General features: G+C 35.4%; 5 protein-coding genes and 1 long non-coding RNA gene across 13 annotated transcripts; 3 read left to right on the top strand and 3 right to left on the bottom strand.

Moving 5' to 3' along the window:
* Positions 1-9,040: 9,040 nt before the first annotated feature.
* On the top strand, positions 9,041-9,571 carry LOC127789804 (uncharacterized). Its single transcript, XR_008020658.1, has 3 exons — positions 9,041-9,144; positions 9,288-9,361; positions 9,455-9,571. It is a non-coding gene; the product is annotated as an uncharacterized LOC127789804 (long non-coding RNA).
* An 8,092-nt stretch (positions 9,572-17,663) lies between these two features.
* Positions 17,664-20,298, bottom strand: LOC127790373 (protein trichome birefringence-like). The gene is made up of 5 exons (XM_052319859.1): positions 19,555-20,298; positions 18,956-19,148; positions 18,634-18,827; positions 18,365-18,523; positions 17,664-18,245 (listed from the first exon to the last, which is right to left on the bottom strand). The coding sequence occupies exons 1-5, from the start codon at positions 20,166-20,168 to the stop codon at positions 17,894-17,896; spliced, it is 1,512 nt and encodes a 503-aa protein (XP_052175819.1). The 5' UTR covers positions 20,169-20,298; the 3' UTR covers positions 17,664-17,893.
* Positions 20,299-32,831: 12,533 nt separating this feature from the next.
* Positions 32,832-34,183, top strand: LOC127790518 (thioredoxin-like 3-1, chloroplastic). 2 transcript variants are annotated; one of them, XM_052320064.1, is made up of 6 exons: positions 32,832-33,341; positions 33,470-33,544; positions 33,654-33,720; positions 33,818-33,835; positions 33,938-34,044; positions 34,130-34,183. In XM_052320064.1, the coding sequence occupies exons 1-5, from the start codon at positions 33,025-33,027 to the stop codon at positions 34,034-34,036; spliced, it is 576 nt and encodes a 191-aa protein (XP_052176024.1). In that variant the 5' UTR covers positions 32,832-33,024; the 3' UTR covers positions 34,037-34,044; positions 34,130-34,183. The 2 variants fall into 2 exon arrangements, with proteins under 2 accessions (XP_052176024.1, XP_052176023.1); XM_052320063.1 differs by having other exon boundaries at positions 32,833-33,341; positions 33,938-34,183.
* Positions 34,184-37,529: 3,346 nt separating this feature from the next.
* On the bottom strand, positions 37,530-42,282 carry LOC127790517 (uncharacterized). Its single transcript, XM_052320062.1, has 3 exons — positions 41,210-42,282; positions 37,952-38,031; positions 37,530-37,840 (listed from the first exon to the last, which is right to left on the bottom strand). Exons 1-3 carry the CDS (start codon positions 42,071-42,073, stop codon positions 37,747-37,749), a joined length of 1,038 nt encoding a protein of 345 aa, XP_052176022.1. The 5' UTR covers positions 42,074-42,282; the 3' UTR covers positions 37,530-37,746.
* Positions 42,283-53,215: 10,933 nt separating this feature from the next.
* On the top strand, positions 53,216-59,941 carry LOC127790024 (DNA-3-methyladenine glycosylase). 2 transcript variants are annotated; one of them, XM_052319245.1, is made up of 6 exons: positions 53,216-53,797; positions 53,949-54,020; positions 56,295-56,418; positions 57,049-57,119; positions 59,220-59,277; positions 59,336-59,583. In XM_052319245.1, exons 1-6 carry the CDS (start codon positions 53,342-53,344, stop codon positions 59,434-59,436), a joined length of 882 nt encoding a protein of 293 aa, XP_052175205.1. In that variant the 5' UTR covers positions 53,216-53,341; the 3' UTR covers positions 59,437-59,583. The 2 variants fall into 2 exon arrangements, with proteins under 2 accessions (XP_052175205.1, XP_052175204.1); XM_052319244.1 differs by having other exon boundaries at positions 53,219-53,797; positions 59,355-59,941.
* Positions 59,942-60,766: 825 nt separating this feature from the next.
* On the bottom strand, positions 60,767-71,063 carry LOC127790023 (gamma-tubulin complex component 3). Of its 6 annotated transcripts, none has more exons than XM_052319239.1 (5): positions 68,699-71,063; positions 68,171-68,613; positions 67,819-68,035; positions 64,681-66,745; positions 60,767-61,353 (listed from the first exon to the last, which is right to left on the bottom strand). In XM_052319239.1, exons 1-2 carry the CDS (start codon positions 70,978-70,980, stop codon positions 68,328-68,330), a joined length of 2,568 nt encoding a protein of 855 aa, XP_052175199.1. In that variant the 5' UTR covers positions 70,981-71,063; the 3' UTR covers positions 60,767-61,353; positions 64,681-66,745; positions 67,819-68,035; positions 68,171-68,327. The 6 variants fall into 6 exon arrangements, with proteins under 6 accessions (XP_052175199.1, XP_052175200.1, XP_052175201.1 ...); XM_052319240.1 differs by having other exon boundaries at positions 66,619-66,745; XM_052319241.1 differs by lacking the exon at positions 64,681-66,745 and having other exon boundaries at positions 67,819-67,881; positions 67,983-68,035.
* Positions 71,064-71,532: the final 469 nt, after the last annotated feature.

Here is a 71,532-nt window from a genome sequence, read left to right as displayed (position 1 = left end):
TAAGGGCATCTATAGGCCGTTTTCCTGCTTTTCTATTCCGCTTTCTGCATTCGTAGGCTATTTTCAGACTTTCGTTCTTTTGCTAACTTCTTACTGCTATATTGCATCCACCTTGATCGCTAATCAACTCTCGTCTTCAATATTTCACTAAACCTCTCAGGTAATTCCTCGGATCTGATTTGTCCTTCCTTCGCATTTTCGTTTATCATTGCGATTCACCTATTATCGATTGCCATTGTGAGATCGAGGGCGAATTTGGGGAGAAGAGTGAATATACGACCGTAATAGAGGGACCAATTACGAGGAATCCGACATCCTCACGGGAGGTTAGCTGCTGGGCCTTGTTGTTTCGGGTTTAGGAGGGTAATTTCATGCTATAGATCGGGGTTTTGAGGGTAGCTCGGAATAAGCATAGGATGCCGCTTTCTGATAATTCTATTTGCCCTGGTCCTTGGAGGACATTGTAGGTACTACGTACATGGCTAGGAGGGCAGTTATGGACGTTGTGAGTGGTGGCAAGGAGGCTAGGATTGATGGAGTGGGTTTGTCTTTGAGTCTGCCTTGTGGCAGATATGATTGGGCGAGCGAAGATGTGGCTAAGATTGCCTCGGTGTAGAATTCTTCTGAGAGGATTGTCAAGCTAGGAAAATAGGTACTTATGTTAGCTGTTGGGAATAAGAGCCTATTCATGTGTTGCCCATGTTTTGGGGGGAGCGCGGGGGGGGGGGGGGGGGGGGAGTAAGTCCACATGGAGTTGGCTTCGAACATGGATTCGGGGTCAATCTACATGTACGAGACGTTCCTCACATGTCTATATTGTGGCTCCCATTTGCCGACTTCCAAAGCTTAGTGCTAGTGATACTGAACTTCGCTCCGACCCAACTACATCTGAATAGTTGGGCTTTTGTTCGGGCCTTTGAAGTGCTATCCAGATTTCTTGGCTAGGAAGTGAGTACGGGGGCGTTCTTTTACTTTTTCCAATCAAAGGGGGTTGCCAAAGGTAGTTGGGTGTCCTTGAACGGTCTTTTGAGGAGGCGACTGCTGATGCCTCTTGATAGCTCTTACAAGGGTTTCAAGGTCAACTTCTTCAAGGTGGTCTCCCGGGAGGATGAGCTCGCCTTCTTTCTAGGCATGGATAGCCTACAGAAGTACCCTTAGCTTGGAGGATCAAGCGATGATAGATGTGCTTGAGACTTCTCCAGTGCTGGAGACATTGGCTCTCATTAAGCTCAGTGATGACCAAGAGGGTTTGGTCGAGTATATGTGTAGGCTCCTGCTTTGTTTTTCTTTTCTTTGCCACTAGCTGCTCTCCTTACTTTCTCCTATCATGCTTACTTGCTTCTCATACTAGTTGTTTCTTGTTTCAGACTTCATGGCTCCTAAGATGACCTCTGAGGAGGTGAGGAGACGTATGGAAAGGAAGAAAGTCGAGGCAGTGAAGACTGGTTTGACCTTGACTAGCAAGACTGCTAAGGAGACTCCCATCTCTGGTGCTGCTGAGAAAGCCCCAATTTTTGGAGTTACAGAGAAGGCTCCTGCCAATGTTTCCCTTGTCCTAGCTAAGGGCCCTGTGCCGACTTCCTAACCTATCTCCAATGCTACTAAGTCCAAAGCCCCCACCCCTTCTCGGACTGAAAAGTCGGCTGATGTTGAGGAGAGCTAGCTAGTACGAAAGAAAAGAAGAGTTGTCCGGGAGGAAGGCGCTCGAGGATTCATTGACAGGCAACACCTGAGGAGCTTGTGGAACAAACAATTTTGCCTCGAGGCATTCATTGAAAAGCACTTATCCGACCCCACCGATTGACAAAAGATGTTGGACCTATGGCAGCCCGGGCTTTATCGTTGGGCATAACTGCAGGCCCTTTAATTGGCGAGTGCTTGTCGGACTTTGGAGGTGGAATGTTAGGCCCAATGGCAGAGTGTCAAGCGGACTCATAAAAAGGAGGTTGAACGAATAATGGGGGATATGGAGTTGAAAAAGAGTTGGCTGTGAACGCGAGTCGAGGAGGTGGGGTCGACAATTGTGAATGTGAGCTAGGTCTGCGAGAAACTCATGGCCCAGAAGAAAACCTTGGAGGGGTGGGATCGACCGAGGACCGAGCTAAAGCTGGCAGAGGAGGAGAAGAAGGGGAAGCTGAAGTTCGAGCTGGGAACCTCTATTTTCGAGGTTGACTAAGCGAAGCTTGAGGTTATCTGTTTGAAGGGCGAGGTCGACAATGCACTATTCGAGATTGAGGGCTTGTTAGACGAGGCTGTGGACCAATTTGTGGTTGGGTATGAGAAAGCCTTTCTTATGCTCGACTGCTTCTTCCTAGGGTCGACTTTTCTACCCTTGACCCTTTCAAGGAGATCGTGGATGGCCGACTTGTGGACCCAGCTTTTGCTGACCAAGTTGGCCTGCCCGAGCCTCTAGCAGGGGTAGTAGGGGTTGCGAAGAGTTGAGCTAAGGGAGCTGTTAATTAGTTAATGGACCCTGCTATTATCGACCTTATCTCGGAGACGGTTACTGCAACTGGGTGTGCTCCCGGGCCTTCTGGGCCGTAGTCTTATAATCATTTTTCAATTTTTTTTGTAATATGTACCTCAATTTATAATAAAACGAAAGATTTAGCTTACTTGTATTATTTGGTGTTAATTTATCCAATGCTCTTGCTTTTGTTAGTTTTGTGTTAATTTGTCTAACATGAAGTCGGATGCGTGCTAGATTTTGTATCGAATCTTTATATGGCGTGTAGTCGAGTTTGAGGTTTTGAAGGATGAGGCCATATACCAATTTCTAGGGGGTCTTCGACCGACTCTTTTTTGGATGTCAGTTTTGTGGTATGTTTTGTTTCTTATTTCATCTCAAAACACTAGGTCGGGCGAGTACTTTTGGTTTGAAGGGATTTGAGAAGGTTGGGATGACCCGAGGTCCACCTGCGGGGACTAACCCTAGCGCAGGTGGGCAGACTGACTAAGTCTGGTTGGGCAGGGCAAGGCTTTGTGAGTAGACCGGGGTGACCTGAGGTCTACCCTCTGGGATTGTCTCGGGTGTAGGTGGACAGATTGACCGAGCTTGTTTGAAGTAGGGCATGACTTGGTGAGTAGACTGGGGTGACCCAAGGTTTGCCTGTCGAGATTGGCTCGAGCATAGGTGGGCGGACTGACCGAGCTTGTTTGAAAAGGGCATGGCTTGGTGAGTAGATTGAGGTGAAGCTTGAAGCATCTTAGGATGGTGGTGTGTCATGCGAAAGAATGGAACATTTGATTTTATTGATAATAGGATCTCGGCGTGGAACCTAGTAATATGCTATGTAACAAAGCTAAAATGACATAATCCAAGAAAATAATAGATTGAATCTAAGTAAGAACACAAAATCAGGTTTTAGTTTATGTCAGTAAATAAATTAGATCAAATATTCTTTGAACCATAAGCAATTCTCTAAAATAGTCACAAGACCATTACTTAGCTATAATACTTCCGTAGACTAGCTGTGTTCCACGCCCTTGGCAAGGGTTGGCCTGAGAGCTCGACAATGTGGTAGGCTCCATTACCGAGGCTACGAGTGACACGGTAGGGGCCTTCCCAATTGGCACCGAGCTTTCCCTCCCCAGGTTGCTGCCTTGCGATCCCTACCTTCCTCAAGACTAGGTCTCATTCCCGAAAACTTTGGAGAGTGATCCCGTAATTATACCTCCAGGCTGCCCTTTGCTTAGTTATTTGTTCTTAGATATGAGCAAGGTCTCGCATTTCCCGGAGGAGATCCAAGTCGACTCTTGCTCATCTTCATTGGTATTCTCCTAAAAATGTTACTTTTAGGGGCTCGGTTCCCTGACTTCCACTAAGATCATTGCTTCCAACTTGTAGGTGAGCCTAAAAAAGGTCTCCATCGTTGATGTATGTGTTGTCATGTGGTATGACCATAACACCATAGGGAACTCTTTCGGCCATGCCCTTTTGCCTAATCCAACCATTTCTTGAGCCCAGCGAGGATGACTTTGTTAGCGGCTTCAGCTTGCCTATTTTTATGGGGGTGTTCGACAGAGATGAAGGCCTGACGAATACTGAGCTCCTTACAGAATTCTTGGAACTTTGCATTGGTGAATTGAGTGCCATTGTCAGAAATGATCAGCTTGAGCAGGGCTATATTTGCAAATAACATTTTTTCAAACGAACTTTTTGACTTTTTTTTGCTGTAATTGTTGCTAGGGGCTCAGCTTCGATCCACTTGATGAAGTAATCAATGGCCACCACAATGAATTTGAGTTAGCCTGGGGCCAGGGAAAAATGTCCGAGTAAGTCAATCCCCCACTTGTAGAAGGGCCAAGGTACATCGAGATTGTGTAGTTCTTCTGGTGGGGAGTGATGTGCACTTGCATATTTCTGGCACTTCTCACATCTTTTCACATATTCTAGGCACTCGTTGCATATGGTCGGCCAATAGTATCTGGCTCGTAGTATTTTTACTACTAAGGATCGACCTTCGATGTAAATTTCGCAGACCCCCTCATGAACTTCGGACATCACGTAAGCAGCCTGTCTCCGGTCCATGCACTTGAGAAGTTTTTAGTGTTGAGTGCCCTGATGCTAGATTTGGTCTTGGAGTTGCCGAATGGTTCGGGGTAGGGCCTCCATAGTTATCGGATTCTCTGGTTGCTGCTGGTGTTTGGGTTTTCTTGGTTATGAGCCATGTTGTTGTGGCTTTTGATTTTAGCCATGGATGGTTTATAGAAGAGAGTGTAGGGACTTAACTTGCAGGGTAGATAAGTTTTACCGAGCCCTATGCTGGGTGCCAAATGTTATTTCCGGCCTAACGAGGTTGATCAGAATGGTTGTAATGGTAGCAGAGAATAGTGATTCGGCGATCTGCGCAGTGGGGTGGCTGACACCTACAAGCAATCCAACATTCAAGTCAGTAGGGATTCAAAATGTAAGAGTGTGGGTAAGACTTGGAAAGAACATATCTTGGCCTGTGATTAGGCTGGTTTATATAAAGATGAATGTACCTTGGTGTCATCGGCTATCGTGGGAGGATAAAGGGCCAAGATGTGCGGTAGTGATAGGGGTCATCCTCCAGGATCTTGGATTTGATGAGGATTATGATCTGATGAGGATCAGTGCGCGAGTTTTTCGGGGTTGATGAAATCTATTACTGGTGTAAAAATCTCGGGTTAGATGAAAACATTATCTGAGCTCTTGGGCTTAGATGTAACCTGGGGACCGGGCTAGGTGCCAAGTTGTGGGCTGGCCCAATGGATCAGTACGATCCACCAACAAAGGCCTCGACACATGAAGAATCAATTTTGATTGCAGAGAAGTGACTTTATTTTTAATTCCTCACTTTAATTATATTGAAATAAGGAATTAAAGGACTTTCTTCAGCCCAAGAACGGAGTTCTTGTAGGCTTGCCAATAAACCAATCCTACTTAGTATTTGAATCTTGCAACTTAGTGATAAATCCAAAACTAAATAAACTTGGGATAGGGCTTTTCCCCAACATTTAGGGGTGGGGTTTGAGAAGATAATCTTAATTGTCATTGGTTTAAGAAAACAACTGTTAGATGATATCGAATAGGGAGACCTAATCCTAAGTTGACAATTATATCTTCTCATGGCCATAAAAGGAGGACTTCTTCTTTAGGGTAAATACTTAATTAATTCTCTATGTCAATTCTAAATTATTTCTACCTTTGTGAGTCTCCTCTGTATTGCTCTATGTAAGCATTGGAGTTACTTTCTTGACTAACTCGGGGGTAGTCTCATTGCTTCTTTTTTGTAGCCTTTCAGCAAGCTAGAGTGAGGTTTTCATTATTTGGGATGTTCCCTTTGAGAAGATTCAATATTTTTGTGTAGAGAAGGTATTTCTTTTCATTATGATTCTATACATGATTTATACACCAAGAGTTGCTAATTCTCAGCAAGAAATTACAGCTTTAAAACCCATGATTTATGGCTAAAAATATGTCTGAAAATGAGTCTTAAAATTATGGAGTTGATCATTATCTTCAGCGATTTCCTTCAACGATATGTTTGTCCATCTGTTGTGCCTTTATCTTCAGTAATTGCAGTGATTGTTTTCCCATCTATTATTCAGGGAGATGTGATTTCCTTAACACCCCCCCTCAAGTTGGAGTGGGAAGGTTCATGGACACCCAACTTGGTGCGAAAAGATGTGAAACTGATTTTAGATAAGGCCTTTGTAAATATATCTGCTGGTTGAGCTGACGAGGGTATGTAACGAGTGTGGAGATGCCCCATGGCAACTTTCTCTCGGACAAAATGGTAATCTAGCTCAATGTGTTTAGTACGAGCATGAAACATGGGATTGACCGACAAATGAAGAGCACTAACATTGTCACAAAACAACTGAGGGGGTCGTGGAAGAGAAACACCAATATCCCGTAATAAGAAAGTGAGCCAAGTGATTTCAGCAGTGGTGGAGGCCATAGAACGATACTCAGCTTCAGAACTCGAACGAGAGATTGTTGGTTGCTTTTTGGAGCACCAAGAGATGCAATTTGCACCAAGAAAGACACAAAAACCTGTTGTACTTCGACGAGTTGTTGGACATCCAGCCCAATCAACGTCACTAAACCCGTAAAGTGAAGTTGAGCTGTTGGAGAGATAACGTAGTCTAAAACTTTGTGTGCCCTTAAGGTACCGGAGAATTCGTTTGGCAGCCTTTAAGTGAGCTAGAGTTGGATTGCTAAAGAATTGACACACTCGATTGACAACATGAGCAATGTTTGGTCGGGTGAAAGTTAAGTACTGCAAAGCTCCGACAATACTGCGGAAAAGGAAAGGATCGATAGGAGCATTATTCGATTGGGTGGAAGAGTCTTTTAATGCCATGGGAGTGGCAATGGGGGAGCTATGAAGCATTTGAGTGCGCTGAAGGAGGTCATGGACATAATTTTGTTGAGAAAGAAATAACCCACCAGGAAAAGATTTGATCTCTACTCTAAGGAAGTAACGTAAGGTGCCAAGGTCTTTGATAGCGAATTCAGTGCTAAGCTGGTCAATAAGCTTGGTGATGAAGGCATCATTATTTCCTGCCACAAGTATATCGTCGACATAAATCAAGAGAAGTACCATGATAGTATGTGAATGATAGATAAATAATGATGGATTAGTTGGGCTACAAACAAATCCAAGGTGAAGTAGAAATTGGGACAGGCGATCGAACCAAGCTCGTGGAGCTTGTTTTAATTCGTATAAGGATTTTTTGAGGAGACAAACATGATCTGGTAGGGACTGATCAACAAATCCTGGCGGCTGCTCCATGTAGACAGTTTCTTTGAGATGCCCATGTAGGAATGCATTTTTGACATCAAGTTGGCGGAGACACCAATTTTGAGTGAGAGAGAAGGCGATGACAAGACGGATAGTCGTTGGTTTAACCACCGGGCTAAAAGTCTCTTCGTAGTCAATTCCCGAGACTTGAGTAAAGCCTTTTGCCACTAAACGAGTTTTAAAACGTTCAACGGAGCCATTATCGTTGTACTTGATCCGAAAAACCCACTTGGAGCCCACGATATTAGCACCAGAGGGTCTCGGAACCAAAACCCATGCGTGATTGTCATGAAGAGCTTTAATTTCCTCATGCATAGCAGTGGTCCATCGAGAGTCTTTAAGGGTCGACTTCAATGTTTTGGGCTCAGTTAAGAGAGATCTGTCCAACATTGTTGGGGAAATGGCAAGCACAACATAATCCTTGAGATATGTTGGGGGATGGCGATCTCTTTTTGGCCGAGGAGATGGGAAATTGGAAGTGTTTGGAGAGGAAAATTTTCCAATATCAATAGCGGGTCCCACTTGGATTGATGAGACAGCTTCATGATCTTCGTTGAGTGTTTCATTAAGTCTGTTTCCATTATTTTCAGCGATATGATGAAGACTGTCTTCATTTGGAGTCGTCAATGGCACATGAGTAAGGTTATCGTCATTTGTAGTTGGGCACATAGTTCTCGATCAATGGAAGATGGTGGGCAACTTGTTGAGGATTGTTCTCTAGGATGATGGGCCTGCCAAAATTAGAGGAAGAATTTTCATGAGTTTCAAAAATAAAAGATAGTGGTTTTTCCTTATTTGAATCAGGCAAATCCTCGTTGCCATCATTGGATTGAGGTGCACCAATTGCTTCCTTTTTCTTTTCAAGCCACTCATACAAAGACGGGAACTCAGACAACTCCAAGGGATGAGGATGAGGATGAGGAGTTGGTTTTGCAGGTCGAAAATGGAACAGTTCCTCATTGAAAACGACGTGGCGAGAGATGTAGACTCGCTTTGTTGTGGGCTCCAAACATCGATAGCCTTTATGAATTGGACTATACCCCAAAAAGACACATGGGTATGTTTTCTTTACAAACTTTGAACCGCCATGATGTCGCAAACTTGGAAAGCATTGACACCCAAACACTCGCAAGCCGTTGTAGTCAGGATGTCTCTTGTATAGTTTATGATAAGGACTTTGATTTTGTAGCATGGAAGACGGCAAACGATTTATTAAATAGACAGCAGTAAGAAAAGCTTCAACCCAATATGATAACGACAAATTTGCATGGAAGAGCATTGTTAACCCTGTTTCGACGATATGGCGATGCTTTCGTTCGGCCACTCCATTTTGTTCTGGGGTTCCAGGACAAGACACATGTAGCTCAATCCCACTTGTAGCAATATAATCAAGAAAAGCATTTGAACTGAATTCGCCTCCTCCATCACATTGGAAAATTTTAATTTTCTGATCAAATTGATTTTCCACCAATTTCTGAAATTTAAAGAAACAATCAAAGAACTCTGATTTTCTTTTTAAAGGATATATCCATGTGTATCTTGAGAAGTCATCAACAAATATGGCATAGTACTGAAAACCTTGCTTGGATGTTAAAGGGGCTGGTCCCCAAAGATCACAATGTATCTTTTCAAGAGAAAACTGAGATATTTTATTTAACCGGTTGAAAGGCAATTTGCAACTCTTTCCTAACTGGCAACTAACACATACAGTAGGTTTTGAGAGCTAACCAGTGATGTTGATGACTTTTCTGTTCTTTAACTAAGACAGAATCTTCGAATTTGGATGCCCGAGTCGCTGATGCCACAACACAGAGGAGGAACAACCTTTCTGAATTGCACTAAGAGCCTCTTGATTTGTGCCTTCCAACGAGTAAAGCTGCCCTTTCTTATGCCCCTTCGCAATCATTCGTTGGTTTCGATCCTTAATAACAAAACCAGATGAGTTGAATTCAAAAGTACACAAATTGTCGGAAGTAAGTTTCCCAACTGATAACAAATTTTTCTTCAATTCAGGAACTACTAGCACATCTTTTAAATTTAAGGTCCCATCATTAGTGACAAACATGCATCACCGGTGTGAGAAATAGGTAAACTATTGCCATTTCCAACATAGATAACATCATTTCCATTATACGGTGTTATGGATGACAGTTTACCTGTGTCATTTGTCATATGTGAAGTGGCTCCTGAGTTGACTATGAATGACTGATCATTGGAATCATTAAGGGTAAAGGCAGCAAGTGCTTGAGGAAGATCTTCAGATTGGTAGGAGTAATCAAAGCGATACCAACAATTAATTGCAAGGTGATTTGCCTTTCCGCAAATTTGACAGATGACATTGCCACTGTTAGTTGTTGGTCGGTGTGGCTGTTGTCCAGATTTTTGTTGACTGAAGTTGTTGTTGGGCTGCTTATTATTATTGCCATTCCCTTGAGTTCTTGCATCTCCACTTTGTGTATTGTAGCAGCTAGCAGGGGTGAAACCCCTCCCCCTTGAATTGAAATGTCCTCGTGCTCCACGGTTGCTCCGACCACGTCCTCTTTGTCCGAAAAAGGCCTGTGTATGATTAATGGACATCTTTTCTTCTTCGTTCTTGGCTGTTAGTGTTTGCTCATATCCTTGCAAGGCTAACACAAACTGCCCAAAAGAAGGGTAGGGTGGTTTAGCAAGCATTGCTAGAGAAAAATTCTCATACCGTGGTCCCAATCCTTGTGAGAATTGAAAGACTTTGTCGAAGTCGGAAACAAGCTTTTTGATGGCAGCAAGATTGTCACAAATAGACTTAAATTCTAGGAGATAATCTTCTAGAGATTGTGATCCCTTTTTGATCTTCATCAGCATGCTTTTTAGATGCCCTTCTTTTTCTACTGTGATGGGAAGTAATTGGTTTTGAAGAGATCTCCAAACCTCATGGGCTGTTGCTGTTTCAGCTTCAAAAATAAGACTTAGTGCCTCTTCTTTCATGGTGTCGAGAAGCCAAGAGGAAAGGAGGCCGTCGTTGTTGAGCCAAAGCTTGTATTGCTGATTTGGACTATTTTTCCCCGATTCATCCTCGATTTCTTCAGCTGGTCTTTCTTCAGTAGTGAGATGGTGAAGAATTCCCAAGCTTCGAACCAACGGTAGGATTTGTGAACGCCATAGCAGAAAGTTTGATGTGTTTAGCTTAATTGAGATCAAGCTAGAACATTGGTGAAAAGACTGAATGTTCAATTCTGGTTCATTTTGTGAAACAGAAGAGGACGAAGACATGATTTCAGGCTTGCAAGCTTTCTGCTCTGATACCATGAGAAGATTCAGTATTTTTGTGTAGAGAAGGTATTTCTTTTCATTATGATTCTATACATGATTTATACACCAAGAGTTGCTAATTCTCAGCAAGAAATTACAGCTTTAAAACCCATGATTTATGGCTAAAAATATGTCTGAAAATGAGTCCTAAAATTATGGAGTTGATCATTATCTTCAGCGATTTCCTTCAGCAATATGTTTGTCCATCTGTTGTGCCTTTATCTTCAGTAATTGCAGTGATTGTTTTCCCATCTATTATGCATGGAGATGTGATTTCCTTAACACCCTTCTTGTTAAATATATTTGTGGTTAATTTTTGCATCATAAATCCTCTTTAGATATTTTAAAAATCTTTTGAAAATGAATGATATAACTTTTTCAAACTTAAAATGTTAAGAGATACTAGGAGCTAAGAAAAATGAAGATCGAGAATTCAAGTTTCAAAGTGGAGCTCTTTGAAGATTTCTTCTGAAATTTATATATAATTTATATGTTAGGAGTAATGTAAATATATATTGATAGTTTAGATTTTATTTTTAATTTTCGTTTTAACACGTTCGAGGTATGTCTTAGTAAAAACTGTAAACGTTTTGTAACTTTTTTTTTTAATAAAATATTTATTTATAGAAAAAAATGTTAAGACGTGTCTAGTTGTAAAATTAGAATTGAAAAATTAAAAATATTTTTTAAAACTAAGCAGGGTGTTAAAAATAAATTCCCCCATAGTCCCTAATCAGTAGTAATGACCAATACCAGCAGCAGCGAACCGGGCCGGCGGCGTTGGGGATGGGGGGGGGCTGTCAATATTCCTCCCGAATAGGAGACACAGAAGAGTGAAACATATTCATGATCATGATGATGAAATCAGAAACATACGTTTGACCAAACATTGCAACTCTTTCAACAACCGAAGAGAGGGGTTAAATGAATTGTGGAATTTTGCGTACCTCAACAGATAGGGAAGAAAATCGCCCAAGCTTTAGAGGAGTCCATTTCAACCGGAACGGAAGCACCGGGCTTATGGGGATTTGGAGAATAAATATTTAGTCTATACATCCCCCATCGGACTCCGTTAATTCAGACTGGGTCGGTCGGTCTAGTCTTCCTCGTATCAACATCCATCAATCAGATTATTCACAGTTGACTATGTCAACAGAAGGTGTGGCGTTAAGATAGTACGTGGCTGAGGAATCCATTTACCATGAAAAATACAAATGGTGGATTCTCCAACGCACACTCGCCACCATGACCCCCTCAAACGAGTTTGCACAGCACCCAATATGCTTCTCCCTACCATCAGCAGATTAGAGCCCAATAATAGGTGGGATAATACTTTTCCTTAGTCGCACGGGTGTGCAGTCGGAAACCAAGACCGAATCAATTAAGGGTGGGAGATTGAACTGGTACGGTTTGGTCTTATTTAGTCTGATCCTTTTTTTTTTTTCTTTTTTTAATATAAAATTTAATATATACACACGCACACATATATACATATGTTAGTGCAATGTGTTACTTTACCGAATCTATATATACAAAATTGTTGTGTTACTTCACTGAATCTATATATATAAAATTGTTATATTGTCCGCGTCAAGTAACATAATATTTGTCTGATGTAGATAAAATTAGAGATGAGGTATGGGCCCCACTCCCATCCCCCTGCATGCTTGTGTCGAGTTTGATATATATTAGTGTAATGCTATCTTTATTTATTTATTCTTTCATTATTCTTTTTGATTTGGTATATAAAAAATTAAATATAATGAATATTTTTTCATAATTTTTAGCTATGTGTATAGATATAGATGCACTTGGGGGTGTTAAAAAGTAAAAAAAATAAAAATAAATGAAAGCTATTGGTTGGCATTTAATAGTTACAATTTAATTTTTAGTTTTTTAAGTAAAATTTAAGCAAAATGAGTCTGGGTGTAATGTAAAATTATTTGAAAAATTAATTGTTATTTAAAGGTTGTGAGTTTAAATCTTGTTAATATATATAATAAATTTTAATTTTTTAAGAAAGAAATATAAAGAATATTTTAGAAAAACACTTTATTGACATGATTTAATAACACCAAAATATGATGTTTACTTATATAATAGTAAGTTAGATTGCACGGAAATAGAAATAAGAAACGGATACAATACGTCCCCACGGGCGTAGCACGGATAGCAGTCAGGTAGCAGATTGCAGACAAGGATGCAGGTTCGAGTTATAGCAGCCATAGTGTGGGAGTTTCATCCTCCTGTGGGGGTGGCTCCTTGTGGGCACTATGCACTGTGCCTCCTACCTGGTGCGCCGCTGTGTACCATGATTAACCTCTCTCACGTGTGCGGGGCAGTGTGTGGGGGGCTTTTAAGGTGAGGGACTTCACCTTTAGCAGACAAGAAACGGATACAATACAAATCGAAAATGAAGAAATGATATTTTTCAAAAAGTAAAAAATGAAAATGTAAGAAAACGCGTAAGTAAAAAAAATATAGGAAGCCGTTTGTAAATATAATTTTTAATATAAAAGTTATAAAAAAAATAATTTTTAATTTAAAAATAAACATAAATTTTATAATGCATTCAGATAAATTTTAAAACAAATTTCAAAAAAATTAAAAATTTTGAGATTGGAAAAAAATTCATCTCTAACTTGTTCCATCTCTAAGCTTTTTGTGGATGGAAATATATTTTTGATATTTTCTTAACATTACCGTCTCAAAACGCTTTGGAAATTATAAAAACAACTTAGAAACTATTTTTTGGCATTTTTGAAAAAGAAATATTTTAGAAATGTTGAAACGACATGCCTGAGATGTCTCCATAGATCATAGATAGTAAGTATATGTACATATATATATATATATATATTTGGGCAATTTTGTAGTATTAATGTTAGAATAAAAGCAATTTTGATATAAATAGGTTATATACACACACACGTGTATATAGGCCTGATCAGAGTTTAGATCGAACCATGAATTGAACTGAAATAGTTTTTCTAAAAATCGAACTAAAACCATTTTATCAGTTTTGGTTCAAAATTTGGAACTGAAATCTAAATCGAAGACAAACAGTTCGGTTTCGAATCTTAAAAATAAGGAATTGGAATTAGAATTGGAATTGAAATCGGTTCAAACTATTAAAAATAAATAAAATAAATATAAAATATATAATATAATGTACAATAACTAGTAGTTCAAAAAATAATTTCAATTAAGATAAGGAAGGTTACAAATTCAAATGATAAGTTAACTAAGTGAGGTTTGATTCCTTTAAATTCCCCAAAAAATACTTAGATAATTTGATTTATATAAATTAAGTCTAACTTTTTTTTTTTAATTAAATTGGCTCAAAGCAAAATTGAAATCATTGAGAACTGAAACTGAATCGTCAGAGAACCAGAACCAAAATCATTTATAGACGGTTTGATTCCGATTCCACCAAAAAGTGAAATCGCAACTGTTGGTTTCAGAACCTGGCCTATATGTATATATATTTTGTAGTATTTTATATTTAATTATAATATTTTTATATTTGTCTATGCTTATTGAAGACAATTTTGGGATTAGTTTATTCGTTTTAACTTCACTGTTTTGTTTTTGTTTGGAAATTATAAAATGCAAATGTTTGTTTTTGTGTTTGAGATTTAAATTTATTTAATAAATAAAAAAATAATTGAATAAAATCATAAAAAATATTAAAACTCCTAGACATAGAAAAACACATTTGTGAAAATTTTAAAAATGGGATAATTTTACTTTCAAATTATTATTTTTTTAAAAAAATTTGAACACAAGATATTAATTTATTCTAACAATAACAATAACAACATATCCAGTCTTTATTCCACTATATGGGATCGACTACATTAATTCTACACTTACATGTATTTCTATCTTTTGTCATATTAGTTTATTCTAATACATAGTAAATAAATAAATAATAAAATATAAAATAGTTAGTTTTTATTTGAATTTTAAACTGATTATGAATGATGGGATTGCATAAATATCAATTAAAAAATGTTAGTTTTTTCTATATGAAAAAAAAGATGTTAGCCTTTTCATTTCAAGATATCAAAAAGGGTGTTTACTTAAGTGGTATAATATATTTTAATATCTAATAAATAATTGAATACTAAAATGGAAAAATGTTCAAAATACCAATGCTTCAGTCAAAAAATTTGAAGATTGAATAATTTTAATTTCAAATTAGTTTTTGTTTATATTTTAAGTTTTTAAAAATATCTAATAGTAATTAATAAAATAAAAAAGTTAGGTTTTGTTTGAATTTTAAACTTGGAGATGCTATAATTTTGTTTAAGTTTTTGAACATGTGACATTAATTTAATTATCCTAATATCTAATAGATAATCACATAATAAAAAGAGAGAAAAAATTAGTTTTTGTTTGAATTTTAAACCCACGATCATGAAATATAAGGTTGTTTAAATATTAAGTAAATATAAAGGACACGAGCACCAGGGGCCACATAAGGGCGGTTATCTCAAATAAAAATATTAGATTTTCATTTGAATTTTAAATTTACTCTAATTATATAGATTGATATTATAAATAGTTACCCATTAAAAAATAAAAACTAAAAATTACAATATCAAACACAAGCTACCCATTAAAGATAAATAAATAATAAGAGTAATGGTTCTAGTTTATTAATATATACAATAATCATTTTATCTATGTACTATGAAATTAAGTTGTTTATTCCAAACATTGTGTAGGATAGTGTTCCAATAAAGACCTCAAAACTCACATAGGAAACATTATATTTGAGATTGGCGATTGCTAGATCGATGATGAAAAATATTTTTTAATATTATGTATCTTTCTTTTAATGATTCTTTATTTGATGTAACAACTAAATTATTTTATTAAGCATCATAATAAAAATTATCAAATGTCGAAATTCGTTTTTAATATCATTGATGGCATTTGAATAAACACATTTTTATTATCAAAAGAATCTTTTATTTTTGATATATCAAATTTGGTCATATACCACTTGAATATCAAAACCATTTTTTTTTTTTCAAAATTAAAGGTCAAGTTGTCAACCATGTTTGTGCTTGAGATGTCGACTGACTTTCCAAGTCTATTGACCAATTTGTTGTAGGCTCTCGGCTAGCCCTGATCAACCGCTACTACATCAAAATCGATCGACCATTTCTTTAGGTTTTGTTCTAACCAATTGATCGTTTCTTTGAGCCTATCGACTGATTTCATCACAAATGTCTTTAACGATTAGTTTTGCAAATTATTAAATGCAACAAACAGCTCCATTAACGGCTAATAAATTCAAATGTTATGAGAAACTTATAAATGCCAACATAATGGTGCATTTGAGGGGTTAAAGAAACCATTGCAAACTTCAAGTTTTACTATTCTATTCAAATGCTTTAACAATTTCAATTTTTTCCCTCAAAAAGACGTTATATATCATTTGTATTATTTGTTCAAGCATTTGTGTATAATTTTTGAGAGATATTGTAACTAAAAGATTTATCTTTTAGATAATCTCTTATGTAAAATTCATTGTATATTGTCTAACAAGATTGTTAAAGGGCATATTTTGCTAAGTAGAAGGTTGTAATCCTAGTTGTGAGGGTCTACTTGGGATCAAGTAGGAGATTTTAAAAATTGATAAAAATTCTTAGTAAAGAGTTAAAATAGTGGATTAGGTCGTTTGAGGTGTTGCTTATGTCGTCACTTATCATTTATTTTCTTAATCTTTTTAAGCATCACTCTATAATCATTATTGTTTTGCACTAAAACCTCATCAATAGCCAATTCTTTTTAAGTTTAAACAAATTTTAAAAATATCCAATTTACCCTCATTTTGAGTGTCGATGCCATTATTTTAACAAGATGCCTTGTCTTTCAAGTTTAATCACTTAAGTAGATCCACACATGGAACATTTTCTTGGCTCAATGCAAGTTCAAGGCTGAAGCACCACTCGACCTCATTTTTTTATGGAACAAATTACGATAGGGGCATTCAAAAAAATCGGTGGACTGCGGAAATCGCCTGCACTGAATCGAACTGCACCGAATCGCGCGATTTTTTTAAAGAGATGGTTTGGTGCAATTTGAAAAACCTTCAAACAATAGTTTTGAGGTTGGCGGTTCGATTTGAAACCAAACCCCCCAATATAATATATTTTAATTATATTTAAATATATATATATATAATATCAAATGTAAAATGACAAATGGAAACGCGACGCGGGGGGGGGGGGGGGGGGGAGGGGGTTGTTTAACCCACTAATCCTAAATTCACAAATCACTTCTCTCTCCCCTTCTTTGTCTGTCTCCATCGTTGACGCACGCCCTGCAGCACCAAATATCTCATCGACAAACCCATGCCCCTGCCGGCTGTCGCTGCCACGCACTTGGCCCTAACGCACATGTCGTACCCAGACACCAACCGAGGCGAGAGCAACAAAGCTTGCGACGAACCGATCCATCCCCTCGTCGGCCGCCACTGCCATGCACATGGACCTGACCCACCCATCGCACCAAGACACCGACCGAAGCGAGAGCGATGAACTGACCCCCGCCTTCCGCCGCATCAAACCGACTCACAACACTATTTTGATCAAGATACTATAATATCCTAACTAAAATAAGAGTTCGAAGCTTTTATTATTTGGAGTAAATCTTAGTCGATGAGCGTGTGTGGAAGCTTGGTGATGGTGAACTAGATTGAGAGTTGTTGCATTTTCAGCAAATCGCAGAAACCAAACCGCACCGCACTGTAATCTGTGGTGCGGTTTCTCCTCACCAAGTCAGACCAGTTAGTTTGCTTATAGGTGCAAATTGTATGTGCAGTTCAACGAATTTTCTTGGCACAAAATCCGTCAGACTGAACCATGTACACCTCTAAATTACGAGTATTGAAAAAAAAAAAGATTTTATGCTTTCTCATACAAGATTCTTACATTTTACAGGTTATAAAGGAAGGGATAACATTGCCCGACATTGAGAAAATCAAAGATTGGACTGATGATAAAAAATAGGCAGTGGAGATTTATGCCAAAGCAATAAACACAGTTTGATGAAAAAAAAAATTTAAATGATAAATACCTACAATCCATAATTTTTGAACTTCTCTAATCCTCATCCAAAGCGTTGTGGACATTAAACAGAAGAAGAAAAGTTATAGTTTCACAACCAAGTCAGTCAGTGAGTGTTCATTTTACAATAATAATAATAATAATAATTTACCATTGGATTGGATACATATACACATCTTGTTTTGTGCCATCAATCATCGTTTCTCTATGTGTGTGTGTATGTATGTACGTACGTATTTTGTTGCTTTACTTACCTATATATATATATATGTTACGTGGTTTCACCAGAAGTTGGGCGTAAAGAAGCTCGTTCCAAGCGTCCGGCACGCCCGGAAGGCACCAGTGGCTGCAGTCCTGGAACCTCACCTCCGATTTCCTCTCCTCCGCCGTCAGGTTCGCCTTCCGGTAGATCGACGGGTGGCCGTCCTTCCGATAATCCGTCATTCTTGTCACGTTCATGTAACTCACCCCAGTTTTCATCCCTTTCAATACCCTCTCCAATGTCTTCATCTTCGCCGGGTACTGCGATAGGTATGTCTGGTTCTTTATCGGCTCCGTCTCGCCGTCGCATTGGCCGCCCGAGTTCCACTGTCCGCCGCTGCAAACATCGACGCAAATCACATGTGTTGCATGTATCAATGCCAAATCAACCATATTGGTTTGATTAAAAAATTCGATCTCAAGTAAACAATACTCAACCTTTACGAGTCAAAATACCTGAAATGCGACGGAGAATAGCCCCTAAAGAAAACTTGAGTCTTGGATGGATTTACATTGGCGTCGACCCATCTTCCCCACGTCGTTAGAGCTCTTCGATACGCTTCAAGAGCGTCCAATTCACTGTAAACATGGCTTCCTTCCTGGTAATAGTCTTTCCTGCAAGGTTTTCTCCCTTTATTAGATGATCCCGCCCGCCATTGCCAATGGCAAATTAATTAATTAATTAATTAAAAAACTTTACACTAAGCTTAAATTAATTCGTTTACCCCTTGGAAGTCTTCTCATGAGTCCACCAGTGCCCGGTGTTGAAGACGATGATATCTGCACTTCTGTAATAATCCGCAGAGCTCCCCATTAGATCCAGCCGAAGCGTCTCCCTCTTTGATCCATTTGTGTCCGGCATCTCCCATTCCCGAACTAAGAAAGGCGACGCGAAGAACTCCACGGTGCAATTGTGGTCCTGACCCCACAAAAGAAAAAGGCCGATCGACAATTCTAGTGGGAGGAAATAACACCTTACCTTGCCTTAAAAGACAGTTGAATGAACTAAGAAACCAAATGGAATATAAGAATGGTTGAAAAACTCACTTGGAATACAAAGGAATAGGAAGCTTCGGTTCGGAAATGGTGCCGGCCGGAAGCTTCATATACCTTGCTCTGATCTTTGACGGAGTTTCTGAGGATGCAAACCAGAGATTCCCACATGTTCCTATTGAGAGAATCGCCCACAAAAACCAATCTTTTTCCTCTTAACAGTTTCAGCATGTGATTTCCATCCAACCTGTTTCGACCAACTTCAACATCAGCCATTTGATTATGGTTCTTATAATATTGACATCATAAATACAGAGAGAACGAAAAGAAAGGACCCTGGATTGGCTTAGCAGTAAAGAGCTATGGTCACTTTCTCTATTATTAGAGTTCAAACTTCTTTGCACCCAACATCACGGGTGAGTTAAAATGAAAAGAAAGCATAGGAAGAATCAGTAGTGGCGTCCTCTGTTGTTGGGATTCAAAATTCTCTAGACGTCCAGATTTTTGTATACTTATATATATATATATATATATGCGTGATTTGTAGACTATTAGACGTGCCCAGATAAATTTAGATGACTCGCAACGAAAAAGAAAGGCAAGGAAAAATCACTCAATGCCGAGAAGAAAGAAGGCAGGAAATTTCTCTGTACCTGGGAAGAGTGCATCCTTTGGGCTTCCATTTGAGTTGATGATAAGCATCATCGGGTCGACCATTGAGAAAACAATTGAATTGTTCATCCATCAGCGAACACGAACCAGGCTCATACATAGGGTACGAATCATCTCTCACCCATTCTCCATCAAACAAATCGCACTTCATCAACGACTCCGCACTGCTCTGTTTCTTCAACTTTTTCCCAGAACTCGTCTTCCGATTTGGTTTGACGGCTTCAACTTCATTGCTCGAATCTTCATTCTGGGTCCCGTTTTTCGCAGCGGATGGCCCTCTACACAGAATCTCCGATTGAACCGTGGTGTTTTGAGATCCGGCAGTGCTGTTTGGTTGGGAAGAATTTGGGAAGAACTGATAGAAAAATGGGGAGAATTGGGATCTGAAACTTGAACTGGAACTGGGGAAGATGATGATCAGGCGTGAAGAGGCGTTTGAAGAAGGGTTGAAGGCCAAGAGAAGAGTGAAAGCAAGGAAAACAAGCGTGGAGCCATAGAGAAAAGTCAAGTTTCTCTTGGTTCTGGGCAGGATCTTCTTGAGTTCTGAGATCATACTTCCACCATTGATGGATGAAAGCTTCGTGGCGTCCGCCATGAAAGCTTTGTTTCTGCGGTTTCTGCACTGTGGGAAACCACCAGAGTTGGCAGCGAGAAGATAGAGAGAGAGAGGATCTTTTATGGTTTCAGGACTCCTTTTTGAGTTTTGATTGGGACTCAACAAAAGGGATGAAGATCCTGTTGTTTTATAGTAGTTTTATTTTACATAATATTTGATAAGAAGAAGGATAATGCATATACATATTATTTGATCAATTAAAACTATTTTTGGAATAGATAATAATGATATTGACATATATATATATATAAGTATATAGAAGTATATCTCACTTTTATCCCAAAAAAGAAAAAAGAAAAAGTATATACCTAAACTTATATAAGGACTCAGGGTGAGTATTATTTGGTAGAAATTAAATTTTTTAACTAATTTTTTAACTAATTACTCAAACATAACACAACTTCCATATATCCCCACATTATCATGTGTTATTCCAAATAATTCCAAAAATAATACACGTGGAGTGGAGTGGAGTGGAGTGGAGTATATACAAAGATTCCATTTATCTCAAATAGTGACAGACAAGTCAAAGTGGAGAGAGTGTACAATTTTTATTTTGTTAATTATTTGTATTCATGACCATTAAATTTACATCATGGTTTCACACAAAAAATTGCAAATTTTCATAATTGATCTACAAATATGATTTCTTCCCAAAAACAGAAGGATTTAATGCCCCATGTGTGTGTGTGTGTGTGTGTGTGTGTGTTATATTTCAAGAAATCAATTATGAAGACAAGGCATGACATTGTGATTGTGGTTGCTAATTATTAATCTGTTGAATGTAAGGAACAAGTAAGTGGTTGGATTTGTAGTTGAAGACTTAAAAGGCATCAAGCGCTGTGTCCTACTCCTACTAAATTCAGACATTAATTGCAAGGTGGGACCTTTGTTACAGAAAATAAAAATACAAAATCTAATTTTGAAGATGTGGGTTAATTTGTAATTTGGTTAATGCATTGGAAAATTCTATTTGCATGCTCTCTATAGTCACTTTCTTTTCAATATATTTGAAATACCCTCAATTGAAAACCTATTTTTACTCTCCATTCTTTTTCTAAATAAGGAACTACAACTCACCCACCGGAGTCACTTTCTCCTTCACCATTGCAGCCACTTTTTTTTTTGTGACTTTCCTTCTTTTTTTGTATTACATTGGAGTGAGTTGTGACATGGATGATAACTTTCAAATGTTGAGGACATAGGAGGAATTTGATGAAGAACAATAGCACCAGTGGAAATTGATCGAAGATGGACTCATGCTAGTTGAGGTACGCTATTTCGAGCTTATTATCTTACCGAACTAAAGAGTTTAGAAGATTTGGTTCTCCCGAACACTATCGTTCTGGAGAAATTGATTTCCTTGAATCCTGAGATTTGGGAAAATCAAATTCTCCTAAACCATGAACCAAGTTCCCCCAAACCCTTTGCGGGAATCAATTTATCCCAAAATCGAGGGTTTTCGAAGAAATCAATTATGTCGAACCCCTACGATCAATTCTCTCACGTTCGAGAGAAATAAAAACAACTCTAGTTCTTTTTCATTTTCTATTTTACTAGCTTGTTTCTTTGTTTATAATATAGGGATGTTCAGGAAAATTTAGAAAATGAAACCCCTTTGGTAATTGAGAAGTTATTTGATGCTAGTCAAGCTTTTACTACTAATGAGATGTGAATCATCCTTATTACATTTTGATTTAATTATTAATTTAACTGAAGATAAAATGTATCAAGTCACATATTAATTTAGGTTTTTTTTCATAAGCTTTTCAGTAGTAGAGAAGCACTTATTGGATGGGCTAAGATAGTTAGAAAAGAAAATAAAATTATTATTGTGATAAAGAGCTCTGAATGTGGGGGTATGGGGAGGAAACCTAGAGTTTGTCTTTCTTGTGAATAGAATGGTAAGTATAGATCATAAAAAAAAAAAAAGAGGCAATAGGAGAATTAAAACGTAAGTCCATAGGTAACAAAAAGTGTGGTTGTCCATTTAAGTTGGCGCTCAATTTTCAAATGAGTAGTGGATGTTGAAAGTTGTATGTGGACTGCACAATCATGCACCAATGACTCAACTTGAGGGTCATTCATATATAGGGCGGCTTACAAAGAAAGAGAAAGAAATCATGAAAACAATGTTTAAGAATCTTGTGAAACCCAAAAATATTTTGATGACCCTAAAGGCAGAGGATGAGAAAAATGTAACTACCATCAAAACTATATATAATGCACGCAAAAAATATAGACTCATAGAGAAAAGTGGTCGATCACAAATTCAACAGTTGATGAAGAAATTGGGGGAATGTAATTATGTGAAGTGGCATAAAAGCAATGGATTAACAAATTGTATTACAAACTTATTTTGGCCTAATTCAATGGCTATAGAGTTATTAAAAGTCTTCCCACATATATTAATAATGGACTGTAAAAACAAAATTAATAGATACATGTATCCGTTACTTGAGATCGTTGGTGTGATATCACCTGAACTAACTTTTCTTGTTGCATTTGCATTCATAGATCATGAATATGAGGATAACTACACATGGATAATGGAGAAATTAAAGAGTCTGATGACTCCTAATACATTTCTAGGAGTTGTTGTCATTGACAGAGAATTGTGATTGATGAATGCAATACATAAAGTGTTTTCAACCATGACTACCTTGTTGTGTAGGTGGCATATATCAAAAATGTGCTCGCCAACTATAAGAAATTTTTTGATAAAAATGAAACATGTGAGAAGTTTATGTTAGGTTGGAACCTTGTTGTTTTTGCCTTTATTGAGAATGAGAATGAACGTCGTCTTTATAACTTAACATTTGAGTACCATGCATATGAGAATACACTTGATTATGTGAGAAAGATATAGTTGAATGATTATAAGAAAAAATTTGTTGCAGGGTGGACAAATAGAATAATGTATTTTGACATTGTTACTACTAACGAGTATTCTTTATGAAACTCAAATGTCATATATCCTTACTTGTTTTTATTGTAATATCTTTAATCAATATAATATATCAACATATTTTCGTTCAAGAGTTGAGAGTGCGCATGCAAAGCTAAAGAGACATCTTGGATCATCTCAAGGTGACTTTGAGTCATCATGAACAATTATTAACTCTTTTATTGAGTTGCAACATATAGAGATAAAGGGATTTTTTGAGAAAAGCTTAACGTTGGTGCAACATAACTTCAAGCTAAATTTTTTTAAAGAATTACGAGGTGTTATATCTAGAAGCGTAGTGAATATAGTGCTAAAACAATTGCAAATAGCTCAAAAAATTAAGGTAGACAAGGTTGCATGTGGATGTGTGATAAAAAGTACACACGGTTTGCCTTGTGCATATAAAATTACAGAGTTCATGATACGGGGATGAGCAATTCATTTGTCAAGTTTGCCTTGTGCATATAAAATGACAGAGTTCATGACAAAGTTATAGTAAGTGCAGACTACTTCTAATGATGTGTCATCCTAACTAAGCATTGATCCAGAGATGAAGAGCATATATAACAGGTTTCATTTAAAACCTAAATCATGTAAACTAGTTTTGAAACAAAAACTGAGAGAATTAGCTGATCCAGTTACAACTTTATTGTTGCCACCAATCGTGAAAGTTAAGACAAAAGGTAAGCCATCATCAAAAGGTAAGACAAAACTTAAGGTTGATACATCCACCAATTGAGAAACCGAAGGAAGGTAAACTTTTAAGTTGTCGTGCCAACGTCAAAGATGGATTGAGAGGGTATGATGCTTCTTTCCCATAAAAAATACAACATTTCATACGCAATGTTGTTAATGTAGAGTCGGATAGACATTGCAAGTTTCGTGCCATGGTTGAGTTACTTGGTATGGACGAGCACAATTGGGGGGATATTCGTCTAAATTTGATTAGAGAGTTGCATGTTTTTTATGCTGAGTATACACAACTATACGGATTTGATATACGTGTGGATGAGTTAATATGCACATTATCTTGCTTTGACTATATTGCATCTCACGAGCACTGGATAACTTTACCTGACATAGGCCATTTAATTATTTCAAAATACAATGTCGTTTTGGTGCGTTTGTCACGGAGTTAGTATACCTTCCACTAAGATTGGTCCACTTTCCATCGTTACAACACAAAGTTATAACTATAGGTTTTGTTAATGATTGTCATTTTGTGTAGATATTCTTACTTAAGAGGTTCTTTGTGTGTTTATACAGTTATGTATTTATAAGTTTGCTATTCACATTTTGTTTTATCATTTGTCACGTGTTCCTTAAACCAGTCTCACCAATTCCTCTTGTTGCACACAACTGACGTAGATATCTAGTTGATAATACGCATGAATGGGTAACACCATACATATTGTGAATTTAGGCATTTTTATCTCTTATTGATAAATACGTGGTAACACAGGATGTTTTTGACTTAACTAACTCATGATCCAAGTTGATGAGTTTGTGTTTTTTTTTTTTTTCCCACAAAGTTCGATATTGAATTCTTTAGTAATATTATAAATTTACAATTTGTTAAAAAGTAAAGTGAAGTTGTGTTTCTTTAGTTTCTTTTGAGTTATTATATTTATATATATATATAAGTTTGTTTCTATTTTCTATATTCTGACCCAATTATAGATATATATATCTCAACATGAAGAAGAAGTAGTATTGCAATAAGGATATCTCGAGATCAATATGATAATTAAACGTAAATGTGTAAGTACTGATATTTTACTTTTAAGATTTAAAAGAGTTTTGATAATGATACAAAGTTATGAAAATCAATCTTAAAATCTAAAGAAATAAGCTTGAAGTGTCTAATTTCAAAATCAATATCATTTTGATAATCTCAACTCACTTTCAAAAGAAACAAAGTTAAGAGAGTTCAATGATTAAAGATGTTTATGTGTGAAATCTCACTTATATCAATCAAATGTTCTTCTTCATGTTATTATTTTTTTCTAAGTGAATAGTCGACTAAAAGTGTTCAATCTATCAACTATACATAGCATTTGTCGACTATGTTTCATGTATCTGTTGATTATCAGTGTTTTTAATTTCCTTCTGTCGATTACCAATAGGTTTGTTTTTCATTTTTGTCGACTATATCCTTGATCTGTCGACTAAGGCTTTGGCTCTATCAACTATCTTGTGTTCCTGTCGACTAATTATATGGTTTTGTCGACTAACAGAATGCTTACTTCCAATCTGTCGACTAATGATCTCATCCACTATAAGAAATCTGATATTTAGCGACAGAATTAGTGATAAGACAAAATCTGTCACTAATTAGCGATGGATTTTTGTTACTAATTTTTTTAATTTTTTAATTTTTTTTAATTTAGCAACGGAAAGACCTTTCACTAATTTTAGCGATGAAAAAATCCGTCACTATATAATTTTTAATATTTTTAATAAATTTAACAATTTAGCGATGGAAAAATCTATTGCTAAAAAAAGAAAAAAATAAAAAATAAAAAACATTAGCAACAGAGGTGCACTCATCACAAAAAAAGGAAAAAAACTAAATTTAAAATAGAAAATTTAGTGACGTGGTTCACTCGTCGCTAAAAAAATAATAATAATAATTTAAAAATTAAAAATTTAGTGACGAGGATTACTTGTTGCTAAAAAAGGGAAAAAATAATTTAAAAATTAAAAATTTAATGACAGGCATTATCTGTCACTAAAAAAGAAAAAAAATAAATTTAAAATACAAAATTTAACGATTGGGGACACCCATCGCTAAAAAAGAAAAATAATAAATTTAGAATACAAAATTTAGTGACGACGGTTCACCTATTGCAAAAAAAGAAAAAAAAATAAATTCAAAATTTAGCGATGGGTGTGCATCGGTAGCTAAAAAAGAAATAAAAATAAATTTAAAATATAAAATTTAGCAACAGGTGTGCAACCGTTGCTAAAAAAGAAAAAAAATTATATTTGAAATTTAAAATTTAGCGACGGGATATGCTCGTCGCTAAAAACAAAAAAATAAAAATAAAAATAATATTCATTAATTTTAAAAAATTAATAAAATATGAAAATACAAATTAAAATCAAAATAAGAAAAAAAAATCGCTTCTAATATAATAATTTATAAATTTCTATTTTCATAAAATTAAAATTAAAATTAATATTCATTTCCCTCTACTAACATTAATATTAAAATTAATATTCATTAAATAAATTTTAAAAATTTTGAAGTGTAAATATAATTCTAGAAAGTTTAAAAAAATATATTATAAATATAATTTATGCAATTTAATAACCGATGAGGCTTCCAGATCTGCTGATTCGCGCACCCGTAGAAAGATTATTGGTGTTTGGAGGTTGGCAGTTCAATTCTAAGGTGCAGCACTTAGAATTATTACTGGGATTAATATCATCGGTGTGCGCATAAAGGGAGGGTGGAGGTGTCGAGCGTTTAATTTTGGAGCATATACTAAATTTAAGGACGTAATTCCATAGCTAAAAAAAGAAAATAAAAAAAAACTTTAGCGACAGAATAAATCCATCACTATAAAAACATAAAAATTAAAAACTTTAGCAATGAAATAAATTTGTCGCAAAAAAAAGAAAAAAGAAAATAAAAAAATTTGTAATTTCAAACCTTAATTTTTACACTTTAAAAAATATGTAAAAAATTGAAATTTTTTTATAAAATGTGAAATTCAAACTTTAATTTATGAACTAAATTTATATTTTTTACTCAATTTAATTAAATATATTTTTTTCATTGTGATAAATCAAACTTTTCATTATTTTAATTACATCTATGTACTTGTATTTTTCTTTTTACATATTAAAATAAAGTGGTTAAATTAAATTAAAAATATAGATATAAAAATAAATTTAACTTAAAAATATAAATAAATAAATGTAATTAAAAAACAAAAAATTCAAATGACTGTAAAAAAAAACCATAATAGTACATAAATAAAAATTTAGATGTGCCTCGTATATTCATACATTTTTTTAAAGATATTGATTTTCATTATTGAGTAATATGTTATTCTTTAGCGGATACTTATCTTTTTAAATGAATAATATGCAGATAGAATAAAAATAATATCCACGATATTCAGATGATATATTTCACTTGTTTTAAATTTCATCATTAATTATATGATGTCACCCTATATAATTCAGGAGTTTACATAGAAACTTAGTAATGTTGTTGAAATTAATTTTTAATAAAATATTAATAAAAATTTAATGTAAAATTTATAAAATATTTAAATTAAATTTAAAATTTGATTTAAAAATAAAAACTTTACTAGTTAAATATATAATTTATAAAAATTTCAATTAAATTCAAAATTAGTAAGGGAATATTCTATTTTTAAGTTGTAAATTAATAAAATATGAAATTACAAATTAAATTCAAAATGAGTTTTCAAACATATTTTGAAAATAAGTTTTAAAAATATTGGGGTGCAAATGTAATTCTGGAAATTTTAAACAAAAATACAGTAAAAATATTTTATGCGCATAAAAAATAAAGGAGACATTCAGATCAGCTGGTAGCGCATATAAAGTCTTTTTTGCTACTATATTATATCTATATTTTTTTACTCATTTAAACAATAATATAAATTTTATTCTTTAATCAATGAAATGATATTCAACTTTATCTTAAAGAAAGCACTTTTAAATAGATGATTATTCATTTTGTTTTCCTCTTAAGAGACTTATCATATCCACAAAATAGACTTTCTAACAATAATACTAGATGATACAATCTCCCACAATACTTGTAGGACCTCCTACAAAAAAAATTGCTTCAATCAAAAGAGAGAATATGAAAATTAAACTTCTAAGTTACAATATCTCTCAATTGATATAAGATTTAGAAAATAAATAATAATAATGAATGCAACAATAGCCTTGAGAAAATTTTTGTCAATTTAAAGCATGAGAGATAAAATATAAGCACTTGTAAGTTAGAACACTTATAATAAATGTTCTCTAACTCCATAATTAATGCTGCATCATCCAAGTATTTATAATTGACGATTGAACTATTGAAGAGTGTTGAGCTGCATTAAATGCACTTGTTAAAAATAATTTTTAGTTTAAATAATATATATAATTTAAAATTAAAAATTAATTTATCAAATAATTTATATAATTATTATTTATAACATAAAACTATTGAAGATTTAAAAATTAAAAGATTAATCTTGACCTCCCATTTTAAAATTAAAAATAAACCTACAAACTATTGAAAAATATTTTAATTAAAAAATAATGTATTCCCTTCGTTGTTCTTCAAGTACTTTTTAGTGTTTTATTTTTATTACTTTTTTTTTCTTATTTTTTTATCTCTTATACTTATTTTTTCTAATTAATGTGAAGTCATAAAAATTAAATATCTATAAAAGAACTATATTAATTTTATTAGTTAAAAAATATATATTAATTTAAAAAAAATATTATTTAGTGACGAACAATCACCCTATACTAATTCTCCATCTGCGATGGGTGATTGTCCGTCACAGATGATTGTTGATTTTAGTTTTCTCCTAAAAGACTTATTATTTTTAGTTTACAAAATATATATAATTTAAAATTATAAATTAATTAGTAAAATATTTTATAAAATTATTATTATTTATAACTATTGTGGAAGAACACTTACAAAACAGAGAGTCAGTACAAATAATAATAAAAAATCAAAATATCGAAAAACAAGAACACAAAAAGCATAAATATAGAACTTCTTGTAAGGCGATTCAAGGCTTAGATCTGAGTTGGTCCAGATCGTATCACTCAGGTAACGCCAAACGACTAAGGCCACCAAACCATAGATAAGACCCAAAATCCCAAGAACCGAAACTCCCAAATGCTCAAACCCTCTCGCCGAGTGACAACTCTTGCCAAGAAACCACTCAAAGGTCACTCACCAAACGATCCACCAAGGAACAGAGAGCACCACTCACAAAGAAGATAGAATCAACAATAGTAGTTCGAGATCTTACCTTAGAAAGAGCTGTCGAGTAATATAAATAGGGATAACCGACCGATCAACCATGGAGTTCGCAAGGAAAGGAAGACCACTGTCATGGAAAGAGAGATCGGGCCGAAAAAAGAAAGTGAGCCTCACAAAGATCGGTCATCAAAGGAAATAATCGAGCAAACAAAGAGAGAGAGGGAGAATTGACCGTCAATAAAGGGCAACGGAGAATAACAATAGCCATTTTATATGACATCCCTAGGGCAAGGCAAACAAGTGAGTGGACTTGGGCTTTGGCTTTCTTAAACCTTGAGCAAATAGGCTTAGCCAATTTCTTCTCCAAAGGCTTAACTAAGGGGTTTATGGCTTGACTTCTAAATGGGCTACCAATGAGTGAAACTTTGGAAGATATTTTAATCCCGATCTGAAACCTATGAAGATAAACTCGAGAACTTGTCATAGCCTTGGGCCTCATTAGGAATCATAAACCAACAAATCTCCACCTGATTCCTAATGAGGCCAGCACACACAAACAGCAGGCAACAAGTACATACAACAGAATGCAAATCATGCAACAAATGCATAAGCAATTATCAAGTAACCTTACCAATGTTAAGAAGATCGAGGCAACTTCTAAATTTAGCCACAAGCAAAATTTTAGTCCCCATATAAGCAGGATTATATTCAGAAAATATTTTTTCCAATCTAATAATGTTTTGAGACACAATATTACGAATAAAATGCAATTTCACATCGATATGTTTAGTGTGTTCGTGAAAGACATGATTTTTACATAAGTGAATTGCATATTGATTATCAGAGAAAACAATCACATTTTCATTAAGTATACACAGTTCATTAAGCAATTTCTTAAAACCACAAGGCTTCCTTAATAGCCTCTGTAGCAGCAATGTATTCGGACTCGCTAGTAGAGAGGGCAACTATATGTTGAAGTTGAGACTTCCAACTAATGCATGATCTACACAAAGTGAATACATAGGATGATGTGGACTTCCTATTATCTCTGTTACCAACATAGTCTGAATCAGTAAACTCCTTTAGTCTCACACTATCAAAAAATGCTCATATATCATGGTGTAGAGACAAGGGTCAGAATATGCAGAGGGGATACTGAACCGTTTAAAATTACAATGGGACTGCATCAAGATTCTACACTAAGTCCATATTTGTTTTTTTTAGTAATGAATGAACTCACTAAACACATTCAGACAAAAGTGACATAGTGTATGCTATTCGCACATGACATAGTATTGGTTGATGAAACAAAAGAGAGAATGAACATTAAGCTTGAGTTGTGAAAAAATAATTTAGAATATAAGGGATTTAGATTAAGTAAAAGGGAAACAAAATATATGGAATGTAAATTTAGTAAGAATGCAAGAGTGGAGTATGTTATAATAAAATTGGAAGATCAAATCTTACATAGAAAATACCATTTTCGATATTTGGGACCAGTGATTCAAAAAGATGGAGAAATTCACGAGAATGTCATGCATAGAATTAAAGCAGGTTGGCTAAAATGAAGAATGCATCGAGGTGATATGTGATGGTAAAATCCCATTAAAACTGAAAGGAAAATTTTATAGAACAGCTATAAGAGTAGTCTTATTATATGGCTTAGAATGTTTGGTAGTCAAATACCAGCATGAGCAAAAGACGAGCGTAGCGGAGATAAGAATGCTAAGATGGATGTGCGGATGTACAAGAAAAGATAAAATTAGAAATGAGATTATTTATAATAAGGTAGGAGTAGTGTCAATCGATGAAAAAATGAGAGAGACTAGAGTAAGATGGTTTGGTCATGTGAGAATGAGACCAAGAGACGCTCCTGTGAAGAAAGTTGATGAAATAAAACAATTAGTCAAAAAAATAGATAGAGGCAGACTCAATAAAACTTTGGAAAAGACATTAAAGTTTGATATAGGCCTAAATAAAGATATGACAAAAGACAGAAATACATAGAAGTCTAGAATTCATATAGCCGACCCTACATAGTGGAATAAAGGCTGAATATGTTGTTGTATTCGTTCGCAAAATCTTTTGCAGTTTTAAAATAATTTTATTCATTGATAATAAATATATAATATTTTATTACATTTTATCAACTAATAAAATTTATCTTAAAATTAAGAATAATACATCTTGCCCCAAAAAAATATATATATTTTTATTAAAATTTAATATTTACACTTATAATAATAATAATTATTATTAATATTATTATTATTATAATTAAATTAAATATATGGGCTACTAATATTGACAATGGTTTGGTTTGGTTTCGATTTTTGTCAAAACCATAATCAAACCAAACTTAAACTACTAAAACCAAAACCAAACCATTACTCATTAGTTTTAAAAATTAAAAACCATAATCAAACCATTCGATTCCAGTTCGGTCTTGGTTTTAACCATAATTTTTTTAGTTTGATCCATAATCTCTAACTAGATTTTATTTTTTTTAAATATTTAATTAGTTATTTTTATTAATAATTATTTGATTGATAAAATAAAATAATTTAATATTAGGTTTTATTTTTATTTGTTAATTACTTTATAAATGTTAAATACTTTATATATTTGTAATGCATTAGTTAAAATACTTGTAAAAAAATACATTAGTCAATATATATATTATGTGTATATATAATATATTAAATAAATAAATATATTATATATATATATATTCGGTTCAGGTTCGATTCGAATTTTGGTTTTAATTTAGTGAAAACTATAACCAAATCATACTCATTGAAACAGTGTTCGATTTTTTCCTAAATCAAATTATTACCTAATCAAACAATTTTTAACTGCGTTAACCTATGAAGCACGGAAACGGCAAAAATGTCTCGAAAACGTTTTTGGGCCGTTTCTGTAAATTGCGAAACGTTCTGGGGCCGTTTTGCAATTTACAGAAAATTGTAGGAAACGTGTTTCCAACTGGAAACGCGTTTCCGACAATTGCGGTGAAGCAATCGCTTGCAAAGGGGAAGATGAGGTCGTCACTCACCAGATCTACAACGGCCACCAAGAGGCTAGGCGGGGGCCAGATCAGAGGATGTAGCGACGAGAGAAGTGAGGCGGCGGTCGACAGAGAGAGATGAGAGGCGACGATCGGCAGGGAGGGCGAGAGACAAGACAGATTGGTGGTGAGAGGCAAGGCAGCGGCGAATCGATGTGTCGACGACTCAACATTAGGCAGTTGGCGACGAGGTGGTGAGATGGGTCAGCGATGAGGCAGGTTTACGGCCAGAGCAGCGAACTCGAGTCGCGGCGGCAACAATTGCTCCAGCTTCAACAAATGGCTGCAGCCATTTGATTAGGGTTTGCAACACTTATAATAATATTTATAGTATATAAATTATAAATTAATTTTATATACATCCTTATTTATTTTATTCTAATACTTATATTTTTAATTATTTTTCACATATTCCCCTATATTTTTTAAATTTACAGTTTACCTCGCGTTTCCGTTTCCTATCTTTTTGAAAAAATGCCGTTTTCCCGTTTTCGTTTCCTATCGGAAACGTTTCCCGTTTCCGTTTCCGTGCAACCTAGGCGTTAACCAATTCGATTTCAGTTTGGTTATCCACGATTTCAGTTGCAATTGGCATCCCAATGGCCCACGTGCTTTTCCCTCCCTATTTGCAATTCCCAGCCCAAGTTCTGGATAAGCCTCCCTCTCACCATTCTTTCTGGAATTCTCTCTGCGACCAAACAAAATAGTGCAATACGTCCAATCCAATCCACGGAGGCCGAATTCAAGAACCGACGGCTAACGAGAGAACGAAAGAAAGAAAACTGTTGGTTTCCGAGGCTAAATATCTTATCTGCTTTGGGGGGAGAGAGAGAGAGAGAGGATGTCTGTTTTGGCACCAAATTCGCAGGTTCTATGCAGAGAATTCTACCATCAGATTCAGATTCAGAGGGACCAAACCCAGCAATCTTGGTTCAGCGGCAACTGTTCGGTGCTGCTAAAATCTTATGGGTTGGGCTTTGATCGGAAAGGAGGAGAGCGGAAGAAGATGGCGCAGAGGAGAGATTTGAAAGCCAGCGCGTTTTGGCAGGACTCTTCTAGACCCACAACAATTGAGATGGAACCCATTCTGGACTCTGATCAGCTCGATCAGATTCTCCTCAAATCCAAAGACCTCTCTCAACCCATTATCATTGACTGGTCTCTCTCTCTCTCTCTCTCTCTATAACATTCGCCATTATCATCTTGCTATTGAATACGATGATTTTTTAGTGTACTTGTGATGCGTGGTTGTCGTTTGTTGTATACGGTCCGTTAATTGATGATAGGATGGCTTCTTGGTGCCGAAAGTGCATATATTTGAAGCCTAAATTGGAGAAATTAGCAGCGGAGTTTGATCCCAAGTAAGTGACGTGTAATTTCTATTATCATGATGTTAAGACCCGCCTTAGGAAATAATAATTTTGCATTTAGGCCTGTCGTCGTCTAATGTGGTGTTTTTTCTTGCACCAGAATGAAATTTTATTGTGTGGATGTAAACAAAGTCCCTCAAGCTCTAGTGAAGCGAGGAAACATTTCTGTAAGTTGGGAGTTACAACCGATTGGTTCTTGTTGGTCATATTTTTGGGTTTGGGCTTTGGATTAATGGGGTCATGTCGTCTTGTGTTTTTGAACAGAAAATGCCAACGATCCAGGTGAGTACAAACGCTCTCTAACTTCCCTGAAAGATTGATTAATCGAGCAAGGAAATAGGGGAGGAGATGGATTGACATTTGGGAAAATGAATTGAACTGCAGCTGTGGAAGGACGGAGAGATGAAAGAAGAAGTGATAGGGGGGCACAAGGCATGGCTTGTCTTGGATGAAGTCAGGGAAATGATTCACAAGTTTGTATGATCTCCTTCGTAAGCATATATTTTCAGCTGTCTCTGCCTTGTTCATAACCACAGCTTTTTTGCTCTATTCAATACCGTAGTGACGTTTGTACAGGAGGCGTGAACTTGGGCTTCTTCTTATCTAATATGAGCACAATATTCGTTATTATTTTTTAGATAAAAACGCATAATAATCCCATGGTCACCATCCTTTAAATATGCACATGACACACCCAGTGTGTGATGGATTCCCAACCAGAATTCAAATCTCTCGGGCAGCATATTTCTTTTACATGCTTGTTTCCATGAACAATTGGTTGACCGAAGATGTAGTTACGTCAGTACTTGCGCATATTTCTTTTCTTGGCACATATAATTGAGATTATGTTTATTAGCATTCCAAGTTGACAGGTTTCAAAGGAGATATTTCACAAAAAGAAATCCTCAACTTTCAAACCATTTTAATTGACTTAGTTCCTCCTTCAAGTTGGCTGTGAAACTATTAGTGTTTATCTGAATAAAACCTTTTCAGACTTTAACTGGTAATAACTTATGGTAAGAGATTATAATAAAAAGAGGGAAGACTTGGTTTAGGCAGACCAAATTCAAGCCATCATTACATTGACAAGTCTCAGTAATCATTCATCAGATGGTGCTTAAATTGACATGACAAAAGGGACCTGATACAAGAAGCATATGACAGGAGGGCAAGAAAGATTACACTAGAAAAATGTGCAACCATATCCTGGCGACACCTGAATTCAAGCACCAGATGAAGAAGAAGGGGAAAATAAACCCTAGAAATTATGCCAAGCTTGCATTGACTAGAAAAAGGCAGTATAATGTTGTAGTCACGGTCATACTTCACCTTGCCATTCATTTTATTGAATTCCACAATATGGGGCTCTTCCTTGATTCTTGAATGAAACAAAGAATGAAACAAGGAAACAAGGAACCTACAATCGCATGTCCTATTTGTAACTTATGATCTATAGAGATCAAACGTATGTTACATAAACTCAACATACAGGAGGAGTTTAAGCATTGTTGTGTGTGTGTGTGTGTGTACAGAAATCCTTCATTTAGAAGTCCCAGAATTTCAAAATCTATGAGCAAAACTTCTAGGTTGTGCCCATGATAGACTTCAGTACTCTAATACATTATACCATATGTATGGGGACTGGTTCTCTGGTATAAGTTCTTTAAATAAAAGAACATAGTTCAGACTTAACAGGTTGTCATGATAGACTTACAATGCTCTAATACATAGTCATCCCTTGTTACCTTTTTTTTTTTTTTCCCTAATGACATTTTTCGAATTAATAAATGAAATAGTCAAGATAAAAATAAAAACATTTCAAATTTTTATCAGATTATATTTTTTAAAATGTATTAGGAAACATGTGAGTTATTTTTCTTATTTGTAAGGGTTAGGATACATTTATCTATAAAATTCCAAATAAAAAATAACGTAATTTTTTTTCAATGATTATCATATAAATTTAACAAATATAATAAAAAATACTTTTATCTGAAATACTTTTTATATCTCACTTTTTCTATCACATATCTTAATTAAAAAATACTACCTTAATAAAAAAGTAACATCTAAAAAAAACATACAAGTAAATAGTCAAGAGATGAGTAAAAGGTCTTTCACACTTCTCTTTGTTTGGAGGGGAGGGGCAACTCTTTTCTTTGTTTGGGAGAGTTCCGCAATGAAAAGGGAGTTCATTTAGGACGACCGGGGGGAGGTATCCCCTAAAATAGGAAGGATTATTCTACTTTGCCCGAATTAGTTGACGTATGAGATGACTAAAAATATCAAATGTCAAAAATATCATTACCTTGAAAACACCGTACACACGTTTAAATAAAATCCGGGTGGATTTCATCTATGATGAAATCCGCCAAAGTAAACTGGGCAGACTTCAACTGTGTTGAAGTCCACCGGGCGGATTTCATTGTGGGCGGACTTCAACATCCGCACAACAATTTTTCGGTAAATCTGTGCGTCAACCTTTTTCGGGCACTGTAACACGGCTCAAATAGGAAAAGCATTAATAAACATATTTTTGTATTTTAGAAAAAATTATACATGGTACCATTTGTGACAATTGCAAAAACTATTTCTGATGTTTGAAAACATACTTAAAATTTAATGCTATGTCACAAATTTCCCCCTACCATTAAAATCAAAAATAACAAAATACCCTAATAACATACCCCCCCCCCCCCCTCTTCTTTAAGGGTAAAATGGTCATTTTAACCTTTGTTTAAGGGCAGAAAAGGTTATTGATTGCCATTTCCAAAAAGTTAGGGGTGGTTCTTGCAGTTAAACCAAACCTTAAGGGCAGGTATTGCAATTTTCCCTTAATTTTATTATTTTGCACTTTTTAAACTAATAGTATTTAAAAAATGAAGAGTATAATGGTTATTTTTACTGTTATTACCTTATCATTCCATCTCCTTCCATTCTCTATTTAAATAAAAGCAAAGCTATGTTATTCTCCTTTAAGTTCCATACTTCCCAAAAATGAGAGTTACAACCTTAATTTTAGTTCCCTTATCCCTCTGTTCCATTCTATTATGTACAGTTTTTGTCCCCTACCCCCCCCCCCCCCCCCCACCCCTCTGCAAAACAACGAGCAAGGTGACACGTGAGCAGAAACCACAGCAAAGTCTTCATCTGTACTCACTGCCACTAATGAATTTGTTGTGAATATATGCACCCTTCTGCCTAAAGATGCCAATATCCCTCTCAACCGTAAGCTACCACCCGTGCCTCTAAATATTTTCTTGACTATTATACATCCCATATTTCGTTTACTTCCTCCCCTATATATCACCATCACTAGACCTAGACCATATTTTACAATTTGATTATTCCATTCAAAAAAAAGATATAAGTCACAATAACTTCCATGTTTCTTAAATGTTTAATATACCAACCACAAAAATGCCTTGCAAGAAATTATATGACATTCATGTATGCATACAGAAATTTTCTGGATTATATCATACAAGGAGGCCACAAATTGTCAATCTCCAATAGAAGAACCACTAGCATAGGACTGGCTTCCCACCCAACTAAAAACATCCTCACAGCACCAATATAAACCATGATTAGCTAACTACATAAAAAAATGATTGTACACCTTCAATAAGTTATACTTGAGGTAAGAACCAAATTCACTTCAGCAGCAATTGGAAATGCACTTTAAAGCCATGAAGTATTAACACGCATATGGGGTAAGTCAGAAAGGAGTGGAAGAAGCTGTAGGGCAAAAGCTAGAGAAAGGTTACAGATATTCAGAGTAAACTCCTTAACATTACATGGGATATAATACTAGTATAGAAAATATGATCAAGAATAAAAATGACAAGAGAGCCAGAATTCATGTAGTTGAAACCCCCCCCCCCCCTTTTTTTTTTTTCTCCCCCCAGTAGGATTAGCACTTGAGATTATGATAATAGCACATCTTAAAAAATAGTCCAGGTAAAAAACCATGATATGCATAAAGTTCAAACTTTGAGACTAAAAAAGTTTATTCTGAAACACAAGAATTAAGGTCAGACAAAAGCAATTTTTGACAGCATTAGGGGAAAGGCAACAACACACACATGATTTGATTCAATTAATTGAATCACGACATTCAACCCATGGCTTTAAACTGGATCAAATACAAATCGCAATGATTCTACACTTTAACAAGAAGAAAACTAGGAAACTTATAATCCAAAACCAAAAACTGCACGTATCTTGTGGAAAATAAGATCCCGCCAGCCCCTCTCAGTGTTCTCCACCACAGTTGCGTTCCCATATCTGCATTGGCAGGTGATGTATAGTTAAACATTACTACTCAATTACGGTTTTATAATTAATCAAGGACTACATAACTTAAAAAAAAATCAACTACTAAAGATTAGAAATAACCTGTCCTCCTCTGGAACATCAGTATGTGTCAGCTTAACAACAGTAATTCCTGGTTCAGGTTCGTCAAATGCAAGCCGCACCTTTAACCAAAAATACCAAGCATTAGTAAAGCAAGCATAATCACTATAACAAAGATTTCTCACTAGTCTATTGTTCACTCAATGGGTTTATATCTTTATACAATCAATATTGAATTAATTCTTATCAAAAAAATAAATATGCAATTATTCATTATCTCATCCCTTTCAATCTATTTTGCACCTGATCATGCATGCATTACAAAACATTCACCTTACATGTACTAAATTGTATGAGGAACATATTCAACTGGATAACGCAAGGCCAAAGATGCCATAATTCCTTAACAAATCTAAATCCAAACATGAAACAATTTGCCATTATTGTTTCAGGTCCTCATCTAATTAGGACTATGCCATATAACAGAATGAAAACCAAGGATCTAGAGGTCATACCATTACACCACAGCCACTAGCAGGGGAAGGCTTAACAGAGTTGAGAACACATGTAACTATTTTCCCATACGGATCTTGCCAGGAGCATTATCATCTGAATATGATACTCCACCTACAAGGCACCTCATGATCAAGAAATCCCCCTTTCTTTATGTTTTTATTTTTATAACTATGATCAAGTAATACTCACTTTAGAAAATATGTAATTATTCAGTTTTGAATATTCTATTTGAGTGTACAGTTTGTTATAATTTTATCCCTAGGATATTTCTTTCCCAACTGCCTTGTTATAATTTTATCCCTATGGAGCGGTTACATCCGTCAAATTTACAGCCTTTAAGTATTCCTTCAACTGTTAACAACAAATAGTTAATTGTCTATTCTAGAAGGAAGAAAGATCAAGGACATGCAGAAGAACAAGCACAACTAACCATGAAGCTGAACCAAATTCAATTCCAAAAGGGACACAAAAAGGTAACACTGTTTCTAATTCTGAAGAGGTGAATTTAGATGATCACGATCTACCAATTGCCCAAAGAAAAGGTGTAAGGTCCTGCACAAAGTATCCCATCTGCAATTTCCTATCTTACAAGAGGTTGTCCCCAAAATACCATGCTTTTTACTACTAAACTCTCAGATATTCAGGTTCCTAATAATAAACAATAAGCTCTCCAGATACCTGAATGAAAGCAAGCTGTAAATGAAGAAATTAAAGCACTTGAAAAGAATGGAACTTGGGATATAGTCAATTTGCCTCCTGGAAAGAATCCAGTTGGATGCAAATGGATTTTTACCATTAAGCACAAAGCAGATGGAAGTGTTGAAAGGTTCAAAGCCTGATTAGTTGCTAAAGGTTTCAAGCAGGGTTATGGTATTGACTATCAAGAGACTTTTTCTCCTGTTGCTAAATTAAATATAATTCAAGTACTTTTATCTCTTGCAATGAATCATGACTGAAAATTAGATCAATTAGATATCAAGAATGATTTTCTCAATGGAGATTTAGAAGAGGAGGTGTACATGGAGATACTTGCAGGCCTTGAGGATCAAACAAAGTCTATAAGTTAAAGAAATCTCTTTATGGTCTTAAACAATCTCCTAGAGCTTGGTTTGATAGATTTACTAAAGCAGTAAAGAAGTTTGGTTATTCACAATGTCAGTTTGATCATACTTTGTTTATAAACAATTCTCCTAATGGAAAAATATCCATTATTATTGTGTATGTGGATGATATAATCCTGATAGGAGATCATGACGAGGAGATTAGCAAACTCAAGAGGTTTCTTGCAAATGAATTTGAAGTCAAAAAATAGGGGAATCTGAAATATTTTCTTGGGATGGAAATTGTAAGATCCAAGACAAGTATTGTAGTTTCTCAACATAAGTATGTTCTTGATCTACTTAAAGAAACTGGAATGCTTGGATGCAAACCTTCACATCCTCCAACGGAGATTGTAACTAAAGATAGAGAGGAAAGGAAAGATGCTCCTACTGACAAAGGAAGATATCAAAGACTGGTTGGAAGACTTATCTATCACATACAAGACCTGATATTAGTTTTGCAGTAAGTGTAGCTAGTCAATTTATGAACAACCCCACTTAAGAGCACATGAATCGATTGTATCACATTTTGAGATACCTAAAGAAAACTCTCGCGGAAGGTCTATAACTTTAAGAAGACTAAGAAGATGAATATTGAGATATTCATTGATGTAGATTGGGCTGATTCTATTACTGACCGCATGTCAACTTCTAGATATTGTACTTATGTATGGGAAAACTTGGTAACTTGGAGCAACAAGAAGCAAATAGTTGTGGCCCAAAGTAGTGCAGAAGCTGAATTTTGAGCAATGGTTCATGGAATATTCGAAGGAATGTGGTTAAAGCGATTGCTTCTTGAACTTAAAATTGTATCAGATGATCAAATTAACATATTGTGTGATAATCAAGCTGCTATAAGCATAGCTAAAAATCCAATTCATCATGATTGAACTAAACATGTGGAGATAGACAGGCACTTCATAAAAGAAAAAGTTGAAGATGGAACTATCAATATTCCTACATACCTACTGCACTTCAAATTGCAGACATTCTAACCAAGGCTCTACCAAAGACCAAATTTGAGGATATGAGATCCAAGCTGGGTTTACTTAACATTTACAACCCAGCTTGAGGGGAAGTGCAAAAAATATGTAATTATTCAGTTTTGAATATTTTATTTGAGTGTACAGTTTATTACAATTGTATCCCTAGGATATTTCTTTTCCACCTGCCTTGTTCGGTAGTTTCTAAGACATAACCGACTCCTATGGAATGATTGCATCTATACCATACATATGACTTTGTCAATTTTAAATGAAGCTATGTTGTTTTTCTGTCAAAAACTACACTCACAAATACATATATTACTATTTACGAATGAATGAAGAACAGTAAATGACCAAAGAGAATTGCAAAATCATATATGTCAGGATATAACTAGGGGTAATGCTAAAGACAATGGTTAAGGTGCAGTAAATACACATTGTTTTCAAACAATGTATATTTATTACACTTTGTTTTACAGTCCAGTGTTTTTAAACTGAAAATAAGCAGAAAAGACGTATTTATTACACTTTGGATATCATTACCCTATTAATAATGATCCACAACTCCACATCTAGATTTCTGTCTGGTGTCCGTTCAAACCTCACATGATCAAGTAGCCAACAACCAATGCAAAACTCATCATATTAAACAAACATGCAAATATGTAAAAAGAGCGTGTAAGAAGTAAGGTGCTTACCGTAGATATAATTCCATCAGGCCAGCTGCCAAACCTCCACCTCTGCACAATCAACTTCCCCTCCTGCAACTCCACATTGGTCCCAGTTACAGAACCATCAAATATGCTGAACTCTCCACCCACCTCCTTGCTTATCCTCGCATAACTCTGAGTAAACCCCTTCCACCTATTCTCATCCATCAAGATCTCAAATAAGTCCCTCGCTCTACAACTGAACTTCTCCGTCAAAGATATCGTCTTGAATCCCTCCTTCACCTTCTTCTTCTTCTTCTCCTCCTTCACAGGCGGAGGCGCCGCCTCGGACACCGCCGCGCCCGCAGCCTTCTTGACAGGCTTCTTCGTCTCCAACTCCTCCTTGGCCGGACCGCCCTTGGCCATGGCGTCCATATAAGCCCTGACCTGCTCCGCAACAAAGGGTTTTCCCTTCTCCAAGAAAGCCTCCTTCAGAGTCTTCCCGATCGGCCCCTCTTCCTTGAAAGAAACCCTAATTTCGGGATCCTCCCCAGCATTTTCGTCAGAAATATACGGAATCTCTACGAGCCCATCCGACGCCAGCAGCGTTTTGCCCTCGGAATCCTTGGCGTGGCCTTCCCAGGACAAAGTAACGGCGAGTTCGTATCCAGGTATGATCTTGCCCTTGCGAATGTTAACGTAGGCCTCACCCTCGACCTTGTCGAGCTTCTTGGTCTTGATGTAGATATTGGCCTCGCCTTCGAGAAGCGTCTTGTCGGAAAGGAGTTTGGAGAGGAAGTTTCGAGACCATTCGAGACAGTCGGTCTCTGCCCAGTGCCAGTTATGGACGTTGGTGCCGTCGGCTCGCTCCTCCACGATCCACCGCTTGTCGCCTTCGCCGTACTTCGCCATTGGAGCAGCTGCCAAGAGTGAGAGTGAAAAGCGGGAAAGATAATGCGTGATTTGTGTGGGTATGGTTAGGGATTCGAGAGAGCGAGGGGGGAGACGAAAATGGAGGCCTTTAGAGAGAGAAAAAGAGAGAGAGAGAGAGAGTTAGGGTACGCTGCAATCTGGAGGGTTCTGAAATGGAAGCGTCTAGAATTTTGGAGCTCAAATATTCTTGGAAATTCTAAAAACACTACCGCGAACGTAACGTAAACTAGCTAACAGTTAAATACAAGAAACGCTTTAGAATCCTCTAGAAATTCTTTTTTAATTTGTTTCTCTATTCTAAATTTTTTTTTTTTTTAAAAAAAAAGCCTAATAATTTAAGCTTAATTTAGCCCGTGACAACGAAGATCGGCAAGCTTTGAAATCTAGTTGATGACTGAGCATTTGGGTCACATGACAGGCAGGCAGCACCCTCTAGCGTGCTGCCTCAACGTGCAAATGCAACCTCACCCTTTTTGGTGAGGTTGCCTTTTAATGCCTCAAACAATGTGTAATTTTTATCAAATTATACTTTTATCTTTCGTGAAATAACTACAAAATATATATTATTCATTATTTTTCAAATCTTTTAGTCATTTTACTATTTTAACTTACCAAACTCTTATACTAATCAAACTTATCCTTTCTCACCTTATATTATGGCCAAATTGGCTCGGAGATGACTATAAAAGTTAGTAGTAGTGTAAGGCAACTACAAGGACAATGACAATTAAAGGCGAATTCAAGGGTTAAAGTTTGTGTTAGCTCTCTTCAAATCCATCTGTTAATAGAATAATAAGGATAACAAACTCATTTGACTATTAATTTTATATATATATATATATAGGGACTGAGGTTGACACGGGTTGAAACCATGCTTGCCTCCTCTCCTTTCACTTTCCCCTATATTCGCCCATAATGAAAACTAAACTTCAAAACTATTGAATTTGGCTACAGACGAGGATGATCATGTCTAAGGTGATGCCACCAAACAAAGTTAGGTGGCGCATCAATCAGAAAAAATAATAAATGAGATTTGCTTGAGAAATCCTAGCTTTTATGTGTGACACTGACCATTGCAATTTGAGGGTTTGAGACCTTTGGGTTTTAGGTTAGGTTAGATTGAGTGCTAGCATAACATGGGTGGATCATGTGGGTGGGTTGGGGTTAATTATATATGTCTACAATTATATGTTTACAAAAATATAACATCAGTCGAGTGTTAACACATATAATATATGTTTATAAGAATATATATATATAAGTTTATACAAACATATAAATAATATATATGTATTAATGGGCATTGCAGGGATGTCAAATGCCATTCCTACCCCACCTCGAACTAAAATTAGTTGGAAAAAATCCAACCCCAATCAATGACCACTGATCATCGCCCCCAATTGTTAGTGCCTTAATATTAGATATAGATTACACTAGTATGCATAATAGGGATTAATGATGTATTTTTATAAATTAATAAATAATTATATCTTTATTCATAACATTCCTTTTATATATGAATGAGTCCATATATATCCTAATAAAGATTATATTCTTAACTTGTTAAGAATATGTGACAAAGATTTTTAATTCAGAATTTCTTAAAATGATTTTCAATTCTCAGATTTTTCAAAAGGGGAATATGGTTAACCGATTACGAACAACACATAGATTATTACCATTTATTAGTATGAGAATCTAATGATAATGGATCATGAGTCACATGAATAAGATGCAGATAGTAGATATACGGGTAGATATTAGTTGAACGTCTAATGAATGTAATGCCTATAACAGATCGCATGGCTAAAAGAATTAATGATATATTATTGATTTTTCGATTGTGTAACTGATCCTCAAACTAGAGATAACATGGTTGTCTTGTATACTGGTGTCGAAAATTTGTCATTGAGCGGAATCATCCAGAATAAGAGGTGGGAATACTCTCTGTGTAGTCTACGTGCAGTAATGTATAAAGGTATGCGATTGCTGATGGGATGCATTGGCCTCTAGTATGAGGCGAACATTCTGTGCAATCATAGTTGGTTTGTGATTGTCTGAACCCCTAGCCGAGTGCACATAATCGGAAATAAGTTTTCAATGTCAGTAGTTCTGATGTATCATCTTGATCACACCACACTACATATTGGCATAACTACTGAGTTTTGTGAGTTTAATCAATTTACAGCGCTCTCACTTGGTCGGCATGTTATTCAATGAAAGGATTATAGTATATGATAGTCGAAAACCCAAATAGGTTTATAAGAAATATTGACTTCATGCCATTAGGATAGTCCTGAATCTATGTTAGAGGAAACTTATGATCTTTCGAGATCCTTTAGGGAGATAGAGAGATCCTTATAGTAGATTGAAGTATTCGATCAGCGTCAAAGAATTTAACGTGTCCCGATTGCTACATGGATATGAACCTAAGAGGTCACACGCATACTAGGTAATGCATTGGATTAGTGATCCATCGTTGTTAATGTGTTTTTCATCATTAAGGAGTTGATGGATGTTGTTAAAAGTTAATAAAATGATCAACGAACTATCAATAGTTAGTAGTGGGAGACCATTAAGAGTTAATGGGAACCGTTAAGAGTTAACGGGAGGTCTTGGTTTCCATTAAGAGTTAGTGGAAAGGCTATTAAAAGTTAATGGTAGGCCTTGATGTAATAAACCAAAAAGTTGAAATGGAAGTCACAAAGGAATCAACTGTTTCTTTAGGCTGGTCAATCGTTTTGCTCAAGTGGGCCAAAAATAGTCGACCAATTCCCGTAACAATCGACAACCTTGTGAGCGAAATTTCACCATCGTGCATTCGTCTTATGTTGCTACTTTAATTATGCTCATTGTAGAGCATTAAATAAGGAGATATAGGCAAGGGATTAAAAGAAAGAGAAAAAAGGAGAATTGCTCTCTCACGCAAGCAATCGTCCACTTCTTCTTCTCCTTTCTCTCGTGGTGTTTTTTCTTCTTCTTGCTCGAGAATCCATCCCCCATCTTCTCCTTACTCTCTCATTCTTTTTATTGATCCTTTGTCGTAAGACGACTAGCTTACATCCAAAAGAACAAACCCACAACCTTGGTTCACCTTCATTGAGATAGACTAATACATGTCCATCGAAGGGTTTTGGTACGACTTAGGTGTGAACTGACTTAGTCCTTTGAATTTGTGAGGGATGGCTAGTTATTTGAGAAAACAAGTTTCGAGAGCTATCTAAGGTGGTTTGTGGGAGCTTCATAGGAGGCCGAGAGCTATCTAAGGTGGTTTGTGGGAGCTTCATAGGAGGCCGAGAGCTATGATCCAAAGGTGCATCAGACAATCGATAGTTTCTTTTTCCATTGAGGTATATGATACTTAACCCCCTATGGTTGGATGTTCTTATTTGCATATAGTTGTTATATATTGAGTCTTGCAAGGGTTTTTTTGTATGCTTCCACTACTTATATGTTGTGTTTTTGAAAATGCTTTGAAAGCTCGTACCATCTCTTACATGATCCACCAAGTGCTAGCGTATTCTTTCACCAACTAGGGCGAGTTGGAGCATGGTCTCATATGTACAAGTCATTTTACTAACCTTGTAAGAGGTATTAATATTATTTTGCTTTTGATGATATTTTAATGATAAAAAAACTTTATATCTTTTGAAATTGAAAATGAAATATCTTTTATATATTAGAAAATTGAAATTAAAAATTTCAAACAATGCCAAAAGATAAATTTATTTTCACAATATGCTTTCAATGTATGCAAAATCTTTTGTGGCATGAAGTTTAAATTGAACAATAATATCATGATCTTCAAGAATTTTTGTTTGAAATAAAATATGATTTAGAGTGTGTTTCAAACTATTTTGCAAATGATAAAATACTCATTTAAAAATAACAAGGCAAAACTGTCGACATTTATCTTCAAGAAGTTGATCGTTTTGTGCCTTTGTGTTATGGGCTAATGAAAGCAAGTTAAAATTTTCTACTTCTTGTCAAAAAGAGTCAACCATTTTTGATCTTATGCAAAAAGAAGTTAAATGTTCTTGTGAATTGTCGACATGACAAATTTTCGCTCTCAATATTTTTCAGGTAAGTTTAAAATGAGTTGACTGTCACTATATAATGCTAACATTTTCTCAAAAGTATCAACTTATTGTCAAAATAGTTGACTAGTTTTCTAAAGAAGCCGACCTCTTTTAAAAAGAAGTCGAATGTTTGCCTAGAGTTGTGTGTTGTTTTCAAATTTGTCAATGGAAACAATTGATCTATTTGAAAAACTGTAGACAGTTTCTTCACTAACATTTTTAAATGGCTAGTTTTTACAAGCATTAGATGCTCCCAACAACTCTTGAAATGGTTAATGAATTCAAAGCACGGGAAAAACCCAAAAATACCAGCTCAATGATGCATTGAAGAAGGTTACCAAGTGATAAAAAGTTTCAAGCATTCTTATCCTTCTTTCAAGTGCTCAATATTTCTCTCAAATAAGGCTATGTATCATTTGTAACATCTTGTTAAAACCTTATTATATTTTTTTCAGAGAGACATTGTAATTGAGAGGTTCAACTCTCAGATCTTCTCAATTGTATAATTTGTTGTGTTTCCTAGTGGTTTTGCTAAAGAACTTACTTGAGTGTAAGTAGGAGATTGTAATTTCTTAGCCAATTGCTAAAGAGCCTACTTGATTTCAAGGAGAAACTTTTAGTGGATTTAAAAAATCTCCAATGAGTTGTTGGAGGAGTAGACATAAGCGGATCATCGATCCACAATAAATCTGTGTTTATTTCATTCTTTACTTTCAATTTTCAAGCTTAGCAAATCTTGATCTATACTCACTATTTCATAGCACAAAAAACCAGTTTCAAGCAAAATATTTGTAAAACTCAATTTATTTTTAAAATACCTAATTCACCCCCTCTTAGATATGTGGTGACATAAGTATGGCAATCCAACAATTAACACCCATAAACACCATGGAAGCTAGACTTGCAAAAGATCATTTTCTTCATCTTCTTTTTCAACTTCACATTTAACCTACCAAAAACTAATATCACCCGCACTCTTTCTTTACAAATATTTACTTAGCCATTCATTCTACTTTTCAGGAGCCTTTGAACATTTGGACGTTTTTGCCCTAATTTGATTATTAACTTAAGCTTCAAATGGTCTTTCAAGGCAAGCTATTGAGTAGTCTTGATGAGTTGTTTTGTAGACAACAATTCTATTTATATTAGTTGATCCATTGCAATTGAAATCGAATCCCTAGACCAAAGACATTACCATTTTCCAGGTTGTAAGAATTTATTCATGCACAATTTTCGCGACATTGATTGGCACCATCTGTGGAACTATATTGGATCCCTTATATATAGACTTCATACTCTAAGACCTCATTTGATAACATTTAGTTGGAAAAGAAAATATTTTTTTACTTGCATAAAAAACAAAAACCAACCCCCTAGATAGAATTTTCTATGAAAAATAGACCAAAACATGCTTTAATAGTTGTATTGTGAAATTTAATTCCATAAAAAATGTAGTATGTCAAATAACAAAGATGGTATTCAATTTTTTGAATGTAATATTTTTCATAAAATTTTCATGCTATCAAACGGATCTAATTGAGAGTTTGTGTTAGGGAGGAAAAGTCCCATTTCTTGTTATGATTGTGAACACTTTTTGCACAACAACAAAGTCTCACCCTAAATAGGCAATCCCCATGCATGGCTCATAAAGATATCAACCTCTTCCTTGAGAAAAATAGTCGTGAACCAAATGTATACGATACAAACCCAAATCGACAAGTTACCTTAGATCATCCAAGCACACGATACAAACCCAGATGGACAAGTTACATTAAATCGTCCAAGTACTTATTAACCTCCAAAGGAATATGTTTGGGAGTCAAGGATTTGAGGGTCAACGGTCCTTAGGAGAAAGACACAACTACAAAACTCAATTGCACTAGAGTAATAGGAATAGCTCTTTGCTAGGCCATGAAAGAAAGACCTTGGATAAGCACTCGTTTTGTAATTCTGATCTAAAGGAATATGTTTGGGAGTCAAGGATTTCTAGTAAAAAGTGAAAAAAAAACATGAGTTTTTTTTAAATAATTAATACTACTTAGTTTAAATATTTTTGACATGGGATTGAATTGCACATTGAAGTCAGTAATTTCTCTCAAACAATCATTAAATGTCTAACTATTAAATTTATATTGAAAATACCATCCAATATAATTTACAACACTTACAAAATAAGTTTAATTATTCCTTCATGCATCATCCCACAATAGAATAAGGCACACCCAAACACTAATTAACTTAGTTCATACAATCATTAAAAATAAAATTTAACCATAAAAATAACCAACTATTGGATAAATTAAGTATGTGACAAAGCTCTTAGCATGCCTTGTCATTTAAAGTCTCTTCTTTCTCACTTGAAAATAATGGAGATACATCCATGAGTTTCAACAAGTAAATCCAAAGGCACAAAATATGAAATGTAACTCCTAAACCACTTTCTCCATATTTTTAGGATCTCAATGACCATGGGTGTCCATCCTTCAAGAGTTAGCACTATTTGGTTTTTTACTCTTTAAAGATTTTCAATGCATCAATCTCTAAAACCCCTTGGTCATTCTTGTCTTAGATCCCGAATGCGTGGCTCCAACATGTTCCCATGACATTTATGTAAATCAAAAGAGTCAATAATGCATTCAACAAACAAACCAATAATATGTCATGCAAACTATGCTCTATGCATTATAAAATGGGGGTGGAAGAGTTATAGATATGCGGATTAAAGCCACAAATCTCCCCAAAATAGTGTGGTCTTAACCTATTTCAAGAGTTCTTAATCCCAACAAAACACATATATATGTTAACTTTTAATTCATTGGTTTGAATTAGCACTAATTAGAGATCAATAAAACTCTCTTAGTAAAGAGACCAAACAACCATTGTTCAAGCTTCCAAGAACGCCATCAAATGGTTGTTTTGCCTTTGATGATGAAAACTTTTATATATTTGACATTTGAAAATGAATTATATTTTATTTTTAAAAATTAAAAATGATCAATCAAATCAATGCCAAAGAATATATATATGCTTTCAATATATGCAAAATCTTTTACATTTGTTTTGAAATCAAATTTATTTGTTAGAGTGTGACATAATTATTTCACACCTTATACACTCGATTATATCCCAAGACAAAACTGTCGACCATGTTAGTGAACTCTTGATCGTTTTGTGTCTTTGAGTTTTAGACTGTCAAAGTAAAGTAAAACTGTCGACTGGTTTGTTAAAACTGTTAATCGTATCATTTTTTGTCTTTTAACAAAAATAGTCAACCATTCTCTTAAACTATTGACATGGCAAATTTCAAGTTTTTGTTCTTTTTACTTAAGTTCAAAAACTGTCAACCATCACTGTATAAATTCGACTTGTTGTTAAAATAGTTGACCATTTTTCTAAAGAAGTCAACTGTTTACCTAAAGCTATAATGTGTTTTAGTTTTTTTGAAGAAAATTATCAACCGATTTGGCAAAACTGTTGACTATTTCTTTAGTGATATATTTAATGGCTAGTTTTTGTAAGCTCTAAATGTCTCCAACAGCTATTATAACGGGTAGTATCTTCAATGCTCAAGAAAAATTTATAAATATTAGTCCAATGATAAACTAAAAGGGCTAATAAAGTGATAAGAGCTTGTAAGTGTTTTCATTCTTTTCAATAGTGTTTATAATTTCAATTTTTCTTTCAACCAAGTCTATTTATCTTTTGTATCTTCTTGTTTAAACTTTGTTATAATTTTTAGAGAGATATTTGCAACTAAGAGTGATAATTCTTATATTATTCTCTTTGTAATTTGTGTTATATTTCCTAACAATTGTGCTAGAGGGCCTATTTTAGTATAAATGAGAGGTTATAAATTCCTAATTGTTTTATTAGAGAACCTACTTGGTTAAGTAAAAGACTATAATAGATTTTAAAATCTCTAATAAGGAGTTAGAGTAATGGAGTAGGTTGGGTTGAACTGAACCATTCTAAATTCCTTGTGCCTCTTGTATATTTTGATTGATTCTTTCTTATTTATATTTCATTATTTTCATATTTATCTTTATAACCTTCACAATTTTTTTAAAAATTTATAAATACACAATTCAACCCGCCCCCGCTTTTTGAGTATGAGGTGGTGCCATTGATTATTCAAATCCAACACAAACCTTCTCTAACCTCGCATCCACTTTCCTAAGAGTTGGAAGACCAACTCAAAAGCCATAACTCTTATTTATAGATCCCTTAAAATTGACCCCAATATGTTTCTTCAAAAACTTATTTACTACTGAGGTAAATATTCAAATTTTTCATTTTAAATTCTTCCAATTTAGGGAAATCACATACCTTTTTATTTCAAAATCTAAATCATTATAAAAAGTGTAGAAATTGAACTAACCATGCTTCTGATCATATAAAACTATAAATTTGAAAGGGTGGTGCTGGCTTATGCAGCAGCCTTAAGGTCTTAATATATATATACACATATATACACAGGCACTACCAACTGATATTTTGCCTTTGATATAATTTTGATGATGAAAAATAATTGTATTTTGATAATGAAATAAAGTTAAGAGAGTTCAATGTTAAAAAATTTTATAATTCAAATATTCTTTTTTCATGTTATCATTTATCGATTCAATTTTTATAAAAAGAATAGTCGACTATGTGTTTGTGTTCTGTTGACTATATCTATGGATAGTCAACTATGTGTATTAGTGTTGTTAATTATGTCTGTCAATAGTCGACTATGTGCCTGAGGATAGTTAACTATATTTAGCTTCTGTCGACTATCATGTAAGGATAGTCGACTATAATTTTTCTTTTGTCAACTATGTTTGTATTTTCAAAATCTTTTTCATATTTTTGCATCTGTCGACTATGTCTTAGTTTTACTTGAAAATATAGTCGACTATGCATTATCTTCTGTCAATTATTTCTTTTCGCAGAAAGCTTCCAACGGCTAGTTTTTCAAATCCCAACGGTCACAAACAGCTACATATCTCTTCAATCTTTTGGGAAGTCTATATATACAACTCAAGGAGGATCAAGAGATGCCTAATGGATGGGAATGAAAAGATTTGAGCTTACTGTTATTCTCATTTGTATTTAAATCGTCTGTGCATTATTTTTCTCTCTTCAAGGCTTTGATCTAAATCTATACACATTCATTTAAGCCTTGTTTAATCTCGAGAGACATTGTAACTAAGAGATTCATCTCTTAGATTATCTCCAATTATACATTTCTTGTATTTCTTAACTTGTGTAGCTAGAGGGCCCATTTGTTTGGGAGGTTTGTAAATTTCCTAATCGAGGACTAGAGGACCTACTCGGGTTAAGTAGAGGGTTGATAGTGGATGATTTTAAAAATCCTTAGTGAGAAGCTAAGGTAGTGGATTAGGGTTGGGTTAAGCCGAACTACTATAAATTCTTGTATTCATCTCTTGCTTGTGTTTTTATTTCATTTATTATTTCAAGCATTTCAATAATCCTTACTTGTATCGAATTTTCCATCAAAATGATTTAAAGTTATATCAAGTTTTTAAATAACCAATTTCCCCCCCTTTTGGTGTGTGCCATAGCACCTACCCGTTCTAACACCAACTAGGCACACACAATCCTTGTGCAAGTCATAAATTGTCTAAAACTAATTTAGTGTAGAAAAGGTATTAAATTAAAATGAAAAAAAGATAAAAAAAAAATCTAAATGGATGTATGCATAGATTAAGTGTAAGACAATGCTAAAAATGGAAAGGGAACTTCCAATATTGAGCTAAAAACTTCTAATTTCACTTATTATAATTATTTGTAAATTAAGAGAATTCTAAGTTTAATAAGACTCGTGTATGCAACCTAATGTAATAAAATTAATTTAAAACGTCAACAAATAAAAATAAATTATCTAAATTTATATCATATGCCCAAATATATTCAAAGAAATATAATACACATAAAGAGAGAAATCAGTACTTTTGATAATATAATATGTCATGTTGACCTAAGAAAATTATAGGTGTTAATAAGTTGTAAATACCTAAAATATAACTTTAGATAACATGTTCAAGAAAGATCAAGTAAATATGTAACCTGTAGAAATGGAAACCATAGCTGCTAGTTATTAATTCTAGTGCATCCTTCTATATGTCTTGTCCTTTTCTTGTTTATTTGATCTTCAAAAAAACTAAAATATGTCTTTAAAGTTAGATAAAGTTGTCAAATCATTCCAATTGAAACATTCAACTTAATGTGAGGTGTTACTTTTATCATTTCTTTGAATATTTTGGTTCTACCCAATTTTATTTTATTTAGTATTAACAAAATTTCTAAAGACATCATTTCTTTAATAAATACATATATATATATATATATTGTAAGGATAAATGGAGGGCTTTGGGAGAAAAATGATTGCTATATCACCATTTATTGGGTAGAAAGTCCCTTTTTTCAATGGATAACTGATTAGCACTGCACATTACTTAGTATTTTTATTTCTTTTATTTAGAATAATTATTTTTGTGCGGCCTCTTATACTCATGCCCTCAATTACATAAGGGGAACTAAATTATAAGTTAACGCTTTGACTCTTACTTGAAAGAAAAATCGAACTCACGATTCACTGGACTATACCAATATATTGCTCGTCTTTTTGTCATCTAACCTATACCCTAAGAGCCTTATTTCCTTTACTTATTAGATTGGTATAATGGCACAAAACACTAAATGGCTAATTTTTTTATGATCTAAGTGTTCGAGTTTCATTCAAATAATTTTGAAAATAGCGGAATTCTTCTCTGGATAAATTCAAATGCAATTATAGTTTATACACATTCGGAATAAACTTTTGAGAAACGATTACTTTTCTTATAGATCTCACTTTTACATTGTGCTAACAGGACGCTCGAAGATGCACCATAACTCTATCTTCACATAGATAATTTGTATTTCAATCTTATTGTTGACTCTCAATAATAATTTTATCTTTTAAAATGCTATAAAAATTTAAATATTCGATACTCTTGTTATCGTCTTTGTATTTTATCTCTGCGTCATGCTCGTAGAGGTCACTCTGTGGGTTATTTGACGGACTATAAAGATGCGATGGACTGTAAAGGAGATAGTAAAGCCATGCGGTTGTAGAGGGTTCGCCCAAACCCTTAACAAAAGGACGATCGTCAGCCTATAACAAATGAGAAACCTCAATACACATAAAGCAGCAGTGCACGCGCCAAGATCTACCAACAGGGCGATCGTCAGCCTATGCCTTCGTGCTACAGATAGAGCAAAGCACAATTACTCCATTTTCTCGATGCGAAGCAATCAGATGAAGAGAACTCGGTTCAAACGAGTCGCCAAACCCAGCAAGACGACCGAAACGAGCGAGTACAACGACGATCAGAAAGCTCAGACGGTTCTGGCTACCAAATCATCTAGCATTAGGGCCAGAACCAAATCCAGAGTCAAACCTCAAACTCAAACCCAGTTCGGAATGCACCTAGATTCAATCTCAGTAACCCACCATTTCTCTTTCGAGAAGTCATCCATATTGCCTCCTGATTTCTGTCAAATCGACGCTCTCGATCTCGCTCCCCTTCTTCTGGGCAAGTACCTTAGGCGAGACGATGTCGTTCTTCAGATTACTGAGGTAACTAAGCAGTTGTTCGACGAAATTTCCCAGTGAGAAGATTATCGTTGAACTCATAGCACATACCTGCCCGTGTATGTGTTTTGTATACGCCTCCATTTATTGATATGAGCAATCCATATTGTGAAATGGGTTTTCGTATTCTGAACAGGTGGAAGCTTATAGACCAAATGATTCAGCTTGCCATGGCCGATTTGGCATCACAGCAAGAACGGCCCCTGTTGTAAGATACTAATGCGATTTTTCAATATATGCTTTGTGCTTGCAATTTATACACACTTTTTAATTTGAAGGTTGTTCTTTGTAGTAGTTCAGGAGGCTAAGAATACCCACTTAACTTAAAGTATATATTGACATTTAATCATATTGGTTGTGTAACGAGTCTCTATATGATATCTCTGAATGTCGAATCGCATTAGAGAATCAGTATGTGTTGACATTTATTCATATTGGTTGTGTACTGATTCTCTACATGATATCTCTGAATGTCGGCTCCAGGGATTTGACCAGGGTGCCAAGCTAAAAAATTTCAAACTTCAAGACTCAAGGAAAAATTACCGTTTTCTCCTTCCGCGGGCACCCCCCGGCCCCCGCCGCCCCCCCCCCCCCCCCCCCCCCCCCCGGGGGGGGGGGGGGGGGGGGGGGGGGGGTGGCACCGCTGTGTTACCTCTCCTTTCCCTAATTCCCCTTTGTTTCATAAATTTAAGTATTTGTGTTGCATTGTGTCTTCACATCCTGCCCAATGTTCTGGTATTTGTACAGTTATACTAGTCAAATTATTCAGCAAGGATATGGAGGCATTAAATAAGCTCAGCCCATAGAAGCAAGGTGCCTGTTAACTAGGAATTTTCGGGATTATATTGTTTGGCTTGAGACAGATTGGCCTGCATGAACCCAAACAAGAATTTAGGTACCAGGAGACTAACTTGAATTGGGTAGGGAGTTCTCTTCCCAATCCTAGTAGGAATTATCAACATTTCATTTCCATTTACTTTTGGAACATTAGGAAATACATGCTAAACACTAAAATAAATAGAAAACTTTTGAAAATGTTTGCAAATAGTAATTGAAGTTTATGTAAACATTTGCACGATCTTAGAATTAAATAATTGGATACTTTTGAGCTCTATGCATCTTTCAAAATGTAAAACTTACAAGGAAGCAAGTTAGAAGTAAATTCAGAACCCATTAAATTAGGGTCTAGTAAATTTATTATATAAAACACAATTGCATACATTTCCAAATATGCATAAGATTCTGACTAACTAGAAAACAAAGGTTGACAATAATTAGAATATTATAAACAAATGCTACAATATTGCCAATTTTTAGGAAGGTTATTTTTACTTTCTATAACAATATGAAGAATAAAATTTTATAGAGGACAATGAATACTAAACACTTGGATTAAAAATTTTACTTGGTTAGTTGTGAATAAAGTTTGAAAAAAAAAATTCAGACTGTTATAACAGTAGAATGTAAACAAATTCCCATGATGGTATCTGTACAATAAAGTATCCATAACGAAATGATGAAGTAAGAGAATAAGTGATACCCAATTTTCCTTCTAGTTTATTTATCTATTTTTAAATGTTCTCAAACGTTCATATGTATATATAGAGATTTTTTATTGTCAAATACATTTTTATATTGATATAGATAAATAGAAAACTCTTGTTAGGCTTTCTAGTATTGTTGAAGAAAGTCATTGTTGTTTTGTAATGTTTTGGTGAGTTTCAATGTATTTTAAATGTTTCGGTACCAAATATTAGAATTTAGGTTTTCTAGTAATGTTTGCCATTTTCGGAGGAAAGAGAAACATTTTTAGCTGTCTTAGTGGAAATGAAATTTGTTCCGTGCTTATTAGGAATAGGTTCTAGAGGATCAGGTGTAGCTGCAAAATCGTTTAAACCTGTTCAGTTTGGATTTATTCTTAATTTTGGTAAAAACCAAAATCCTTTATATGTTTGGAGGCTGTAACCTTAGAAACGACATTATTATTGATTTATTATTTATAGAATTGTAGCACCTACAGTCTACTTCTCTCCTCCAGCCTTGATGCTCTTATCTTCATCCATCTTTTACATACCCATAATTCCTGTGTATGTGAAACCTAATTACACAATTTATACAACAATAATTTTACATTCACAAAAAAGAAGCAAATAAATGTAAAATGTTTGAATCCTAGAACGTGGATTTCCATCGTGTCCTGATTTTCCATAGCCGCTAGTACACCAAACTTAATTGTACTTCGTCTTTTTCATCATCATATTAGGGAGGCATGCTAATTAATTTCTGGAGAAGCAAAGTTTCCTAATAATAAAATGTGATTTGCTCAATAATGGGCGACCACAACAATGAGGCTACTTTCTATTCTTTTTATGGTGTTCCTAGTTCTTTGTATAGTGTTGGCAAAGTTTGAAACTTTAAACACATTTTCCAAGGAACGAAGCACTTGTTTTCTAATGTGTATAATCCATTTCTTTGGGTATAGTTTGGACCCGGAGGCCATGCATACGTTTACCTTTGCTACGGTCTTCACACAATGCTGAATATTGTGGCAGACAGGGAAGGAGTTGGAGCGGCTGTCTTGATTCGTTCCTGTGCTCCTGTCAAAGGTAATTCTCCTCAGGCATTCCTACAGAGTGGTATATAATCATTGTTTCCAATTCTTGCTTGTTCCAATTGCTGCCCTCTTAAAGCTTGCTGTTTATTATTGATCTTTGATCTTCATAAACAGACTTTTGTCTAATAACTGAAAGACTTGGTGAGTTTTAATTGAAGAAAGAGAAATGTAGGGTGGTAATCTCAAACAGCAGATTATTCCACCCAAGCCTTCTTGTAGTCAGACAAATTGGTGAATAAATGAAGGGAAATCTGCTCTGTTAAGCTGATACCATTGTTTCCTAAGCCGCTTACAGAATCTGAATGGCCATGATAAATAGTCCAAAAGTTTACTGTAGTCAACTACTAAAAGTTTCACTTGGACATAGATAGTCACTCAAGATATTGGCCTAACACTCATGCTGACCAATTGTTTGCCATGAGCTGAAATGTAAGGACTTTCCCACTCCAAGATTATAAAAAGATAAATAGAAGAAAGGAAAAAAAGTGGTATGAAAGATATATATACATATACATATATATAAGAGAAATCCCAGATAACTATAACGAGGAGACTTATTCTGTTCATCATCTGCAAGTTCATTGGCACTACCTTTCAATACTTAATCTGAAACAACATGCAGGGTTGGAGATTATTCAGCAGCGTCGTGGTCAGATAACAGAGAAGCCAGTTCTTCTGTCTGGACCTGGAAAGGTTGGTTTTAGTTAACTTTCTTTTATTTTTATTGTTGCCTTTAATTTGTTGGATACACTATTGATTCAGGGTACCATTTATTGATCAGTTCATCTTCTTTCTGAGAGGAAATTATTGAATTTTTTCCACATAAGTGGAGTTTTCAAAAATTGTCTGGCCAGGCTATAAATATTGACTCAGTTCAATATCCCCCTCTTCTAGAGATTTACCTCCTTTTCATGTTAACCCTAGCCTGTCAAATTGTCATTTTTATTTTAATGAATTCGTGATTCATGATATTTGGTTGAGCATGAATGACGAAAATCAACAGGTATCTCTTAGGAGAAGCAGCAATATCCACATTGTTGGTAATGTTAGGGGATGGGGAGACCAACATTAACTTGGGTTGAGATAATAAAGAAAGCCATAGACATTATTGTGGTTTAGTGAAATTTTGGCCCTTGATAGAGAGCGGAATGGAAAATAAGGTTCCATGTAACTGATTCCAAATAGTTGGGAAAAAGGCTTAATTCAGTTAAGTGGTGTAATTTATATTATTTTGAGTTTGATATGCAAGTAGTATTGAGCGATTAGGTTATCCTGATTATATATATATATATATATATCTGTGACCAAGATGAACTAATGAAGCTAACAAAGTTAACTTGCTTTATACAGTATTTGAAAAAATGATGCAGAGGAAAACTAGTGAGGGAACATTGGGGAAATATACTTTTCAGCTATCTTAGAGAATGAAACTTAAAATTCACCATTTATATAATATTGGGATAAAAGTGAATAAGGCATATGCAATGGGACTGAATTTGTTGATTAAAATTCCAAATTAAGTTCTAATAGTAAGTGCCTAAGAAGCATGGATGTCTGTCTGTCTGTCCGTCACCACGTGGGTATCAACGCTTAGTGGGCACTTATAGATGCTTATCTCACTTGTTCAAACATGTCCTATTTTATAGTTTTTTTTTTTTTTTCAAAATACTTAATTCACGCTCTGGGGATGCCCAATTCCATAGAAAGAATAGTATGTTCACCAGTTAAATAAATTAGACTTCATCTTATAAGTTTATGGGAGTAAGCTATAGATCAATTATAAAATTAAAAAATATATATATGAATATAAATCTGTTAGAACTTCTCCTACAGCCCTTTTTTTTTATTTCAAGAAATTTTCAATTTGTTAATGATAAAGCTTTTCAGAATAGATATTTAAAAAAAAATTATTTACATTTCTGTTGAACACAATTCTCCTCCGAGCACTACAAGGGCTGGGAAGTTCAAGTGAGCCTTACTGCAGCAAATGGAGAGGCTGCTTCTTTGTTTCAAGCCTGCAATGCTTAGATTTGCAATGTAGCAATCTCCAGGCCATAACTTTATCTCCTTATCCATCCAGGGGAAGAAGAGTTAAATGTTGATTAATGGGGGGAAAGAACAAATAAAGATTAAAGAATTAGGAGTGGCTGTTCATTTTTGCCTGGATCTTACAAGAGGCATGGTTGTATAAAATTTTACATAAATCATAGAGGCATGGTTGTATAAAATTTTACTGAAATCATAGAGGCATGGTTGTATAAAATTTTACTGAAATCATAGTAAACTTAAAAACAAGAAATGGCAGAAAAGAGGATTAATAGCCAGGTAGTTCCAATTGAATCTCTAGATATGTATTTATATAAAGATGTATGCATTACAATTGCAATATTTTTTTTTTCTCTTACATGAAATGCATTTATTTTTTAATATTCACTTCTATCTTTCTTCTTCTTCTTCTTCTTTTTATCATTTTTCCTAAAGTAAACTGAAGAAAAAGAGGAAACAAAATAGAGGAAGGATCCCAGTTTTATTTTTAGGACACGCATGCATTCTTGTATTAGATGGGAGGGCAAACCTTGCATCAAAGTAAGGTTACTCTGTGACTGAAAGCCACAGCTTCTTCAAGTTGTGAAAGCAACCTCTTTGCTAAGTAAGAGTAAGACTGCATACAAAAACGACCCTCTCTTGATGCTTACAGGCGGGGAGCTGTACGCTAGGGATGCTCATGCTTTTCTTTATTTTTGTATTAGATAGGTTTTGAAATTGCTTAATGGTTCTTATTTCTTTGTCTAGGTTGGTCAAGCACTTGGGATTTCAACAGAATGGTCTAACCATCCCCTTTTCACTCCTGGTAAGCTTGATATCATGCTCCCCCAACTTATTTGTGACTATATGTACTACTGATACAGCTGGATGGGAATCATCCAGGTGGTTTAGAACTCTTAGATGGGCCAAAGCCAGAGAAGATACTAATTGGTCCTCGTGTGGGCATCGAGTATGCTTTGCCTGAGCATGTCAATGCGTTATGGAGATTTGCCATCGCTGATACCCCTTGGATAAGTGCTCCCAGAAACACGCTCAGACCACGCAATGAATCTTCAATTTTAGACAACGAGGAACCTTTCTTGGGAGATCAGGTTGCGAAAAAAGAGAGAAAAGGGTAAAAATAATGTAAGGATTGCATGATTTGTGAAAGTTGTACAGTAATGACCAAGTTCTGGATTGAACAGGATGACCTTACAGTTAGTCTATCATTGACTGTTTTGTTCTCTACACTCCAAAAACCCTTAAAAAATCAAGTCTTTTTTTATGGGATCTTTGAGAATTTCAGATTTTGGGTTTTAGGGATTATTCTTGCCACGGAGTCAAGTAATATATGTATGTGGCCTCTTCTGAATTGCTATAAACAAGAAGTTTGCTGCAGTTATGGCCTAGTTGGCATGTATATTAACTAAAACATGAGACTTTGGTTCATGAATATTAAAATCTCATTCAATTTCTTATTGTTGATGTCATCAGCTTTCTTCCCATGGATTTTATGTAAATTTTGCTTTCAAACCAGTACGACTCCATGCATGATCCCATAGATGCTTGTTACTAATGTGAATGCAATGCGGCTTCTTCTGATTGGAGAGGATGCTCGTATCATTGAAGAGATCAGTGAACTAAGTGGATGCATTTACTTATATATTACTTGAGAGTAATTATAATGCTCTAAACTCGGGTCTGGTCTCCTTGTACTCGTGCTCGTGTACTTGAGGTGATAAACGAATATGCAAACGCTTTTAATTTATTTATTTGTGTGTATGCTCATCTTTGTCAATTGTAACTGCAAATAATAAGCCAGCCACTCCAGCAACATTGAAACAAGGTAAAGCATATTACATATTGACATAAAAACAGGTCGAGCTTATTAATCTTATTAGGTGATGAGGTTAGAAGTGTACCAAGGCCATGCCTGGTTTGGCCTGCTGTTTTGAATTTGAGGGAAAACAAAAAAAGAACAAGTCTACTTTGGATTAACACAACACGGGTATGATCACTGATTATCAACATCTCCCGGGTCCATGAAAACGTGAGCAAGTTAGTAACTAAACAAATTGAAATAGCATCGATTAAGAAACAAAGTGCTGCTTCCGACAATCACAGGCCATTCCGCCGACATTCACTGAATGGACGTAGTGCTGTTTAAACTAAGCAGCACCGGCTGGGTAACAACTAGCCTTGGGTAAAGTTTGTATTAGCAGTAAGAAAAGGACAAAGCTTTAGCTGCTTTCAGGGGAAATTTTTATTAGCATTCTTAAACGCAGCCGCAGGCGGCAGCAAGCAACAGACGGAAATTAATAATAGCTGACCTCTGCATTTCAACTCTTCTATCCAACCGGCGGAATCTGATCAATAAAATACAAGTCTCCTGTTTCATCTAAAACTTCAACCCCAACAAATATTCTGAAACCAGACACATTCAAATCCCTAACCTGCTATATTGGAAAGGAGTGCCATGCCGAGCCAACAGGCGTGCATGGCCTGGCCAACTTCACTAAGATATTTTCCAGTTGTCTTGTCTTGATGCTCACTACATCATCATTCTCGGCCTGAGTCGGAAGAGAGTGAGAACGGGAGCGCATCAATCCAACTACATTAAGCATCTTCAAGTCGAAAGGAAACAGCCCCGTGGCTTACAATTTCTTCACACCCAAGATTCACAACTCTATTTGTGTTCAGCTTGGACTGTTGAACTAAATTCTTTCCAAGAAACAGCTAAAGGGCATTGACATTCTACAAGTTATTCATAGCATGAAAGGAGTCTCCCTCGCCAACCACAAGCATACTGTGAAAATGCTTTTATCAAGGTGTAGCACATTCAATCATCACCTATTAAGGTGAGCTTTTCCCACATGGGGAGAGTCGCACACTGTTCAGTTACCTAGCAATTTTAATAAAGTAATGTTTGTTAAAATGACTAAAAAAAAATTATATCAAGATAAAATTTAAATAATTTTCAGACAAAAATATGAAATGATTAAGATAAGGATGAGAACCATTTTAAAATTTTTCTTAAACTATTTGTTAAATTTTTAGAATATACAGAAAAATGTGTCATTTTTTCTTATCTATAAGATCTAAGATATGTTTATATAGAGCAGAGAAGAGATAAACATATTTAAAAAATATCAAATAAGTTTTAAGAATTGCCAGATAAATTTAACAAATACATTAAAAATCATAAAAGTCTAGAATATTTTTCATATTTTATCTTTTCTAATCTATATTTTAGTTAATAAACACTATCTAAAAAAATCTACATATACAACAATCTCTAGCATTTTTCTCTCATGAAAAACCTAGACTTGTGTGTCCATTAATAGAATCATTGTATGAGCTCAAACAACCTCCTCCTGCTTGATTCGGTAGATGAGTCATATTTAATGCAAATATGAGGCGGTGATCATTCTATCTTTAAGGATTAATTACACCAATAATAACTCAACTTTGCATTCTATTACTGTTTGATCACTGAACTTTAAAATGTTACCTGTTAGTCACTGATATTTCAAAACGGTTACTATTTAGTCGCTGAACTTTGAAATATTACCTGTTAGTCACTGATATTTCAAAATTATTACTACTTAGTCACTGAACTTTAAAATGTTACCTATTAGTCACTGATATTTCAAAACTGTTACTAATTAGTTACTGAACTTTAAAATATTACCTGCTAGTCATTGATATTTTATAATCGTTTTTCACCAGCCACTCGATAGTCACTGAACTTTAAGTTCACGAGTGACGAATGATGAACAGTTTTGAAATATTAGTGACTAACAGATAATATTTTAAACTTTAGTATAATAATTTTGAAATATCAGTAACTAATAAGTAACATTTTAAAGTTCAGTAATTAAACAGTAACAGTTTTGAAATATCAATAACTAACAGGTAACATTTCAAAGCTCAGTGACTAAGCAGTAACCGTTTTGAAATATCAATGACTAACAGGTAACATTTCAAAGTTCAGTGACCAAATAGTAATAGAATGCAAAGTTGAGTTACTATTGGTGTAATTAACCCCTATCTTTAAACATCATTATATGGATGATAAAAGTAAGGATAAATTTCAAAAATTACTCCTAATGTTTGGTTAAAATGCACCAACTACTGTATATTTTCAAAAATAGCACAAACCTCCTTCATTGTTAACTGATCATCAAAATTAACCATTTTACACCCTACATTTAGACTCCATTTTCATCTCTCTCCGCTCTCTGCTCAGACTCTCTTATCCCTCTCTTCGCAAACTGCAAAACCATCACATCTCTCTATTGACAATGTCGTCCCTGTCACTATCGTTGTCGCCATTATAAAAAAGGTCGCATTCCAAGCTGGTCTCATTCTCTCTCTCTCTCTCTCTCTTCCGTTTATCTTTCCCGTTCAATGATGACAACCTGTTACCGATCAATAGCTAAAACCCTATCACTATTAATGGGGTTGCAACCATCAATTCATCACTGATAGACAACAATACCAACTGCAAACAAGGGAGAAAAAGACGTAAGGGAAAGAGAGAAAAAGAGAGGAAAGGGGGGAAAAAAAGTCAAATAACCCACACAATCATCGTTACTAAAAAAGACAATCAACCATGGATGAGGTATGCTCTCACTTGTCTAGGTTCCAATCAAAACCCAACAACAATACTGGGTTCCAAAAACCCTAAATTACAAGGGGTTTCTAGAAAACATTATCGGTGATGGAAAAAAAACTCCAGTATTTGACGTCTCTCTTTCTATCTCTCTATATCTCCATCTCCAAATCTCTCTTTATGGGCCATCATGGATTCTCTCTTCTCTTTATCTCTATCTCTCTCCCTCTATCTTATTTCTCTCTCTGCCCATTGAGCTCCAGGAGGAAGAGCCCATCAATGTCGATTCTTTCTCTCTAGGGCAGATCATTCTTTCAAAAAGGAAGAAACATGATGGTTCTTCCAACGTCCATTGTCAATGGGCTTTAAACCCTTCAATAACTAAGCTAGTATTTTTTTTTTATTTTTCTTTTTTAATTACAGTGAGATAGTGGCATTTTGGGGTTTTTATTAAAATTAATTGTTATTACTTCATAACAAAATGGTATGTAATGATGCACAGTGACTAACCACAAGGGAGGTCAGTGACATTTTTCAAAAGATATGAGTGGTCGGTGCATTTTTAAGCAAACCTCAAGACTAGTTTGTGAAATTTATCCTAAATACAATTACAAAATAATGTTAATGACATAATAATTAGATGTTACAGTGAGAATAACCAAGGTAAAATAGTTTCTACATTTTTAGTTTCACATTAAGGATATATCCCTGAAGTATTTATTAGATATTAATATTACTAGCTCCCAACTGAATATTGCTCTTTCTCAACAAAAATATATTCTTGATTTGTTATGTGAGATAGATAGGACTGTTAGGAGCCAACCCTATTAGTATGGCTATAGATCAAAATACCAAATTTGTAACAAGTAAAGGTGAGCAATTAAGTATCCAAGTCAATATCAAAAATTAGATGGGAAGCTAAATTATTTTACTATCACCAAAACAAATTAGCACTTGCCACCAGCGTTGTCACTCAATTCTTAGATTCACTGCACTTAAGTCATTAAAAGGAGGTAATTCACATTTTGAATTTTCTTAAGGCTGCACCTACATTGGTTTATTTTATCAAGACAATGGTTTTACATAGATTTGTATATTCCTCGTCTAACAAAAGGTCTACAACAAGGTATTCTATATTCGTAATAAAGTTAGTACTAGAAAGAGTAAGAAACAAACATAGTAGCTTAATATAGTGTTGAATCTAAATGTAAAGCCAAATCGATAGCAATCTACGTTGCCACCAATCATGTATTTTATGAAAGAACTAACCGTATAAAAGTTAGTATAAAATGTTGTCAAAGCTACACATGAAAAGTTTGAAGGTCAATTTGCATACTTGTCCAAATCTTTTAAGGGTGCTAAAGAGAGCTTAACTTATGACATATGTGCGTGTGCGTGTATGCTCCAATTTGAGGAATGCTAATAGACATTCACATTATTAGATGTATAGCAAAGATATAGTTGTAACATTCATGTAATATGCTTTTAAATACAAAACCAACCTAGAACAACCTGAATTACGTTTCTAGTATTCCACCATTCTGAGTCAAATTTTACAGTTTTCAAATCTGATAATGTTTGTCGATTACCATACCGGCCAATATTGGTCCTTACCAAGAAAAGGAGGACATTTATGGAAGCCCCTCCACCAATAAACCCCATTTTAAGTGTTCCACCTCACTGTTTGAGGGCAGTGACATTGCAAGGGTATGACAAGAAGCTTGCATATCTTTCTATGAAGGCGATAATGATACCCACCGCTCTGTCTGCAACAAGGATTATGTCATCAAAATTCCACACATCTTTCACCGTGTTATGTTGATCCTCAGTATGGCCTTGGTAGCTCAAACCTGGTATCATAAGGCAAGCCCCATTTGATCATAAAACCACTTGAATTTAGTGGAGGTTTTTAGCCAAAGGCCCTAAAATCCCCATCAACACAAGTTCCTCCATAAAAGGGTTTCCTTCGTCTATTGTTCATATCATTATGGTTCCACTAGTGTAATTGTTGATGCTCAAGAAGAGGATCTACAACTTCTCCAAACATCATAATTTCTAATTACTCGCTAGCAATCTTCCTTTGGAATAGATTCAGAGAGACCAACAATCCTGAAAAGAATCCCTGCCAAATTCAATGATATATGCAATATTTTGAACTTGCATATCATTTTTGGTTGACTCTATTCAATGGCAGCAGCTTGACAACTCTGGCTGCTAAGAACAGATTTATCCTCCTTTAACCTGAAAGGCAAAACAACTGTATTCTAACAGTAGTTATCTACATTGATTCTTAAGGTACTCTTGTTTGTTTGATTTGGATAAGTCCCTACTTGGTCTGAAAATTGTTGTAACCACGAGTCATCCAAATAATTTCCAGGTGCTGATTCTTGATGATGGTTGCAGCGAAATGTTTCAAAGAAGACTAATTCTTTCTATTAGTCTTCTTTTTCTTTTTTCTTTTTTTTTTTTTGTTTTGTTTTGTTTTCTTTTCATTTTCTTGCAAACTCAAATCTTGATTTTCCAAACAAAAATCTCGGCTTGATGAGTAGAGAAGGGGCTCCTCTGAGACTTCTTTCGTTCTTCATCATCCTCTTTTCTATTATTCTCAATTTGAAACCAATTCCAATGCTTCTTCCTTGTCTTCACACCCCCCCCCCCCCAAAAAAAAAAAAAACCTTTTTTTCATTTCTTCTTAATAATGAATGATGCCATATCTAGGTTAAAGTGATACCAGACCTAAAGTTAACCTCATAGAACCCTTTTTGTTTCTTGTTCAATTTGTTTTGTTTATTAAGTTGTTTCAGCAATCAGTTTCCTTGGTTTTCTCTTTTAGCTCGGTTCAGTTGGCTTGGAGAATAGTTCAGTTTGTTTGGTTTTCAGAAATTTCAGTTCAGTTCCAATGAATGTTCACCCTTGGGCGGTTGAACGAAGTCTTTAATGTTGCTAGCATATTCAAAATAATCTAGACAATGTAAAGAGATGATGATTTATCAATTCTACCTTAAATTCACTGCATTCCCTTGAGAAGTATATGAATGAAGGTCTGTTAGGTATTGAACCATTTTCAATCTAGCACTTTCTCAAAACCACTTAATATATGAAATCACACCATCATTTGCACTCAAAGCTCCCTTTGCCAACTAGTACTGAACTTTTATTCAACTTGCAAGAATTTGGCATAGAACTCAACAATCATACCCTCCCAATTGAGGATTGGGCCAGGCAGAGGCAGGAGATTAGCATATCCAATTTAGGCCTCCTGTTGGTCATTGCTATATGCACCAATTGCATCACCAAACCAAACATGATCCTCAACACACCCATCTCCATTGAACCACAAATTTGGCATAATGCATCCAAACCTCTGCTTTAAAAAACTAAACCGGATTGATTGGTCAAACCAGGATGGAAAAAAAACTGGCCGACAAAAATGTGGCGATTCACCAAGTGATTGGACTATGATTTCTTTTTTTATTGTTTAGATTTAAGTTATAATTATCTTTTATTTAATTCATTGTTTGAAAGTCAGTTCAACCCTGGTTTGAGCCTTACCCTTGAATATTTCCTTTTCCTGTTTGGTATCCCAGCCTAATCATCAATCCACAGAAACACAGCATGTTTGCTTTCTCTACAAGGTTCAAAGGGCACAAAGCCACGAACATCACATCAGCATTGTTACCTGTTAATAGCAGAGCACTGCCTTAACCTACAGTTGGACATTAACAAGTCTTATGAAAAATCATGCGCTACTCTAGACAAAGGATGGGACCTAGAATTGTATCAAAAGCACAACCAGTCATGGAAATAGCAATGTCATCCGCAATTTGGGAGTATAAATTTCCAAGCAACATAGAGTTTTGAGCCTAATCAAGGAAAGACTTGGTTTATTGATTGTATTGCTTGCTACAAAGCAAACCAAGTTTCAAAAGTGAGAGGTGTATTGATGGGTTGACCTACATAGGCAAGGAGTAGAAGGATATCGATGAGGAGCCAAATCCAGCTCTTTGTGGGACTGAGAGCGTGATCACTTAGCCTCCTATTGTCTCTACAATTGATGGGACTGTAGAGGTTGCATTGTTCCAATAAATCCATATGTCTCCCCAGTGGTATGTCAAATTGTTAATATAAGAATTGGGAAGAAAAGTGTAGCATGAAAGAATAAAAGGTGTAGATGAGAGAGGAAAGATAGAGCAACAAGACTAGAAAGACAGAAAGCCACAGGGACCAACCATGTTCCAGATGGTCCCTGAACTTTTTTTCAAGCACGATCCTTTTTTTTCATAATACTTATCTGCATATAGGATTTTCTTGGATAAGAACAGAACTGAGATTGCAGTGAGACCGATGTCTAAGGTCCTAAACAAAAAAAGGAAAGTTGAAAACTCTAGAATGTCAAACAACTCAAACCATGAGGACCACGAACCTAATGTGATAACATAAGATAAGAAGATTGGAAACTATACCCCAACTATGGCATCTCCAACTTGGTAGCATAGATTTCTATTGATTGAAAACGTTAGAGATACTTATCAAAACAAGAGGGGGGGGGAAGAAAAGATTAAAACAGAAGTGAAGCCCTCCCCATAACTGATAAAGGTAGTCCATATTTTTGTATGAAATCATACTTTCCAGATAAGGAAACATTTATGCACGCAAATAAAGCTATAACCTAAAAACCAATATAGATAGTTGTAGCTGTACAATAAATGTAAAGAACAGATACAAATTGAACAATTAGGAAGCACCGCTTACCATTTAGCCAACACAGAACTATGGTACAGCTGTACAAACTCAACATGAATAGCTTGCAACCACCTCAAAAACACATGAAATCGTCATTTGGGTGTCGTAGAACAATATAATACGTGTACACTGTACACAGCTACATCAGCATACTAATCATGAAAGTAATATACCTTCAACACTACCTTAAAAAGCTTCCAAACAAACCATCCAGAACAGAAGTCATCTGAAGAATAAGAAAGAGAATACATGTATTAGTCTGCAGGGAAAAGAGAACTAAATAAAGACAAAAATGAACTAAATGATTATTGAAGCAAAATCATGTATGGACTGTAAAACATTAAAAGAGAAGCTAACATACCCAAAACGGCAAATAGAAAAGGCAAGTGCTAGTTCCCGAGTTAGCTGTCCACCGCAAGCCATTTGCACATTGGCAATCGGTGAATAAACAAGAATCTGCCATGGTTTGAATTGTTAAAACATTTATTGGGACCAAAACAAGACACTGTAAGCCATGTCTATGTGTTGGGCTCAATCCTGCTGTAAAATTCATTGAAGTCAAGCCGGAAAAGGAGAAACTTCAAATCAATGTGTTGTTGCACAGGCAACCAAGATATAAAGCTTTCAAGCAATGAGGAATACTCCTTGTCAATTGCATCCAGTTCTTGTTCCATATTTTTTAGAAATTCAAAAGCCCGTTGCATTAGGGCCTTACGGCCTTCACTAACCCATGATCCAGGCTTTGATGCTTTATCATTTGAAGGCAAGCGTGATTTGCTCTTGTCTCTAGAGGACTCCATGATTCTGCACAACACAAAATTCAGGAAAGCTAATCAATCAAATAATTAATTAACCAATCTATAAAACAGTGAGGAATAGAGATTGATACCTTGCTTGCAACTCGTAAATTCCTTCATATAAACGATCTGCATGGCTCCGAAATAGTAGGATAAGATCAAACAAAACAAAGAGAGTCTTATATAGTGTTTGAGATCTTTCTCCGAGTAAAGATTTCTCAACAATTGAATTCAGGTATTTCTCATGTGCTGCAAGTAGATCATCAAGATCCCTAGCAGCTTCCATTTCATTTGAAAAATTAGACCACGAAACCTCCAAGACTTCAAACATAATATAATACTGCAAATGTGTGACAAAATGATTCATGTCATCCCTAAGCACTTGACATCGTCTTGAGGTCAAAAGTAACTGCAACTTAACAGAATGTTGCAGCTTACTGAAAAAGTGAGAAGTGATAGAATTTGGTTTCATTGTCTTCCAGGCCCCTATAAGAGCATGTTCCACCCGTCTAAGCTTCCACAAGAAATTGAAGATTCTTAAATACCTTTCCATAACCGACTCTGTAAATACAGTGTTTAATGGAATTCTTGCATCATATTCCAAAGAAAAAACATCCCAGCCCCTATCTCCAGCATTGTGTGGCATCATCTTCACCCTTAACCTATCCAATATGTCGGGATCATCATACTGTGCATTAGATGACCGAATTGCACTTTCTAACAACCCAGCAAGCTTGAATGAGCTTATGTTATTAGCAGGCTCTGATAACTCTGGCCCAACAATATCCATTAGATACTGAACAAAGTCACCTTGGCCAAGTAGTAAATAACGCTTAATAGCAAGGCAATGTTCTTTGAACTTGTACCTCTTGTACAGAACATCAATCAGATGCTTGTCAATTCTCTTTGCAGCTTCAGCAACCAGGGATTCAAGTGCATCGGTTTCACCATATCCAAGACCCCCTCTTGTTGTTGTGGTACCTGCAGCTGCAGCAGCTTCCATTGCAGCATCAGCCCAACCGCGATCCTCACAGCATACCCGGAGGAAATTTATGGACTTCCCAGTCCTTAATATCCGCTGAGCAAGAGATTGCGATATGAAAGAAGGAAGCATTCCAGCATGAAGCTGGTAACCCTCTGTCCAAAGAGACTCGGCTTTCACTGGCTGACTCAAAACAAAAAATTCAGCAAATATGTCTTCAAGCTCCCCTTCTAAAACCCAACTCCTCACCATCTCAAAAAGGGGAGAACAAACACAGCGCAGTAATCGCCTCATGAAATTATGCACAAGTGGATCACCATGAAGAGCGTGCATATGAATTGCCCCTGCCATTGCCCCACCCCTCAGAACCTTGCAACTGTCAACAAGAACAGCCATAAGCCTCATTTTCACCATTGGTTCAGCAAACCAAACGGACAGCCTCCTCAATGATATATAGTTTCCAGAACTCGCACTTTCTGAGACCAGGGGGACAGGATTCATAGCTTGCGATTCAAGCACAGCCAACAACTTATAATACTCAGAAAGCTCATCTTGCAGTGCAGCACAAAAGGCTTGTCCAACTGTGCCAACATCTTCAGCTGGGAACCGATCCATGCTCTCTGATATATACCCTTTAACCTTCCTAAACAACCACCCGAGCTCGCAGAGCTTCCTAACCATAATCCTAGTAGATCTTGGTGCTCTAATAGCATCCGGTAATGTATACCCATCAACATTTTTGTCAAATTTCACATACTTCCCGTCAATTCCTTGGCAAGCGTACAGCACATCCCTAACCAAAACCTCCTCGGACACCTCATTCTCTTCCTTCAACAAAATCGCAAACTCCCTATACGCCAAATCACGAATATTGTCAGGGTCTTTCGACACCATCAAGACACCGCCACTCCAACCCTTCTCTACCTTCTGCCGATTACTCAAAGCCCTAGAAGTAGAAGTACCGTTCGCAGCAGAACTGGAGCTATGATTCAATTGAGCATCAAACAATCGAGATAGTCCAGAAAACGAAACGGTGGAATCGGATCGAACCTTTTGGTTGCTCCGATCCTCGGAGACGACTTTGAGCAAATAGAGCACGGCCCACTTGTTGTTGACGCTTCCAGGGCCGGTTTTGGCGGCGAATTTGAAGTAGAGGTCGGCGAAAGTGAGAGCGTCGGAGGATTTACCTTGGGTGGCGAGGCGGCGCTTGATGGACTCGGCCATGGCAGCCTCGTCGGCGGCTATCGACGGCGTAAGTTGGCTGGATAGAATGCGAATCGCATACTTGAGAGCTTGTTCTTCATCTTGTTTGGAGGGATTGGAGTTCGTGAAGAATAAGCGGCGGACAAGCTCCCTCACTAGATCTAAACCCTTGTGGTTGCCCTCTTCCATGCCCAATTCTAGAGAGAGAAAGTGTACTCAGAGAAAGGGCCAGAGAGAGAGAGAGAGAGAGAGAGAGCACGAGCGAGGGTTTCGCTTTTGGCCTTTTTGATTTTATGGGCGGGGAAATGAAGCAAACCTTTCAAAAATTGCAGTTTTCCCCTTTTGTGATACATATATATATATATATATTCTTCGATATATTAGGTAATGTTTCTACATCAATCGATGTATTATTAAATGTTTTTTTTAATATTTTTAAAAATAAAATTATTTGATAAATTTAATTTATTATATTAAAAAATCCAACTCAACTTGTATATTTTAGTATAAATTTAAATAATTATAATTAAAACTCAATTCAATCTTGGCTACTCCACCAAACAAATATCTCGTCACATTGGGAAGTTCTATCTGCAATTCACAAATTTGCTTTTCACACCCACACCCTGCCAAATTCTTCACTAATTTTAAAATTCATATTTTATCCCTAACAACTTATTCTTTCTTTCGACCGTCGCCTCGCCTCTCTCTTTCTCTCTCGCATCATACACACACAAACAC

Source organism: Diospyros lotus, chromosome 14 (genome assembly GCF_014633365.1).
Source record: "Diospyros lotus cultivar Yz01 chromosome 14, ASM1463336v1, whole genome shotgun sequence".
NCBI classification, from domain to species: domain Eukaryota; kingdom Viridiplantae; phylum Streptophyta; class Magnoliopsida; order Ericales; family Ebenaceae; genus Diospyros; species Diospyros lotus.
The sequence above is the reverse complement of the archived record's forward strand: the minus strand, read 5'-3'. Positions and strand labels throughout refer to the sequence as shown.

Bases quoted from the DNA above. Each gene is read 5' to 3' on its own strand.
- LOC127790023 (XM_052319239.1), bottom strand. From the start codon at position 70,980: ATGGAAGAGGGCAACCACAAGGGTTTAGATCTAGTGAGGGAGCTTGTC. The intron at 68,614-68,698 runs GTATCAATCTCT...TGTGTTGTGCAG, and splicing joins ATTTACGAGTTGCAAGCAAG to AATCATGGAGTCCTCTAGAG.
- LOC127790024 (XM_052319244.1), top strand. From the start codon at position 53,342: ATGAGAAACCTCAATACACATAAAGCAGCAGTGCACGCGCCAAGATCT. The intron at 56,419-57,048 runs GTAATTCTCCTC...AACAACATGCAG, and splicing joins TTCCTGTGCTCCTGTCAAAG to GGTTGGAGATTATTCAGCAG. The intron at 59,278-59,354 runs GTAAGCTTGATA...GGAATCATCCAG, and splicing joins CCATCCCCTTTTCACTCCTG to GTGGTTTAGAACTCTTAGAT.
- LOC127790517 (XM_052320062.1), bottom strand. From the start codon at position 42,073: ATGGCGAAGTACGGCGAAGGCGACAAGCGGTGGATCGTGGAGGAGCGA. The intron at 38,032-41,209 runs GTAAGCACCTTA...TTTTGGTTAAAG, and splicing joins CTGATGGAATTATATCTACG to GTGCGGCTTGCATTTGACGA. The intron at 37,841-37,951 runs GTTATTTCTAAT...CTGCCAATGCAG, and splicing joins GATGTTCCAGAGGAGGACAG to ATATGGGAACGCAACTGTGG.
- LOC127790373 (XM_052319859.1), bottom strand. From the start codon at position 20,168: ATGGCGGACGCCACGAAGCTTTCATCCATCAATGGTGGAAGTATGATC. The intron at 19,149-19,554 runs GTACAGAGAAAT...TGGTCGAAACAG, and splicing joins AAAGGATGCACTCTTCCCAG to GTTGGATGGAAATCACATGC. The intron at 18,246-18,364 runs GTATTTTGACTC...CGATGTTTGCAG, and splicing joins TATTCTCCGTCGCATTTCAG to CGGCGGACAGTGGAACTCGG.
- LOC127790518 (XM_052320064.1), top strand. From the start codon at position 33,025: ATGTCTGTTTTGGCACCAAATTCGCAGGTTCTATGCAGAGAATTCTAC. The intron at 33,342-33,469 runs GTCTCTCTCTCT...AATTGATGATAG, and splicing joins CAACCCATTATCATTGACTG to GATGGCTTCTTGGTGCCGAA. The intron at 33,545-33,653 runs GTAAGTGACGTG...TTCTTGCACCAG, and splicing joins GCAGCGGAGTTTGATCCCAA to AATGAAATTTTATTGTGTGG.